The sequence below is a fragment of the Vitis riparia genome, chromosome 19, assembly GCF_004353265.1.
Source record: "Vitis riparia cultivar Riparia Gloire de Montpellier isolate 1030 chromosome 19, EGFV_Vit.rip_1.0, whole genome shotgun sequence".
In the NCBI taxonomy this organism is placed as follows: Eukaryota; Viridiplantae; Streptophyta; class Magnoliopsida; order Vitales; family Vitaceae; genus Vitis; species Vitis riparia.
In genome coordinates, this window is record NC_048449.1 from 22,337,897 (window position 1) to 22,403,256 (window position 65,360).

Sequence of the window (65,360 nt, forward strand, 5' to 3'; positions counted from 1 at the left end):
GAGTCACATTCATCTTTGTCTTCCAAAGATTAAAAAGGAAATTATATCCATAATTAATTGCATGTAACCTTTTGTAAAAATATGATGGATTTAGAACCCCACTACTTGATAATGGATCCATTATTAAAGGTTATTTAATGCCACTTTTGCATTCTATTCTTTGAATAATTTAGTATTATTGAGGGGTCATTGTCTTCCCATGAGAATCTTGAAAAATCCAACCCTTTTGAAAGGGTGTGAATAAGGTTCCATATATCAGGAGGCTTATTCGTTACTTTTCCACCCAAAGCATCATCATGCATTCAAACTTTTTTTGGTAGGAAAACTGCTCCCCACTACTTGATGATGGATCCATTACTAAAGGTTATTTAATGCCACTTTTGCACCCTATTCTTTGAATAATTTAGTATTATTAAGGGGTCATTGTCTTCCCTTGAGAATCTTGAAAAATCCAACCCTTTTGAAAGGGTGTGAATAAGGTTCCATATATCAAGAGGCTTATTCGTTACTTTTCCACCAAAGCATCATTATGCATTCAAACTTTTTTTTGGTAGGAAAACTGCTCTCTCTCTCTCTCTCTCTCTCTCTCTCTCTCTCTCTCTCTCTCTCTCTCTCTCTCTCTCTCTCTCTCTCTCTCCCTCCCTCCTTCCCTCCCTCCCTTTTTCCCTTTTTCACTAAATGCTACTGCCTTCACATTGTAGCCTCACAAGTCAAGTCCACAGGACCGATAAGCATCCTTTTTCATATTATTTTACTAAAATAGATTATGTATGCGTGATTGGACAAAAATATACTTTGGTGTAACTTGAAGTCTTATTATGTTTGAATCCAAATAGAAAATGGCAAAAAACTATTACTTATACTTTAGATTTCATATAAAAAATTTTACTTAAACAAAATATGTAAAAATAAAATTTAACTTAAAAAGGAAAATGGTTTTGCCACTAACTTTGAATATCTAGCTGTAGTTATATGATCTATAGTTTTCATTAAAAAAACTCAAAAAGGAATATGTAAATGTAGTTATATGATCTCTAGTTTTGAGTAAAAATAGTTTGCTGGGGAAGTGTTTTGAATAACAACGGTAAAAAATAGTTTTATATAATCTTTAGTAAGAGTGTATTTTATACTGTTTTTATTTAAAAGGATTTTAGTGAAAGTGTTTTTCTTTACAAGTGTTTTTGGGAGAATCACTCATGAAGTGCTTCTCCAATAAGCATTGCAATTGATTCTCTTATTGATCTATCAAAAAATTACCTACTTTGTAATTCTATTATTATAAATTTGTTAATTTGATAGTAAAACAAAATGATATTTTACTTTATAAGTTTCTTTAGAAATAAATTAATAAAATGAATTTATATTTGTAATATTATTAGTTGTGAATTTGTTATTTTTTTATGTTATATTATGAATTGCCTTAACAATAACTACTTGTCATAAAATCTCATAACTTGTTATATATATAACTCATTTTTTAATTTAGTAGATTGTGTATTCGCTTAGAGAAATAAGTTGATAAACTTATTATGATATAAAGTATACAAATTTAATGTAAGAATCTTTTGTTTGGGCGCATGCATGAACCAATGATTTTTAAGTTCTAACATAGTTCCTTTACAAATCTCTCTTCTAAGTTTGGTTTTCATGTGAGTGGGAAATGGAAATAAGCATATTGATGCCTACAAAGTTTCTATAATGGAAATGTGATCCTTTTCTTTTGCAAAAAAGAATTATGGAAAATAAGAGGATTTTTTTTTTTGTTATACATTTTTTAGAATAAAAATAAATGATGAACAAGCATATTTAATAACACATTTATAAACTTAAAACAGAATTTTATATAAGGTTTATTCAAAAAGAAAAATGTTAGAAATATTATTTCTTATATTTAAAAATATAAATACTTTAATTACTAAAATGATCTAAAAACAATTTATTGGCACTCTCATTCTCCTTTAAATTAAAAACTCTTGTTAACAATGATTTCCTATTAATTTTAAAAAATCAAACACTAATGAATGATTAATTAGAGAGAAATGTTTCCTTCTTTTTTCCTTAGAAGTGAACACTTTGTAAACTAATGTTTTTCTAGAAGTCCATTGTCATTTCCTTTCTAATTGCAACACATCCATATCAAAGGCCTCTTGGATGGTATGGTCAGCTTTAGAAATATATATTTGGTGTTTCTCTACAACACTCAACATGTTGGTGGGTTATTACGAGGATTGTATGACTCTTATATCTTGTTTATATATTAAAATGATATGAATGAATATATGATTAAATCAACATGAGCTCAAATACGTATGGGCATGGTGAATCAAATTCTCCTTTTCATCAAAGACGCAAAAAATAGATTGAATTTAGTCCACAGTCACATTGAGCCTTTCCCAAATATGATAGAATTAGAATCTTTATCGAAGTACATGATATACATTATGGATTAAAATCCTAAAATTGTAAGTTTTCTTAAAAAAAAAAAAAAAGGATTGTATAACATAGTGTTGGATCATTGTCTTGCAAGAATTTATGTATTCTAACCTTACGGTATGCTTATTTAAGTTCATGTGTTCTTCATGATGGTTAATTTGAGAAACAAGTACACCAAAAAAGAAAGGAGACTAGAGCTTGATGAAATTTAAGAGTTAATATGTGAATGATTTGAACACGAAAGAATTTTTAAGAAGATGACAAAGCTATTCCATGAAAAGTTAATTTTACGTAAGGAATTTCGTCTAAGTCAAAGTATTGTTCAATTCCCATTGCATGCCTTATCTAGGAAATTGAAAATAAAGTAGACAAGACCATATGAGGTTAATTACATAAGTCTTTTTGAATGGGACAATGATCATTAAATATCTAAAGTTCAAGGAGATGTTCATGGTAGACAACCATCACTTGAAAAGGTTCATGGATAAAAGTGAAATATTAGGGAATTTATTACCTTGCAAGTAATAGAGGGCAAGACAAGGTAATTATAAACAAATAACAATAAACAACAACAATAATAAAATAATTTTTATTATCCTATTTTGCTACTTAGAGGGTAGTGGAAATTAGAACCTTGCCTAGAGAAATCAAAGAAAAAAATAAGCTTCTTCATCCACATAATATAAGTTGATTTTGAATTCAACTTTTGAATTTGAAATGATTTCAAAATTTAACCCATAATTTTGAATTCACTTCTTCAACACTCTACATACCTAACTCAAAATTACTTCCAACATTTGGAATTTGTAATTTTTTAGGGTTTTTTTTAGACATTTTGATGTAAATTTAAAGTGGTCAATTAGGATTGGCCACATTTCATGGTTTTGATTGTAATATATAAACTTACTTAGTTTTAGGGTTTTAAGAGTCTTGGATCTAAAGTTTTGCTGATTCAATATACCTAATTAGCTTTTTCAATAGATATTGTGTGACAACTCACCCATGAGGTAGTTATCTTGGGTTGTACATGAAAGTCTAGGTTTATGATTAGAGAGGAATAATGGGTAAAATATAGGTACCTAAAATGAATTCTAATAATTGTTTGATTAAAAAAATTGAATAATAAACTCTTTATGTAGATCCGATTTTGAGAAGGCACAATAGAACTTTGTAGAGCTACTAGAGATTCTTGGCATTTCTTGATCCCTAATTAACATAATATATCTTATCGTTACATATCCTAAAAGCTAAATTACAAAAGGAGTGAGAACTTACACAATGTGACTTATACCTGAATTTGATGGTAATTCTTAGGGATTAAGATTTAAAAAAATATATGTTTTAAATGAAATTATGATAATACTATTGGAATATAAGCCAGCATTTGGATCAAACTTTCTCAAATGTAAGTTTTCATCATTAATTTGAATCAAGATGCTTGATTAGAAAATTGGAAGTTCTTCAAAGAACTTACAACACAATATTATAGGCAATCATTAAGTAATTATGAAGATTTGAATGGAAAGAAATTTTATTTTAAAAAAGATAGTGATAAAAAGAGAAAATTAAAAATCATGGAATTGCTTTTAAAACTAATTCAATGGATGGAAATTTGAGAAAGCCTCCTAACAACCAAATTAATTAACCCTAAACATAACAATAAAGAATTAAGGGCATGGGGACCTAAACTTCACTCAATGTAGGCCTCCATCTGCATATCTAATTCATTCAATGGGCCATACTTCTATACTTTTTGTAGAGAAGACTAGACTTTTGCCCCTTGTGTTATCGAAGGCTAAAACAAAGACTAATTGCTTTCTCTATTCCCAGTCTTCTGCATATCTAAGCCATCCAAATTGATCATACTTTTTATGGATAAGACTAGACTTTTGGCCTTGTGATATGAAGGCCAAGACCAATAGTATTTGCTTTCTTTATTCTAAGTCTTTGTGTACCTAATTCATCTAATGGGCCACACTTTCCATGGAAAAGACTAGACTTTTGCCCTCATGATATGAAGGCCAAGACTAATTGCCTTCTATGTAGGATAATAACATAAGGAAGTTTCATATGGTTTTGTAATGAAAGTCTAGATTATATGCATATATTTGATGTATATTTTCTCTCAAATAACATATATTTTTTTTTCAAATGCTCTTTAAAAAAACTTTTATCATACATTTTTTTTTATTGTTGTACTATTTTCCTATATCTAATATTTTCAAAGCTTCCATCCTATTATGCTATTTATATCTTAGCAACATTCCTTGCTACCTTACAACAATTACTTTTATTTGGAAACCAATATGTATTTAGATAGATGACTTAGAACTTCAGAAAAAATTTTGTTCGTCAATGTAACTTCATGTACGATATATATGCATATGTTCTGAAAAAAGAAAATGAAAAATCGTAAAATATACATGATAAATGTTAAGATTCATATATTGATGCAAGTACAAAACAAACAATTCAACAACAAAACTTTCTCCCTTTGAAAGTAAAAATTATTTTTACTTGGAAACAACATTTGTATATAATGAAGTTTTTCAACCTTAAGTTTTTGTCTCTCAATCTAATCCACTAGACACGTTTGTGCTTTAAAAGCTCGAACTACTTTATAGGAAAGACCAAGACTTCTATCTATTGATATAGAGTTTTCTTTAAAAGATAAGACTAAGGCTAGATAATTCTTATTTGAGAACTCTAACAAACTTGTATACAAATCAAGAACATGAAGAGGTTCTTCTAACTATTGATCTAGAGTTTTCTTTAAAAGATAAGACTAAGGCCACATAATTCTTATTTATAGACTTGTACACAAATCAATAACATGAAAAGGTAGAATCCACACAACTTTGTGGATGAAAATCAAGATTATTGGCTCCTTTCTTTTTTTTTCTTTCTAGTGTCCAAGGTTTAAGGTTGTGTTTTATATACATAACTTAAAATGCAAAATAAATGACCCAACCAAACTATGACTATCCAGATAGTATTGTAAAAAATATATAAATTTATAATTTAATCAATTTGATTTCAATTATGTTTGGACACTCTGAATCACATTCATCTTAGTCATCCAGATATAAAAATAAATAAATAAATAAATCCATGATTGCATCCTAATCTCTTTTTAAACATGAGGGATTTATAACCCCCCACTACTTGATGGACCCTTTCCTAAAGGTGATTCAATGCCACTTTGTCTGGGTAGGAAAACTATTTGTAACGTTAATCTCTAACAGTGGCCATAAAGGGTATTGTGGGGTCATTCTCTTTAAATGAGAATCTTGAAAAATCCAACCCTTTTGGAAGGGTATGAAGAAGGTTTCATATTAGGGGACCATGTCTTACTTTTCCACCTAAAGCATGAAAATGCATTCTAACTTTTTTGACAGAAAAACTATATGTAATGTCAATCTCTAATAGTGGCCAAGGGTATTGTGGGGTCATTCTCTTTAAATGAGAATCTTGAAAAATCTAACCCTTTTGGAATGGTGTGAAAAAGGTTTCATATTAGGGGACTCATATCTTACTTTTTCACCTAAAGCATCATAATGCATTGTGACTTTTTTGGCAGTAAAATTATTTGTAATGTCAATCATATTCTGCAGATTGTTGCCTCACAAGTCAAGTTCCACTGGATGGATATATATATCATCTATATATTCTGCAGATTCTTTGTCATATTTTTTTCTTTCGTGGACAGCCCAGTCACCAATGACTATCACTCTTTCATATCATATTTCTTTTTAAGAATCCAAACATTTTAAAATGGGTTGTGTGTGATCCGGCAAAATTTTACTTTGGTGATTTTTTTTTTTTCATTTGAAGTCTTATTTTGTTTGAAATCTAAATAGAAAATGATGGAAAACTGTTATTTATACTTGAAATTTCATTAAAAAAAAAAATTATTTGAACAAAATATCTAAAAAAAATTAACTTAAAAGGAAATGGTTTTGTCACTAACTTTAATAATATTTAATTTTATAACTAATGGTAATTGGATCATGGATCCTACCAATCAAATAATTTTTTGGATTCATGCATTGTGCTCTTTGATTATAAAAACATTAATAATAACTATAAAATTTTGTATATATAAAATTATCACATTTTTAGTAAAAAAAAAAAAAAAATCATGCATGATTCTCAAATAAGTAAATATTTTAAATTTCTTAGGTGGTGTTTGTTTTTTTGACTTTTTGTTGAAAACAATTTGTTTTCAGAATTTAGGTTATTCAATTTTCTACTTTTTTTATAATTTATTATAAATTTTTTACTAAATAAAAAAAATTAAAATATGTAGTTTTTTCTAAATAAAAAAATAATATATTAGTTTTTTTCACTTTTTAATACTTAATAAAAATAAAATACTAAAAAAATAAACAACCTAATATTTAACGATATTAAACATTAAGATTCTATTTAGAATTAAATAAAAAAAAAACAAACAATCTTGATTTTCTTATACATTTGAGTGGTATTAGTGGTTGAATTTTTTATCTTTAACATGAGTAGTAGAAAGGCATGATGTTTTCCACTTCTCCACCTATTGTATTATAAAATTCATGCCATGGATGCGTCATCAAAAACCACATCCACTTCATGTGATATGTCCACATTAGCTTGAATTTTGATATATGTGAAGTTGTTCAATTTCCATGTTTTTTTTTTTTAACTTTTTATTGTAATTTTGTGTTACTTTTATAAGGTTGAGTTTTATTTTTAGAAACTTTTCAAAAAAATACAAGAGAAAAAAATAAAAATAAAATATAAAAAAGTATAGGAAAGTTAAAAAAAATAAAAATAAAATTAATAAATTATTTTTAATTGGTTTCTCAAACTCATTTCATTTATTTTTTTTATTTATATAAAATTAAATAATTTAAATATATATAATTATTTTAATTATTTTGATTTGATTTTTCTATTATAAATCAAATACCAGAAAATAATTTTTCTTAGTTTTTTTTTTTTTTCTATATATCTTCCATATGTGTTTTTTCTTTTTTAGAAATATCCCATAAAATATGGACCTTTTCTAATCAACCAAACACCCGGGAGGAACAAAAAAGAAAAGAAAGAGAGAGAGAGAACTTAGAGAAAAATAAAATGCAAAAAGCACAAAAGATAGTATACATTTTATATAAAGTTGGAATATAAATCAATGGAGCCACACCCCTTCAACAACCCTTAATCATGTTGTATCCATAATAATAATTCAAATTTTATTTATTTATTTTTCATATCAGTACACATGTGACCTGAGCAATAATAAATGTCCATATTTTAATAGATTTGAAATCTTCACCCATTAATTTAAGTTCTTCATCTAATGAATAATAAATGTTCATATTTTCTATCATGTCACATGGGACTCTTAAAATTGATAAATAATAGTTTTTTTTCATTCATACTTTCATTCGTTCATGTACAAAATATATATAGAAGGTAATTACCATTCTAAGAATGGGAAAAAATGATACAAGGAAAGAATGATATAAGGAAATAATAACTAATATCCTAATATCTCAACTTTCCTAATATCTCAATATTCCTAATATCTCAATATTCCTAGTATCTCAATATTCATAATATCTCAACTTTCCTAATATCTAAACATTCCTAATATCTCAACACTAAATGATATAAGGAAAGAATGATATAAGGAAAGCATTCCTAATATCTCAACACTCCCCCTCAAGTTGGTGCATAGATGTCACACATGCTCAACTTGTCTAAAAATTTTGAGAACACTTGACTTGAGACAGCTTTGGTAAGGATATCGGCCAATTGATCTTCTGATCGAATCTTAGGCAATTCCACAATCTTATCATCCAACTTTTCCTTAATGAAGAATCTATCCATCTCGACATGCTTTGTACGATCATGTTGTATTGGATTATGAGCAATGTCACATGCGGCTTTATTGTCACAAAACAATCAGATTGGTTGCCTAGATAAGTAACCTAAATCCTGTAAGAGGAGTCTTAGCCATAATGCCTCACAAAGTCCTAGAGCCATACCTCTAAATTCCGCTTCTGCACTTGAACGAGCAACGACATTCTGCTTCTTACTTTTCCATGTCACAAGATTACCACCTACAAAGGTAAAGTAACCAGATGTAGATCGCCTATCATCCACTGCACCGGCCCAATCAGCATCAGTATATACTTTTATACTCTGATGATCAACATTTTTAGCGAACAAAATTCCCTTCCCAGGAGCATTCTTCAAATACCTCAAAATACGCATGACTGCATTCATATGTTGCTCTCTAGGATTATGCATGTATTGACTCACTACACTCAATGCATAAACAAGATCTGGTCTTGTATGAGCTAAGTACATTAATCTCCCCACAAGTCTCTGGTATCTTCCCTTATCGATTGATACTTGATTAGGCTCAACACACAATTTCAGACCTTCTTCTATTGGTGTATTAACAGGTTGACATCCTGACATTCCAGTCTCCTGTAAAAGATCTAAGGCATACTTTCTTTGAGATAGAAAAATTCCTTCACTTGATCGAGAAACTTCAATCCCAAGAAAGTATTTCAGAGGACCTAGATCTTTCATTTCGAATTCTCTAGATAGATAATTTTGCAGAGCTTTTCTTTCTTCAAGATCATTTCCTGTAACTACCATGTCATCCACATATACGATGAGTGTCGTAATCTTACCATGTTGCTTTTTTAGGAATAAAGTGTGATCTGAATTACTTTGATGATAGCCAAAAGCTCTCATTGACTTTGTGAACCTTCCAAACCATGCTCTCGGGGATTGCTTCAACCCATACAATGACTTCTTCAATTTGCACACCTTCTGACATTGCTTTTTTGACACCATGCATCCTGGTGGAAGATCCATATATACTTCTTCAGATAACTCGCCATGCAGAAAGGCATTTTTCACATCGAATTGTTGTAATGACCAATCTAGGTTTGCAGCTAAAGACAGTAATACTCGAATTGTGTTGATTTTAGCTACAGGTGCAAATGTCTCTGTGTAGTCAATTCCATAAGTTTGAATGTACCCTTTTGCTACCAGTCTTGCTTTAAATCGTTCAATACTACCATCTGCCTTGTACTTCACAGTATAGATCCAACGACACCCAACTGGCTTCTTTCCTGGTGGACATTCTACGAGTTCCCATGTTTCATTCTTCTACAATGATTTCATCTCTTCATTCATGGCTGCTTTCCACTTTGGATCAGCTAAGGCTTCCTGCACACTGTTAGGAATAGTTACAGTAGATAATTGATTTACAAATGACTTATTTGATTCAGACAAACGATGGGTAGACACATAGTTGCTCTTGGGATATTTGACTTTAGTAGACAATTCAGGTTCATATGAGGGTTTAGGAATACCTCTATTATGACGATGTGGTAACTGTTTCATGAATGGATCAAGTTCCAAATTAAGAACACCCTCCTCAACAGACGACGATTGGTTTGGTATTTCAATGAAGACATCTTCGGATCCAAATTGTTGACCACTCATATCCAACTCACCCACTTCCTGGTTCACTAGTTCAGATTGTCCAGATTCATCTTCCTCAGAGATATGATAATCATAATCGAGAGTCTGAATTTCCTTATGGTACTCCCCCTGAAGTTCAGACTTAGATGAAAAATACATTGAATCTTCATGAAACACCACATCCATTGTAATATACATTTGTCGAGTTGGAGGATGGTAACATCGATATCCCTTTTTGTGCAATGCATATCCAACAAACACACATTGCAATGCATGGGAAGTTAACTTGGTGCGTTGGTGCTTGTGTAGATGCACAAATGCCATGCAACCAAAAACACGAGGAGGTAGATTTGGGACGGTTGGGGCAACTACAGCATTAGTAAGAGCTTGGAGAGGTGTTTGAAAGTTAATTGAGCTAGAAGGTACCCGATTGATCAAGTGTGCGGCAGATGTGATTGCTTCTCCCCAATAAGATATCGGTGTTTTTGCTGCTATCAAGGAAGCACGAACAACCTCTAACAAGTGTCGATTTTTTCGTTCAGCGACTCCATTTTGCTGGGGTGTATTGGAACAAGTAGTCTGATGAATGATGCCATGTCCTTCCAAATACTTTTGAAGATTAGAACTTTGATATTCTCCATCATTATCACTACACAGAACCTGAACCTTTGCATTGTACTGAGTTTCAATCATTTTATGAAATTTTTGAAACAACAAGTTCACTTCATCTTTGGTCTTCATCAAGCATAACCATGTCATTCTGGTACAATCATCAATAAAAGTAACAAACCAACGTGAGCCACTCAAAGCTGGGACTTTGGATGGGCCCCAAACATCAGAATGTATAACCATAAAAGGAAACGGACTTTTATTCAAAATTAACGGAAACGAAGCACGATGGCTTTTAGCTAATTCACAAATATCACAACGGAAACCAGAAATATCACTCTTTGCAAACAAACTAGGAAACAATTTTTTTAAATAACCAAAGGAAGCATGTCCCAGACGTCGATGCCACAACCAAATTTCAGACTTTTTCTTCTCCCCCTCAAATCCATCTGCCATCAAGGCTTGTTGCAACTTATTTGAATCCTTTGACTGCAAGTCCAAGTAATAGAGTTTTCCCCGTTTAATACCACAACCAATCGTCTGTCTTGTTTGGATGTCCTTAATCACACAAAATTCAGGCAAAAAAATGACAATACAAGATAAGGCTGCAGTGATTTGAGAAACTGACAAAAGATTGTAATCTAAAGATGGAACAACTAAAACAGAATCCAAATTCAAAGTATCAGTAAGAGTTAAGGATCCTTCCCCAATGACTGGGGTTGTGTTACCATTAGCTGTGGAAACAATTTTTTGTGAGGAAGGTCTAAGGGGTGAAACCTGTCTAGAATCAAAAGTCATATGATCTATAGCACCAGAATCAATTATCCATGCACTATTAATAACAGGTGTAAAAGTATTTAAAAACTTACCACCATGATCAGTAGCGGCTACCAATGCAGAGGCTTTCTCAGCAACATTAGCCTCTGTTTTTATTTCGGCAACAGTTGCAGTCGAGGTTTTCTTGGAATCCTTCTTCCGTTGATCACGATTATTATAATTAATAACAAAGTGTTGATAACCTAAACATGATCTAAAGGTCCATGGTTCAAACCCTCGGTTCCTTATTGTTTTCCTGGTCATACCAAGAGTCCTTGCTTTGAAATTGTGGGATATCCAGACTGGTGGGACCAGTCTTATTGCAGTGAGTGCATTTGAAGGTTGACTTATCAATATTAGGGCTTGTCTTAGGATGGTTGATCGCTGTCGGACTACCATAACGACAAAATATCCAGGATTTCAATTCCATGGCTCTGATACCATCTTAAAATTGATAAATAATAGTTTTTTTCATTCATACTTTCATTCGTTCATGTACAGAGTATATATAGAGGGTAATCACCATTCTAAGAATGGGAAAAAATGATACAAAGAAAGAATGATATAAGGAAATAATAACTAATATCCTAATATCTCAACTTTCCTAATATCTCAATATTCCTAATATCTCAATATTCATAATATCTCAATATTCATAATATCTCAACTTTCCTAATATCTAAACATTCCTAATATCTCAACACTAAATGATATAAGGAAAGAATGATATAAGGAAAGCATTCCTAATATCTCAACAGGGACTTGGAATAGTTTAAAGTGAACATGTTACTTCATTAATGAGACTTTACATACTGTATAATACTATAAAATGTTGGATAGATCACTAACCTCGTTTAAATAATAAAATCTTCTAATTTTTTTTTTTTCTGATTTTTACATGATTGTGCTTTATTTTATAAATTAATTAATAATTTTATTTATTTATCTTGGCTTCTCGTACATATTTTATGAAAATATTATCCATGTATGTAGTACGAATGCACCCTTACAATTAAATTCATCTTTTAAATTTCAAAAAAAAAAAAAACTAAAAATTAATATTTTTTTACTTAACATTTAAGTAATAAAAATAACATAACCAATTTAATTTTTGGTTTTTCATTTTTTTAAAATTACTCTTATATTTCACAACTTTTCATCCTTAATGTGCTACAAATCTTTTTTTTACCACTATAAGGGTTATGAAATAAAAATTATGTGTATGAAATAAATAAGAAAAAGAAAATTAAATTGTCTTATTATTTTGCAACGTAGTTTCGATTATCAAACTTTCCTCAAATCTTTTTTGTTACATTTGATTATTGGAAAATGACAATAAAATATATATAAAAAATAATATTCTTTAATGTCTGGTTTTTATATTGAAGATATCGGATATAATTAAAATTAGTTAAAATTTTTGGTATTTTTAAATTATTTATTTTTTATTTTGAAAAATTAAAATAAATAAAATGAGTTTAAAGAACATACCAAATAATTTATTAAATTAAAAACTATCTTTAATTTTTATTCATTTTTTTCTTCACATTTTCTATTAAATTTACGAAGAACCAAACACATCCTTAGTATTTTCCTTCTATTTTTGTTAATGCTGTTTTCCCTTGTCTTTTTTCATAGTATTTAAAAATAATAAATTTGTTCCCTTTTTTTTAGGTTAAGTTCGGTTTTTGGAAAATTTGAGAGGAAAAAAATAAAGAGAAAAAAATAAAATTAAAGAAAAATAAAAATAAATTTTTGTCTTCAAATTTATTTCATTTAATTTCCTTCATTATATAAAGATTAAATAATTTTAAAATGTATAAGTTTTCAATTAATTTTAATTATATTTAATTTTTTTAAAAAAAATTTATAGTGAAAAAACCTTTTTTTTTTTTTTTTTTGGCCTAGGAACCAAACCTAACCTTAGCATTTTTCCAAATTTCCAAAGTAACTGAATGTTACGAAAAAAAAATATAATGAATGAAGTACAGGAGCATAAATGGTACATCAATTTTATATTGACTACCGTGTTGACTTGTCCACCGAATCCATAATATCAGCCAGTACCCATGTGACTTGGCCCATCCCATCCCATCCCATCCACCCCTATAAAGATATCTCTTACTTTGGTCCCTATTCTCTCACAATTCCCTCAGCTTCTCATCTTCTACGTGCTGTATTTTCTTGGCTTTCTGCTACTTTGAGTTGTTCCAAAATGGCTGACCAAATTCCATTCGGTGTTGTGGAGCACATTTTGACCAAGTTGGGGTCCAAGGCGTTTCAAGAAATTGGATCCATGTATGGTGTTCCAAAGGAGATGACCAAGCTCAATGGGAAACTGGGCACCATCAAGGCTGTGCTTTTGGATGCTGAGGAGAAGCAGCAGCAGCAGAGCAATCGTGCAGTCAAAGATTGGGTCCGGAAGCTCAACGGCGTTGTTTATGACGCAGATGACTTGCTGGATGACTATGCAACCCATTATCTGAAGCGAGGAGGGTTGGCAAGGCAGGTCAGTGACTTCTTCTCATCTGAAAATCAAGTTGCTTTTCGTTTAAACATGAGTCATAGACTCAAGGATATCAAAGAAAGGATAGATGCTATTGAAAAAGAAATCCGCATGTTAAATCTTATTCCACGGGGCACAGTACACACTCGGGTAGAGAGTAGTTGGAGAGAGACCCATTCATTCGTGTTAACATCTGAAATTCTAGGAAGAGAAGAAAACAAAGAGGAGATAATAGGGAAGTTGTTGTCGTCCAAGGGTGAAGAAAAGCTTTCGGTTGTTGCCATTGTAGGCATTGGGGGGTTGGGTAAGACCACCCTTGCTAAATTGGTATACAATGATGAAAGAGTGGTCAATCATTTTGAGTTTAAGATATGGGCTTGCATTTCCGATGATTCTGGTGATGGTTTTGATGTTAATATGTGGATCAAAAAAATTTTAAAATCTCTGAATGTTGGGGATGCTGAAAGTCTGGAGACTATGAAAACTAAGCTTCATGAAAAAATAAGTCAAAAGAGGTACTTGCTAGTCCTCGATGATGTTTGGAATCAAAATCCTCAACAATGGGATGACGTGAGAACTTTATTAATGGTTGGGGCTATTGGTAGTAAAATTGTAGTAACCACCAGAAAACCTAGAGTTGCATCACTCATGGGAGATAATTTTCCAATTAATTTGAAAGGTCTTGATGAAAACGATTCTTGGAGGTTGTTTTCAAAAATCGCATTTAAAGATGGAGAGAAGGATGTGCATACAAACATCACCCAAATTGGAAAAGAAATTGCAAAAATGTGTAAGGGAGTTCCTCTCATTATTAAGTCTTTAGCAATGATATTGCAGTTTAAAAGAGAACCGGGGCAGTGGTTGTCTATTAGAAACAATGAAAATTTGCTGTCACTCGGAGATGAAAATGAGAATGTTCTAGGGGTGCTGAAATTAAGTTATGATAATTTGCCAACTCATTTGAGACAATGTTTTACATATTGTGCTTTATTTCCAAAAGACTATGAGGTTGAGAAAAAGTTGGTGGTACAACTATGGATAGCACAAGGTTATATTCAATCTTCAAATGATAATAATGGGCAATTAGAGGATATAGGGGATCAATATTTTGAGGAATTATTGTCAAGGTCATTGTTGGAGAAGGCGGGAACCAAAATGTATAAAATGCATGACCTTATACATGATCTTGCACAATCAATTGCAGGATCTGAGATCCTTGTTTTAAGAAGTGATGTAAATAACATTCCAGAAGAAGCTCGTCATGTATCATTGTTTGAAGAGGTAAATCCTATGATAAAGGCTTTAAAGGGAAAACCCGTAAGGACCTTTCTGAACTTTTGTGAAGATTCTTATGAAGATAGTACAATTGTAAATTCATTTTTTCCGAGTTTCATGTGTTTACGTGCATTGAGTTTAAATGGTATGGAGGTAAAGAAGGTGCCAGAGTGTTTAGGCAAATTGAGTCATTTAAGGTATCTTGATCTTTCCTACAATGATTTTAAGGTACTTCCAAATGCTATTACAAGGTTAAAGAATTTGCAAACACTAAAACTCGCAAGCTGTCGAAGATTAAAAAGAATTCCAGACAATATAGGAGAATTGATCAATCTTCGACACTTGGAGAATAGTAGATGTCATGACTTGACTCATATGCCACATGGAATCGGCAAGTTGACTTTACTTCAAAGTCTACCATTGTTTGTGGTTGGGAATGACATAGGGTTAAGGAATCACAAAATTGGTAGCTTGAGTGAATTGAAAGGCCTTAACCAACTAAGAGGAGGGTTATGGATAAGAAATTTTCAAAACGTGAGGGATGTTGAACTGGTATCCAAGGGGGAAATTTTGAAAGAAAAACAATATCTTCAGTCCTTGAGATTGGAATGGAATCGGTGGGGCCAAGATGGGGGGGATGAGGGTGATAAGTCAGTGATGGAAGACCTTCAACCACACCCACACCTAAAGGATATCTTTATAGAAGGTTATGGAGGTACGGAGTTTCCAAGTTGGATGATGAATGATGGGTTGGGTTCCCTGTTTCCCTACCTAATTGAAATTGAAATTTCGGGATGTTCAAGATGCAAAATTCTGCCACCCTTTTCTCAACTCCCTTCTCTCAAGTCTTTGAGTCTTCATGATATGAAAGAAGTGGTATCCTTCAATGCGGCATCATTACCTCGTCTTGAGGAACTAAGCCTGCGTGGAGTCAGAGCAAAGGTACTGAGGCAGTTCATGTTTGTCTCTGCTTCTTCTTCATTGAAGTCTCTGAGTATATGCGAGATTGATGGTATGATATCTCTCCCAGAGGAGCCGCTTCAATATGTTTCCACTCTCGAAACTCTCTACATTGTTGAGTGCTCTGGTTTGGCAACATTACTGCACTGGATGGGCAGCCTTTCCTCGCTTACGGAACTTATTATTTATGACTGCTCTGAATTGACATCACTGCCAGAAGAGATCTATTCCCTTCAAAAACTGCAGACATTTTATTTCTGTGATTATCCACACCTAGAGGAAAGATACAACAAGGAAACAGGTACAGACCGGGCCAAGATTGCTCATATCCCACATGTTCGTTTCAACAGTGATTCCTATATGCTAATGATGGTAGGTCCGAAATCCCTAACCTTTCTTCCCATTTTTATTATTTAAGGATCAAAATGCTATGTTTCCATTAATAATTTTGAAATTTTTTTCCAGTGTGGATGATGTGCACTAAACTAACCATTTTACTTGGAGTTGTACATTCTAAGAGTTTGAGGAAATACTGAGGTCTGATATGATAACTCTCAATCTTAAACGTTGTTTTGTGTTTGGAACGTTACTACACTTGATACATACCCTCACCTCACCTCACTTACAGACCCAAGAATACAGAGGGCCACACTTGGTGAAGGTTTCATCAGTAAGGAGAACCATTTCAAGTATGAAATCCTCCCTTCTCATTTTCTGATGACTTCATTTTTATTCAATATCCATTTGAAATTATTTAAGTTCATTTTCTTTAGATATTATATTTTCTTGCTTGCTCAATAATTTCATTTAAGTAAGTTTTTTGGATATCACATTTTCTTTGGGGTTTTTTTTCTTTTTAGAATAACTTCAAAATGTCATTTTTAACTATTCACAAAATTTGATCATAGTTGAGTGATTAAAATTCAAGTTTATTCTTATTATCATTAGTAGTTATTTGATATGTTCGTTTGCTAATACAAAAATAAGACTAACAAGTAATGTGCATAGAGTTTGTAGAAGAGAAGAAAGATTTGATCCAAGATATTCCTAAAGATTGGAAACTTTCAAAGCCACCCAAGATCGCACAGGTTGAATTCGGATTCATCCAGTTTACAATCCATTAATTCTACTTATATCATCTTTGTTATGTTACAATTTGCCTTTACTTGTTATGCAGCCTACCTTAATAATTTGGGGAGACCAAGATAAGGTATTCCTAGTAGAACTGGCTCACAAATTGAAAAGGTAAACTTGTATCACCTGCCTACATGCCTACAACAATACAAACACTAGCTCATGTCTTTCTCACTATTGAAATTGTTATTGCGTGCAGGCATTTCAGGCGAGGAGGCCCAACTTGTGATCATAGAGCATACTTTTATCATAGAGAAGCCCAAGGAAATATTTAAGCACTTGAAATCCTTTCTCATTGATTTGCTTCCACCTCCCAAGCAACACCTATAACCACTCCCACCATGACGAAGTTAAAAGGTACTAATGCAACATTCTCAATATATTAGAATATATCGAAGGAAGGGTGGCCACATATGAAGGCCCTATTCCAAGGTCAAATTTTAGATTTTTGTGTTTTTCCTATCACTATTCCTATACTATTACCAGTGCACCTTATTTGTCAAGATGATTAAAAGGGAATTCCCTAGGATAATTAGTGTCTCAAGTGATCTTGAGGTTCATAAATTTTTGGTTTCCACAAGATAGGTGCCAACTATTTTTATTTTTTTTACACCCATGCAATATTCCAGTCATCTATTAATAAGGGCTAAAATTTCTTGTAGAGAATAGAATAAAGAACTAAATTACATGAAAATAGGACATTATTATTCTATTTACAAGTAAGGGCCAAAAATTGTTGAGGGCCATCAAGCACATTGTTCCTAAAATAATAACATCCATGTTGTTGAGCAAAAGTTTTTTATATTGGCACCTCATATGTTTGTTTAAATGCTCACATCAATAACTTTGAAAATATTTTCCAGATTTTTGAAAAATTGTAATGTTGTGCACTAAACTAATCATTTTACTTGGAGTTCTACATTCTAAGAGTTTGAGAAAAAACTCTCTGATATGACAACTCTCAATCTTAAATGTTGTTTTGTGTTTGGAATATTACTGCACTTGATAGATGCCCTCACCTCTCTTACAGAACTTGGAATTCATGGCTACCCTGAATTGACATCCCTGCCAGAAGATATGTTCCCTCAAAAGCCTGCAGACACTAAACAATTTGCATATGTTCACACTTAGAGGAAAGCTGCTGAAAGGAAAAGTGAAGACTAAGCAAAGATTGCTCATATCCCACAAATTGATATCATACATCCATGAAGATTGAACTAATACAAAATGCCTTTCAGGTTCGAAATCCCTAACTTTTCTTCTTATTTTCTATTACTTCATTTTTATTATCTTACATTCAAAAATCCTCGGTTTTCATTTGTTTTGGTAGTTCTTTTCATTTGCACCTTATTTGTTTTATTAAATGCTTACTCCAGTAAGTTTGAAAATTTTTACATCTTCAAATCATTTTGCTTGAGTGTTTTGCATTCTAAGAGTTTGAGGAAATATTGAGCTCTAATATAAATAGTATTGGTCATAGAGTCTTCCTTTCTTAAGAAGCTTACCATTAACCTAATGGCCAAAGGATCCCAAAAGGAAACAACTTTGGGTTGGCTTGAAGATTTCACATGGTCCAAACATTCGTATTTACTAGATGCCTGATACAAAAGAAATTTTGCTCTCTTTTCAATTTAGCCATTGATGTAGTCTAAATGTTTTATTAGAGCAATAATTGTCCAGTAAATGCAAAGTAGAGAATGGTGTTAATGAATTCAGTACTTCATCTATGTTGTAGACTTGTAGTTTAGCAGCTTCTGTTGATAATGAATGTGAGGTTGGCTTTATCATGTCACTGTTCCAAATATTCTTAAAAAAAATCATTTAAGCTCTTTTTGGTTCTTAGAAAATTTAAGGGAAAACGTGAGGAAAACAAAATAGAGAAGAAAAGTGGAAGGAAAAAAAAGTGAAAGTTAATGAATTATTTTTGTATGCTACTTCAAACTCACTTCACTTTTTTTAACTCTTCAATATAAAGATTAAATCATTTGAAAAATGTGTAAATTTCTAATTAATTTTAATTATATTTGATTTTCTTTGGTATTTTCCAAAAGACAACCAAATATGAGAAAATCATTTTCCTTAACATTTTTTTTCTTAGTACTTTTAGGAAACCAAACATAACCTAAATGTTTTAGTTTAGTAGTTTCATCAAATGAGATAGACAACTTCACATCTCTTAGTGAGCTGAGGTGCTATGTCAATTAATGCTTTGTCTCTACCCTTCATTGAAGTCTCTATCTATTGGATGCACAAATGATATGATCCAAACTCAAATTGAACACTATTCTTGTTTTGCAACATTACTACACTTGAAAGGCAACTTCAACTCACTTATAGACCTTCCTATTGGTGATTGCACTGAATCGACATCACTTTGGAAGAGATGTGTTCCACACAGAAAATCTTTCATTATATGCACCTACTCGCGAGATACCAAAGGGAAACAGGTGAATACTTGCCCAAAAATACAAAGGTCATACTTGGTGAAGGTTCCGTCAATAAGGAGAACCATTTCAAGTATGGAATTCTCATTTCTTCTCATTTTCTTATGGCTTCATTTTTATTCAATATCTATATGAAATTATTTATGTTCATTTTCTTTAGATATTACATTTTTTTGCTTTCTCAATAATTTCATTCAAGTTCTTTTGGATATCACATTTTCTTTGGTGTTTTTTTTAGAATAATTCAAAATGTCTTTTTTAACGATTCACAAAATTTGATCATAGTTGAGTGATTAAAATTCAAGTTTATTATTATTATTATTATTATTATTATTATTATTATTATTATTATTATTATTATTATTGGTTATTTGATATATTTGTTTTCTTATACAGATAAAAGACTGGCAGCTAATGTGCATAGAATTGTAGAAGAGAATAAAGATTTGATCTAAGTTATTTCTAATAGGTTGAGGAATTCATTCTTGTTAAAATTGAGTGTTAAAGCCTTCAAGAGGTTTGAATCTTGAAGAAATTATGTAAGAGCCCATTGGAGCCAGAATCCAAGTGTAAAGGAGATTGAAAGCTTGGTTGAAGCTTCAAGTTAGTGAAACCCTCACTCGGTTAGGAGATTGAGGAGAGTGGACGTAGGCAAGGAAATGCCGAACCACTATAAAATCCAAGTTTAAATTCTCTAACTCTATCTCTTTATTTTTTTATTATATTGTACTTGAATTTGTTGTGTTGAAAAAGTTTTTGAAAAACCCAATTCACCCTCCTCTTAGGTGTTTTTCTCATTAAAGCATAGCCTTTATTTTCTCACACTTGAAATCCTTTCTCATTAATTTGCTTCCACCTCATAAGCAACCCTCGAAACCACTTACACCATGACAAGGTGAAAAGAAACTAATGCAGCATTCTCAATATATAAGAAGATATCAAAGGAAGGTTGGCCACATATGAGGACCCTGTTTCTAAGGTAGAATTTTAGATTTTTGTGTTTTTCCTATCACTATTCCTATACTATTACCAGTGCACTGTATTTGTCAAGATGATTAAAGGGAATTCCCTAGGATAACTAGTGTTTCAAGTGATCTTGAGGTTCATAAATTTTTGGTTTCCACAAGATAGGTGCCAACTATTTTTATTTTTTTTTACACCCATGCAATATTCCAGTCATCTATTAACAAGGGCTAAAATTTCTTGTAGAGAATAGAATAAAGAACTAAATTACATGAAAATAGGACATTATTATTTTATTTACAAGTAAGGGCCAAAAATTGTTGAGGGTCATCAAGCACATTGTTCCTAAAATAATAGCATCCATAAAGATTGAACTGATACAGAATGCCTTTCAGGTTCGAAATCCCTAACTTTTCTTCTTATTTTCTATGACTTCATTTTTATTATCTTACATTCAAAAATCCTCTGTTTTCATTTGTTTTGGTAGTTCTTTTTATTTGCACCTTATTTGTTTTATTAAATGCTTACTCCAATAAGTTTGAAAATTTTTACATCTTCAAATCATTTTGCTTGAGTGTTTTGCATTCTAAGAGTTTGAGGAAATATTGAGCTCTAATATAAATAGTATTGGTCATAGAGTCTTCCTTTCTTAAGAAGCTTACCATTGACCTAATGGCCAAAGGATCCCAAAAGGAAACGACTTTGGATTGGCTTGAAAATTTCACATGGTCCAAACATTCATATTTACTAGATGCCAGATACAAAAGAAATTTTGCTCTCTTTTTAATTTAGCCATTGATGTAGTCTAAATGTTTTATTAGAGCAATAATTGTCCAGTAAATGCAAAATAGAGAATGGTGTTAATGAATTCAGTACTTCATCTATGTTGTAGACTTGTAGTTTAGCAGCTTCTGTTGATAATGAGTGTGGGGTTGGCTTTATCATGTTACTATTCCAAATATTCTTAAAAAAAAATCATTTAAGCTTTGTTTGGTTCTTAGAAAATTTGAGGGAAAATGTGAGGAAAATAAAATAGAGAGGAAAAGTGGAAGGAAAAAAAAGTGAAAGTCAATGAATTATTTGTGTATGCTACTTCAAACTCACTTCACTCTTTTTAACTCTTCAATATAAATTTCTAATTAATTTTAATTATATTTGATTTTCTTTAGTATTTTCCAAAAGACAACCAAATATGAGAAAATCATTTTCCTTAACATTTTTTTTTCTTAGTACTTTTAGAGAACCAAACATAACCTAAATGTTTTAGTTTAGTAGTTTCATCAAATTAGATAAACAACCTCACATTTCTTAGTGAGCGAAGGTGCTATTTCAATTAATGCTTTGTCTCTACTTCTTCATTGAAGTCTCTATTTATTGGATGCACAGATGATATGATCCAAACTCAAATTGAACACTACTCTTGTTTTGCAACATTACTGCACTCGAAAGGCAACTTCAACTCACTTATAGACCTTCTTATTGGTGATTGCACTAAATCGACACCACTTTGGAAGAGATGTGTTCCACATAGAAAATCTTTCATTATATGCACCTACTCGCAATATACCAAAGGGAAACAGGTGAATACTTGCCCAGGAATACAAAGGCCCTACTTAGTGAAGGTTCTATCAATAAGGAGAACCATTTCAAGTATGAAATTCTCATTTCTTCTCATTTTCTTATGGCTTCATTTTTATTCAATATCTATATGAAATTATTTATGTTCATTTTCTTTAGATATCACATTTTTTTGTTTTCTCAATAATTTCATTCAAGTTCTTTGGATATCACATTTTCTTTGGTGTTTTTTTTAGAATAATTCAAAATTTCTTTTTTAACGATTCACAAAATTTGATCACAGTTGAGTGATTAAAATTCAAGTTTATTATTATTATTATTATTATTATTATTATTATTATTATTATTATTATTATTATTGGTTATTTGATATATTTGTTTTCTAATACAGACAAAATACTAGCAGCTAATGTCATAGGATTTGTAGATAGAATTTGTAGAAGAGAATAAAAATTTGATCTAAGCTATTCCTAAAGACCAGAAACTTTTAGAGCTACCCAAGATCTAACAGGTTGAATTTTGATTCACTTAGTTTACAATCCACTAATTATCCTTATGTCATTTTTGTTATGTTACAAATTGCCTTTACTTGTTATGCAACCTATCTTAATAATTTGGGAAGACCACAAGATAATGTCTTCCTAGTAGAACTGGCTCAAAAATTGAAAGGTAAACTCATATCACCTATCTACATGCCCACAACATTATAAACACTAGCTCATGTGTTCCTCACTATTGAGATTGTTGTTGCATGCAGGCATTTTGGGCGAGGAGGCCCGACTTGTGATCATCAATAACACAAGGCATGCTTTTATACAGAGAAGCCTAAAGAAACATTTAAGCACTTTGTTAGCCCAAGGGTTCTCCTAATTAGGTTTTGATGATAACAAACCATGGTTAAGTGACTAATTAGTTTGAATGGTAAAGAATCTTAGGTATAAATTTGGAAATTCATCAAATGATCAAATGGATACAAGATCGAGACTTTTGGAAGACTTTTGATCATAGGAAACAAATGTAAGATGAATGCATGGGTGCACTTAGGTTTTACATATCTTTTCATGAATCTTTGAAAACTCAGTTTATCCCTTAAAATTACGATTTCATTAAAACCCGAGTTTTATCAAATGTACCTTAGGCAAAACGTTTCAAAATTGGCATATTAATTTACCTAAAGACCTTACCTAAGTGTTAGAAAGGAAAAGAATTGAAAAATATAGGTTTTCAGGGCCAAAAGGCTAAACTGATCAAGGCACATGCCAACCGGCTCAACCAACCAGGGAACCGGTCAATCGGTTGCTCTTGTCCAATCAAGATCTGGTCGAGGAGTGTCAAAAACACTTTCTCTCATCTAGTAGCCTTCTCTTCCCAGTCGAGGTACTCTCCTTACCTCTGGTCGAGGTTTGGTCGAGGCAACGGTAACCTGCCAAAGCATTAAATGCTTCAACGGCTAGTGAACCAGTCGACCCCCAGCTCGACCGGTTGAGGTTATTTTTTGCTCTTTTTGGCTCCCGAGCTTAGAAACCAATAAATTGAGAGCTCCACTTCATTTATGACATAGAGAAAACTTGCAATCAATTGTCTACCCACTTGTTCTTGCCTTAAAAGCTCTCATTTATTTCTTAGTGCATTAAATCCTCACTTGCATATCTTTTAGTGCACCCTTGTGAATCATCCTAACTTTGATTTGTATTTGAACTATCTTGAGCTAGATTGAGGGATTCATTCTTGTAAAAATTGAGTGTTAAAGCCTTCAAGAGGTTTGAATCTTGAAGAGATTATGTAAGAGCCCATTGGAGCCAGAATCCAAGTGTAAAGAAGATTGGAAGCTTTGTTGAAGCTTCAAGTTAGTGGAACCCTCACTCGGTTAGGAGATTGAGGAGAGTGGACGTAGGCAAGGAAATGTTGAACCACTATAAAATCCGAGTTTAAATTCTCTAACTCTATCTCTTTATTTTTTATTATATTATGCTTGAATTTGTTGTGTTGAAAAAGTTTTTGAAAAACCCAATTCACCCATCTCTTAGGTGTTTTCCTCATTTAAGCTCACTCTTGAAATCCTTTCTCATTAATTTGCTTCCACCTCATAAGAAACCGTCAAAACCACTTACACCATGACAAGGTGAAAAGAAACTAATGCAACATTCTCAATATATCAGAAGATATCAAAGAAAGGTTGGCCACATATGAGGACCTTGTTTCTAAGGTAGAATTTTAGATTTTTGTGTTTTTCTTGTCACTGTTTCTATACCATTACTAGTGCACCTTATTTGTCAAGGTGATTAAAAGGGAATTCCCTAGGATAACTAATGTCTCAGATGATCTTGAGGTTCATAAATTTTTGGTTTCAACAAGATAGGCGTCAAACCATTTTTATTTTTTTCTACACCCATGCAATATTCCATTCATTTATTAATAAGGGCTAAAATTTCTTGTAGAGAATGGAATAAAGAGCTAGATTAAATGAAACAAGACATTATTAGTCTATTTACAAGTAAGGGCAAAAAATTCTTGAGGGTCATTAAGCACACTGTTCCTAAAATAATAACATCCATGTCGTCGAGCAAAAGTTTATTGCAATTACATTAGCATATAAAACAAAACTATTTTTTTTTTTTTTTTTTTATGTTCACACCTTATCCATTTGATAAAATGCTTAAACAAGTAAGTTTGAATTTTTTTTGTCTTCAAATCAATTTAAATTTTACATTCAAAAGTTGAATTAATTTTTTTTTTTTGGAAAATTTAACCGCACTTTAGAAGTTTGTGATTATTCTTTGGTCCATCTTAAAACGAGTTCCTGTATTTTTCCATTCCTCAAATTAAAATCACAATAAAAAGTTTTAAATTGACCTAAAATTTTCTCATGACCTAGAAATTCATATCTACTAGATGGCTAAAGCAAAAAACACTTCTACCTTGAATTTTAAGTAATCCTTGCTTGCTATTTGTTTATTGATAGCATCATACAAGTTGTGATTATATTTCTTAATTTTTTTATATGATAAGACGGTAACTGGATTAAGAAAGATGCAACTTGTAGAGCAGAAAATTTCTTAACTACTTTCCTTGTATTTGCTTTGTGTGTATCAACTGTTCTGTTAATTATTTTTTTAAAATATCACTAAAACAAACCTATTATGTCAGTGCTCTCTATTGTTATGTATCATAATTTAGCTATTTTTTTCCCTAGAAATCATGCTTGTTATTGTGTTAATCAGTAGGTAGCATAAGAACTATTTTGTTCAAGTTATTTTGTATTGGCATTCTTCATGTTTTAAAATATTGTCAGACTAGCAATTTTACTACAGATATAATGTTCTCAAATCAATGCAAAAAGGGACGATTGTGGGGCTTGGGCACAACCTTCCTTGAATAGTTGAATTGAGGGTTTCTATAAACTAGGTCTCTATATCAACAGATTCTACATTTCATCACTATGGGGACCTTACAATAAATATCGCAAAAAGCTTCATTTACTACATAGTAAGGATAATCCTAAGGACTTAAAAGCTTGAGTTGTCTCTTCCATGGCAGCTTCAGATCTCTTAATAAGCTTCAAGTCATTGTCCACCTTGAATATAAATCACTGCTAGAAGTATGTGCCTTCAACATTCCCATGTTCCTAATATTGACTAGATATTTGTTGCTAATTCATGAAGAATTGAAGGGATCTTTGATAATGACATCTATAATGTACTTCAAGTTCATGATCCAAACCCTCTTCTTGCTTTCAATAACTTCATTTTTTTTATATTACTTTGTGGTCAATGTTATAAGGATGTTGTATTTTGTTTACCTAATTCTCATCCATTAGCACACATGAAAGGAAAAGTTTTACATTGCTTTCCTTCCCTTTGCTCTGTGTTTGTATATGTTTATGCAGCTAATGCGAACTTCCACCGTAACTTTTTAAGTTTTTTCATTCTCGAGTTTGGGAAACAACTGGATTTGATTGTAATATTTTCTTGTAGATATCACCTTTCTTAAAAAGCTTGCATTTATTCACATTTTCAAGATGGCTAAGTCATCTGATTATGCTTAGAACTTTTGGTTTCTATTAAATTCAGGTATGATGTTTGCAATTCTAACCCCCTTACTCCTCTTGAAGACTACATAAGTTTCTAGTGCTTTTACTTTAATGGTTATAGTCAATGTATCCTCTTGTTACTTCCTGCTTGCATTCTATATGTTCAAGAGCTTTATTAAAGTAATTATTTTATTGAAGATATAATTGTTTTCAGGTCAAAGCAAAATTGAATAATGACGTGGTTTCAACAACTTCTCAAAAGTAATTGGAAAGTAAGGAACTTTGCGGTAGTATTCTGATATCACATTGGGCCTTCAAATTGTTGTCTTGAATTGACATAAATAACATAATTTCTTTCCCAGTTAAGCTGCTTCAACATGTTATTATGCTTCAAACTCTTTCAATTATGTGTTGTTTAGGTTTGGCAACATTAGTACACTGGATATGTTGCCTCGAGTTACTTACACAACATAAAATTCATCTTTGTTGTTAACTAGCATCACTACCCCAAGATGAGTTCCCTCAGCATTCTACAGACAACTATAATTTGGGACAATTCTGGTTTGGCAACATTATCGGAGTTGATAGGCAACCTAACAAAAACCTTTAAATTTATATTTATCCCGAACTAGCATCACTGCTGGAAGACGTGCATCCTTAGCACCCTATAACCACTCACAATTGGAGACTATTATGGTTTGTAAACATTCAACAGACTTGATAGGTAACCTTGCACCAGTTACAGAGCTTCAAATTCATGGCCATCTTGAATTGACATCACTTTCAAACTAGATGGTTCATCCAAACCTCAGTTGACACCCATAATTCAAGACTTCTCCATTTTGGCAATGATAGCAGATTTGATAAGCATCCCTACTTCACTTACACACACTAAAATTGATAGCTACCTCGGATTCACATCATTGTCACAAGAGATTGGTTCCTTCATATCCCTGCAGACACTTGTGATCTTTTATCATCCATGTATATTAGAAAGACTTAAAAGGGAAATAGGTGAAGATTGACCCAATAATCTTCAGTCCTAGATATTGATATTTGGTGAAGATTGGACTAATATAGAGTTAGTTCAGGTTTGAAATCCTAATCTTTCTTCTCATTTTTTATGGTTTTGTTTTTATCAATATGCTTTGTTTACATTCTATATGGTAACTTTTGTATGTATTAGCATATAGATCAAAAAGGACTTAGATGATTAATTTGAAAAGTTTGCATCCTCAATTAATTAGTAATTAAAGACCAAACTAATCATATTACTTTAAGTCTTGCATTGTAAGAGTTTGGGAAAATGTTAGGGTTGACTGAACTACTATTTTATAATAGATTTTGCCTTACTCAAGAATCTTGTGATTATCCCTTGGCACAATCATTTCTCGTGTCTAAGAAATTCATATCTACAACATGGCCAAAGAATTTAGTAGCATTCAAAATTTATGTTTTCTTTCAAGTCAGGTGTATTGCTTGCCATTCTAACATGTTTCCTATTTTGAACGTTGTATTATTATTTTACTATCAATGTGTTAAGAGCATTATACTCTATTTTCTATAATGTTGTTTACTTGTCATATGTATTAATTATTTTACTGCAAATGTACTTGTTGCCAAGTTAAAGCAAAAGAGGAAAGTGAGGATTTTTCATGGACCTCTTATGTTTGTTTAAATGCTCACATCAATAACTTTGAAATTTTTTTCCAGCTTCTCGACAATTTCTGATGCTGTGCACTAAACTAATCATTTTACTTGGAGTTGTACATTCTAAGAGTTTGAGAAAATACTGAGGTCTAGCATGATAACTCTCAATCTTAAATGTTGTTTTATTAGAGAAATAATTGCCAAATAAATGCAAAATAGAGAATGGTGTTAATGAATTCAGTACTTCATCTATGTTGTAGTTTAGCAGCTTTTGTTAGATAATGAGTATGGGGTTGGGTTTATCATGTTACCACTCCAAATATTTATATTTTACTTCAAATTCATTTCACTTATTTTAGCTCTTTGATATAAAGATTAAATAATTTGAAAATGTATAAATTTCTAATTAATTTTAATTATATTTGATTTTCTTTGATATTTTTCATAGGACAACCAAACATGAGAAAATAATTTTCCTTAGCATTTTTTTATTAGTACTTTTTAGGAACCAAACATAACCTAAATGTTTTAATTTAACAACTTCATCAAATTAAATAGACAACTTCACATCTCTTATTGAGCCGAGGTGCTATCTCAATTAATGTTTTGTCTTTACTTTTTCATTGAAGTCTCTGTTTATTGGATGCACGGATGATATGATCCAAACTCAAATTGAACACTGCTCTTGTTTTGCAACATTACTACATTGGAAAAGGCAACTTCAACTCACTTATAGACCTTCCTATTGGTGACTGCACTGAATTGACATCACTTTGGAAGAGATGTGTTCCAGATGGAAAATCTTTCATTATATGCACCTACTTGCAAGATACCAAAGGGAAACATGTGAATACTTGCCCAAGAATACAGAGGGCCATACTTGGTGAAGGTTTCGTCAATAAAGAGAACCATTTCAGGTACAAAATCTTCCCTTCTTCTCATTTTTTGATGACTTCATTTTTATTCAATATCCATTTGATATTATTTATGTTCATTTTCTTTTGACATTGGATTTTCTTACTTGCTCAATAATTTCATTGAAGTAAGTTGTTTAGATATCACATTTTCTTTGGTGGTTTTTTTTTCCTTTTTAGAATAATTCAAAATGTCATTTTTAACTGTTCACAAAATTTGATCACAGTTGAGTGATTAAAATTCAAGTTTATTATTATTATTATTATTATTATTGGATATATTCGTTTTCTAATACAGACATAAGACTGACAAGTAATGTGCATAGAGTTTGTAAATGAGAAGAAAGATTTGATCCAAGATATATTTCTAAAGACCAAAAACTTTCAAAGTCCCCAAGATCCCACAGGTTGAATTTGGATTCATCCAGTTTACAATCCATTAATTCTACTTATGTCATCTTTGTTATGTTACAATTCACCTTTTCTTGTTATGCAGCCTACCTTAATAATTTGGGGAGACCAAGATACGGTATTCCTAGTAGAACTAGCTTACAAATTGAAAAGGTAAACTTATATCACCTTCCTACATGCCTACAACAATATAAACACCAACTTATGTCTTTCTCACTATTGAGATTGTTACTACGTGCAGGCATTTTGGGTGAGGAGGCCCAACTTGTGATCATCAATAACACAAAGCATACTTTTATTATAGAGAAGCCCAAGGAAATATTTAAGCACTTGAAATCCTTTCTCATTGATTTGCTTCCACCTCCTAGGCAACACCTGGAACCACTCACACCATGACAAGGAAAAGAAACTAATGCAACATTCTCAATATATCAGAATATATCAAAGAAAATGTCAAATTTTAGATTTTTGTGTTTTTCCTATCACTGTTTTTATACTATTACTAGTGCACCTTATTTGTCAAGATGATTAAAAGGGAATTCCCTAGGATAACTAGTGTGTCTGGTGATCTTAAGGTTCATAAATTTTTGGTTTCCACAAGATAGGTGCCAACTAATTTTTTTTTTCTACATCCATGCAATATCCCAGTCATCTATTAACAAGGGCTAAAAATTCTTGTAGAGAATAGAATAAAGAACTAGATTAAATGAAAATAGGACATTAGTATTCTATTTACAAATAAGGGCCAAAAATTCTTGACGACCATTAAGCACATTGTTCCTAAAATAATAGCATCCATGTCATTGAGCAAAAGTTTATTGTAATTGCATTTAGCATATAAAGCAAAACTGATTTGTTATTCATTTATTTATATTTACACCTTATGCATTTGATAAAATGCTTAAACAAGCAAGTTTGAAAATTTTTCTCTTCAAATCATTTGATAATTGAAGGCCAAACTAATCAAATTGATTTAAATTTTACATTCAAAAGTTGAATTAATAAATATTTTTTTTTTTTTTTTTTTTTTTTTTTTTTTTTTTTTTTGCAAATTTCACCTCACTTTAGAAGTTAGTGATTATTCTCTAGTCCATCTTAAAATGAGTGCCTACATTCTTCCATTCCTCTATCATTACAAAAAGTTTTAGATTGACCTAAAATTTTCTCATGACCTAGAAATTCATATCGATTAGATGGTTAAAGCAAAAAAGACTTTTGCCTTATATTTTAAGTAATCTCCCTGCTATCTATTTGTTGAGAGCATCATACAAGATGTCATTATATTTCTTAATTTTTTTATGTAATAAGATAGTAACTGGATTGAGAAAGATGCAACTTGTAGAGCAAAAAATTTCTATACCATTTCCCTTGTATTTGCTTTGTGTGTATCAACTGTGCTTTTCATTATTTTTTAAAACATCACTAACAACAAACTTATTATTTTTATATATATCATAATTTAGCTAATTTTTTTTTTTTTTTTAGAAATCATGCTTGTCATTGTGTTAATCAGTAGGTAGCCTAATAACTATATTGTTCAAGTTATTTTGTGTTGGCATTCTTCATGTTTCAAAATGTTGTTAGACTAGCAATTTTATTGCAAATATAATGTTCTCAAATCAATACGAAAAGGGATGATTGTGGGGCTTCGGCACTAACTTCCTTGAGAAGTTGAATTGAGGGTTTTTTAAACTAGGTCTCTATATCAACAAATTCTACATTTTATCACTCTTGAGACCTTAATAAATATTGTAGAAAGCTTCATTTGCTACATAGTAAGGATGAGGTTGGCATGTAAATCATAAGGACTTAAAAGCTTGAGTTGTTGTCTCTTCCAGGGGGTCTTTAAATTTATTAATGAGTTCCAAATCATTGTCTAACTTGAATCTAAATCATTGCTAGAAGGATGTGCCCCTAAGCATTCTCATGTTCCTAATATGAAGTAGAAATGGACTTCTAATTCATGAAGAACTAATGGGCTCTTTGATTATGCCATCTATAATGTACTTCAGGTTCATGCCCCAACCCCTCTTCTTGCTTTTGATAACTTCATTTTAGTTTTACACTGCTTTCCTTCCCTCTTATCTATGTTTATAAATGTTTGTGCATATAATGTGAACCTTTTCCACTGTTACTTTAAAGCTTTTTCATTCTCGAGTTTGGGAAATTACTGAATTTGATTTTAATATTTTCTTGTAGATTTCACCTTGCTTAAAAAGCATTTGATTATTCATATTTGCAAAGATGAAAATAAATATCTTTTTCATTTCCATTTTCCTCCATTTTTTTTCATAATTTATGAGCATATTGAAAGCATTCATAGCCCAATATATTTGCTAGCATATATATGCATGTCATAATCTATTGAATTTTTTAGCATAAGGTCTAAGAGTATTCACATATCTATAGGTTCTATATATTTATACTTTTTACAACATCAAATGAAGTATATGAACCTTATCCCAAAGGTGAAGTCTGTTTAAAATGGGCTTTAACATGTTAGCAGTTACCTAACTTAATAATCTAACAATTTGGTACTATATATCATTTTGCAACTCTTCCATAAAGTAATTGTGTTACCTCTATTCATATTTTCTATCCTTATTTAAAAAAAAAAATGAATTAGTAATTGTGTGTCAAATCATGCTTACAATCATTAATAGGAACTTATATGCTAAATTGATAAAGTTATTTTACAATTGTTTCAACATATTCAGAAAAAAATAAATTAATAAATTAATAAATATATCTTTCTAGATGTAATCATTACCAAGCCCATGTGAAAAGCTATAGCAATGAGGATATAAGCTTCGGTTATGTTTTGGAGATTCATATTGAAAGTTGTAGATTGTGGATGTATGGTATTGGAGTCAGCTTGAGTTTATCATTCTATCTTTTATATGTTAGTTATCATTTATTCTTTACAACCAATTTTTTAAGGAATTCTATGATTTGTTTATAATTTATATATTTGTTTTTATTTGTACCAGAACATCACGAAGCTACAAAAGCACCATTATAGAGTACCCACCACAAGTCTAATGGAGCATGCTTCTCAACCTTCACAATTACTTGTAAGCTGCTGATAAGATAATTTTCTCTATAATTAGGAAATCTTCTTTGCACTTATATCTTTTTACGTAGTCATGCATTGAGAGGTTGTGTTTGGTTAAAAAGGAAAAAGAAAAACTGAATAAATGATTTAGAGTAATAAGAGTTTGCCACGTAAAGTTTAAGAAGGTGAAGGCTAATAATAGGAGGGAAGTTAAAACATCACAACCTAATTGAAACTATAAAACATGATTAGCTAACAATTGGCTGAAGGTTTTATTGGTCTTGAGCTTCTCCAATTACACAATAAAATTGAATATCACAGCAACGTCTCTTCTACAATTGCTAGCATCTGCTGCAGAAGCGTCTGGTGATACCATTTTTGATGTTACCAAATATGGTGACAAGGTTGATGGAAACACTGATATTACCCAGGTTAGGGTAATGCAATTATAATATTTGTAAGACGTGAAACTTGATTTTTTGCTTAATGGGTTCGCTATGGAATGTTTTCTTAGGCCTTACTTAAAGCTTGGGGAGATGCTTGTGCATTGCCTGTGGCAAGTACAGTTATGATTCCAAATGGGAGATATGCCCTGGGGTAAATAACCATTGGAGGCCCTTGCAAGACTCCTATCAATTTCATTGTCGAAGGCACTGTGAAGGCCTCGGTGGATACCAGCAGGTTCAAGGCTGAAGCTGGTTGGATTTCTTTCCAACAAATCATCCAGTTCATATTGTCTGGTGGTGGAGTTTTTGATGGCCAAGGAAAAATCGTATGGGGCAGAAAATGCCCGAGTTCTGCATATTGCAACCAACTTCCCATCGTAAGTTCATGTATATATATATATATATATCTTATGTAATTCTTTCAGTTTGTGTGCATAATGAGGACACTAACAGTATAAGCTTTGGTGTCTCTTTTTTTAACTTGAAATATCTATAGCAGAATCTGAGGTTCAACTTCATTACCAATAACATGGTCAAGGATATAACTTCAAGAGACAACAAACAGTTTCATATTAATCTTTTGGGGTGCAGGAATTGGACTTTCTACAATGTTGCAATTAGTGCACCAGAAGATAGCCTTAACACAGATGGAATTCACATTGGACATTCCTCAGGGATCCATATCACCGATTCAACCATAGAAACCGGAGATGATTGTGTCTCAATTGGTGATGGCAGTGAGCAAGTTAATATCCAAAGAGTAACCTACGGACTTGGCCATGGCATCTGCGTGGGAAGTTTAGGAAAGTACCCCAATGAAGAACCTGTGGTTGGCATTAGTGTCAAGAACTGCACCTTCACCAACACCCAGAATGGCGTGAGAGTGAAGACATGACCTGCTTCTCTCATCAAGGCACTGCCTCTGAAATGCATCTCGAAGATATTGTCATGAATAATGTTGACAATCCCATAATCACATATCAAAAGTACTGCCCCCATAACCAATGCAACTTAAAGGTACTTCTAAAGGAAATGGAAATTCCCATTTTTATGGCTTATTTTCCCTCTTTTTCCCTTTATTTTTATTGGTTTGGAACTTAAATTTCCATTGTTTTCAGAGTCCATCACGCATTAACCTCAGTAATGTTAGCTTCAGAAACATCCGGGGCACTACCTCAACTGAGGTTGTTGTCAAGCTTGTTTGCAGCCAGGGAGTACCATGCCAAGACGTCAAGCTTGGTGACATCAACTTGAAATACAGTGGAAATGAAGGTCCTGCCACGTCACAATGCAAGAACATTAAGCCAAATCTACTGGTGAATAAACTACTTGTGCCTAAGATGCTTAATCTTCTTCCAAAGTCTGAAAAAATTGTACTGCTTCTATGATATAGCTACCTCTTCATGCTTACGCGTCTGCTATTTTATTGGTGAATAAACTACAATGAACAAACAATGATACAATACTAGGCTATTATGGAAGGTATGTGTAGTTTGATCCCATGAGAAAAAACAAATGTCTATTTAGTCATTTTTTTACATAGGCATCCAAGTTTGGAGGAGTGAGCTGCTATAGTACAAATTGAAGCTCCAAAGAATAATGTTAATGTAAATTATTTAATGTTAATGCAGTTTGGATGAGAAAATGCAGTCAAGTGAATTAAAATTCCTTTGGAGTGTATTATTTGAAATTTTATCTTTGGATTACTACAACCAAGAAAAAACTATAGATTGGTATTTGGTGTGTTGGAAATGCTTGATGGTTGGTAATCGAACTAATGTACTAACGACTTCGAGAAAAACTAAGAATGATAAAGACAATAATAATAAATGGCAAGAACTGAGAAAATATTGAAGTTGTAATTGTCTCAAGCACTACAACAAAAATAATTTATGGTGTCACTTTTAAAATAATGACACCATATGACTTAAAATTCATAAAGGCGACACATCATATAAATTTTTTTAATTAGGATAGATGATATTAATTTTAAGTTTAGTGTCAGTTTTAAAAAAGTGACACCATATAAAATAAAAATTTTAAAATATTATAACTAAATGGGCCCACTTTGAGAATAATGATAGAATATAAAAAAAAAACTTATTGTTTCCACATTCCCACAATCCAAAAAAATCTCATTCCATAACTCATAACCATAACTTTCTTCTACCTCTCTTCTCACACCCATAGTTCACACACAACTACTCTTCTCTACTTCATGGACTCTCAGGTAACCCAAAATCTCTTAGATTTATCATTTTTTTTTCTTTTTTTTATTAATGCCAAAATCTTTATTAGCACAACTGATTTACATTCATTGATTTGGTATATTTGTAATGTAGATTGTGTAAATGGTGTTTTTTTTATTGAGTTGCAGGAGAGTAAAAATTAGGTTTAACATTCCACCATATCTTTTGTTTCATTGTTAAATCCATAAATCCCAAAACAAATGAAAATAAGATAAATGAATGATTTTTTAATATCTTTCACACTCAAAATGAGGGATAAATATTTTACAGTATGAAATTTTCTTTTGATCTTACAAGAAATTTCTTTTGATGAGATTTTCTGTTTGTTTTCTAGGAATATTATAGTATATTGTGATGAGGATATATATCGGTGATATTTGAAAATTAATTTTTTAGAAAATTATTCTCAATATTGTCATCTCTCACAAAAGGAAAAATGAAATGGTTTCCATATCATGTTAGAGTTGGTTTAGAATGTTGGAATTAACAATGAGAAATTAATTTTATTTTCTATTTATTAATGTAAATGAATTGTTTTTAAAAATTTAAATAGGAATGAAAATTTTTATAATTATAAAAATGATCAAATCTCATATTTTGATTTTTTTTTTAATTCTTTTACATGGTATTATGGTTAATATCTCATCTTGTTCTATTCATATTTTTTTTAATTCTTAAAATATGTTTTTTGTTTTTTATTTTTACCTTCTTTTCTTATTGTTTTTATATGCGTTCACCAAAATTTAAAGTAATTTGAGATTGATGATGAAATTTCCCTTTCAAGGTTAAAAAATTTCTATAAAATCCTTTTATTACATAAATTTTCCTTCCATAAAACTTTTTTTTTTTTAAAAAAAAAGATATTTTATAATTTTCTTTTGATTTTCTATGAAATTTCCTTTAATTTTTTTATTTTCTAAGAATATTATAATATGTTGTGATGAAGATATTGGTTGGTAATATTTGGAAAATAATTTTTGAGAAAATTATTCTCAATATTGTCATCTCCCTCAAAAGGATTCTAAAAATTTGTTTTATTTTTGTTTTCTTTTCTTATTGTTTTTATATGCATTGACCAAATTTTGGAGTAATTTGAGATTGATGATGAAATTTTCCTTTCAAGGTTAGGAAATTTCTATAAAATCCTTTTATTACAAAAAATTTTCCAATCCCTTCCATAAAACTCTTTATTTTCTTCATTTTTCTTTTTTCTGAAAAAGATATTTGATAATTTATTGATCTAAAGAATATCAAAAGTAAAATTTAAAATATTGAATATCTTTTCCTTTGATGTTTTTAATCTTTTATTATTTTTATTTGAACATATTTTTCATATCCAGATTTTTTATTAATTATTTTAATTAGAAAAAATAAATATTAATTGGAGTTATGACTGAAAAATTAATAATTTTTATGAAAGTTTCTTTAATTCTTTCTCATACTAATTTTTTTCTTAACATTTTTTAATAATGAATTAGGTTTTTTGTCTTATATACACAATCTTCAAGCTTGTTATAATATCATGTCCTCTCATATTAGTAGTTGAAAACATTTTTATATTTTGTTACTAAAATTTTATTTTATATAATTGAGATGAAATTTAATGGACATTGTTATTTCACAAAATGAACATTAAAAAAATATTGAAATTAAAAAAATCCTTCCAAGAAATAAAAAAATATATAAAAAGAATTAAATGTTAAAAATGATTTTTAAAAGCACAATGAATTATAAAAATAAATAAATTTAAAAAGTGCATATTTTAAGTAGAAGATTACTATTTTCTAAAATTTTAGATTTATTTTTTGATTTTCTAGTTTTGCTTTATTTTTTATTTTCTTGAATTGTTTTTATTTGAGTTCAAATGTGATTGCTTTGTTATGAGATTCATTAAAGAGATAATTGCTGATTCTACAATTATTGTATTAAAGGTTTTACTCATTTAATGAATTGTATTTAGTTTCATACTTCCAATTATTATGATATTAATGTTATTCTCATTTGATTTCAGTTTTATGATATATAAAAAAAAAACATATTCTCAAGTAGAATTTGATGAAATTAGAGGAGAATTAACTTCTTTTGTGTTATAACTAATCATGAATCATATTGATAAATCATGATCATGCATGGTGAGTCCCTTAGTTGTTATATGAATTTTCCATTGGTATTGTATAACATTACTTATTCTTTACAAACTATTTTTATATCAAAATGGGAAAAAGAAAAAAGAAAACATTAGTACTTAGATTTGTTTATTTTTTATAACATCAATTAATTTTTATTTTCAATAAAACTCTAAATCTCATTAAACTGTGAAATGCAGGTATACACCCTTGGGAAGACATTATGAAGAATAAAAAGAAAGGAGAAAGAAACAACAACATTGTGGGTTTTTAGATGTGACTCTTATGCCATACATTATAGGACATCAATGTTACTTTATTTGGTATTGAGAATTTTGGGTTTTTGGATGCAACTCTTGTGTCATTTTATGATTAACCGGTTTTATGTATATGAAATGCAGGTATACATGAATGTTGGAATGCTTAACATTTCTAAATCATATTTTAATATGTATTCACTTTTCTTTTTTAGTTTTGGTGGGTTTGATGTACTATCATTTTGTAAACATTTGATATACAAATATCACTGGATGATGTAATGTATTATAGGTTAATCCATAAGCATTACGAAAATATAAGTTAATGTGATATGATTATTATATTTATGGACAAAATATACACAAGTTGATCTTATTTGTTAATAAGCATTACAAAAATCAACAGGCTAATTAATAAAAAACAACCATATCTTCCATAATCATTTACAATGATGTGACACCATAACTCAAAGGTGATGCATTTAACGTGACACCATAACTAAAAGGTGATGCATTTAATATGACACCTTATATATCTCATGCAACTCTATATCAAATTAAGTATAACTAAAAATATATGGTGTCGCTTCTGAATATGTCACCATTTATCTACTTTGGTGTCGCTTCCAAATACGTCACTAATTGGTACCCTCTATGGTGTCAGTGGATAAGGTGACGCTATGTTGTAGCGACACCCTATGTTTATAATGACTCATTATAAATGTCACCATATCTATTTTTTCTTGTAGTGAAGGAGCATATTTTGGGATTTGAATTATATGTAAAGAAGAAATGCTCTTGGAAACTGCAACATAATGGATCTTGAATGGTTTTCCGTCATATGTGTTTGTTGTTTGGAGATAATTGAGTAATATTAGTTTTATCAAGTCCTTTTAAGCTGGCATGTGGAAGCTATAGCATTAGCAAAGAGTTGATAATACTTTTTGGGTAGTTGGAAGCTTGAACACCAACATATTAGTGCAAGGACATGAAGATATTAATTCATTCATACAATTTATTCTTAGGAAAGAGTGGATTTATTGTCTTAAAAATAAAAGTGAGACCTTCCTAAAGTTCAAAGAGTGGAAAATTCTGGTTGAACCTCAAGTAGGCAGAAAAGTGAAGAAGTTGAGAACAGATAATGGGCTTGAATTCCTATCAAATGATTTTAATTCATTTTGTCAAAAGGAAGGCATAGCTACACATAGAACTATCAAATATACACCTCAATAAAATGGCCTAGCTGAGCGCATGAATAGGACCATTTTGGAGAGGGTGAGATGCATGTTGTCAAGTTAAGGGTTGTCAAAGGTTTTATGGGCTGAGGCTATAGAAACAACTGTCCATTTGATCAACAGGAGCCCATCATTAGCATTACAATTCAAAACCCCTTAAGAAAAGTGGACTAGGAAAGCTGTAGATTATTAACATCTCAAAGTTTTTAGGTGCATAGCTTATGTACACACCAAAACAGATAAGTTAGAACCACAGGCTATAAAGTGTATTTTCTTAGGGTACCCAAAAGGAGTTAATGGTTACAAGTTGTGGATAGAAACACAAGGCAAAGGGAAGTGTATAATTAGCAGAGATGTAACTTTTAATGAGCAAGATATGCCAAAACAAATTCCAGCCAAAGATGTGGAAGGGTCATATCAGCCAACCTGAAAAGTCTATAGAGATTTCATCAGAGACAGTTCAAGAAAAAGTAGTACAGGAAAGACTAGATGAACCAACCCAAGGGCTGGAGTCCTATAGTTTGGCAAGAGACAGGCAGAAAAGACAAGTCAAACCTCCTAAGAGGTATGGCCAAGCTGAGATGACAACATTTGCATTGAGTGTAGCTAAAGAAATAGTGGATATGGAGCCAAAAACGTACCAAGAAGCCATCAATAACAATGAGGTTGATCAATGGGTAAAAGCTATACAAGAGGATATGGATTCCTTGAGGGAAAATGAGACTTGGGAATTGGTCACTAAACCCAAGGACCGAAAGCTAGTAGGCTCCAAGTGGGTTTTCAAAAGAAAGCAAGGGACACTAGGGGATGAGGCTCCAAGGTACAAGGCAAGGCTGGTGGCTAAGGGGTTTTCACAAAAGGAGGGTGCTGACTACAATGAGATATTTTCTCCTATAGTCAAACACAGTTCAATCCGATTGTTGTTGGCTTTTGTAGCTCATGAAAACTTGGAGTTGGATCAACTGGATGTGAAGACAACATTCTTGGATGGAGAACTTGATGAGTTGATTTATATGCAACCACCCGAAGGCTTTGGGGAAGGAATCAAGGATGGTCAGGTATGTTTACTCAAGAAAACTCTTTATGACCTAAAGCAATCACCTAGGCAATGGTATAAGAGATTTGATAAGTACATGCTAGATATTGGTTTCAATTGGAGCAGCCATGATGGATGTGTATATTTTAAGCTAACTAAAGACAACATGGTATATCTTTTAATATATGTGGATGACATGTTGGTGGCATGTAAGGAGAGAAGACACTTGGAGCAGGTCAAAGAGATGCTTAAGGCTGAATTTGAAATGAAAGATCTTGGTTCGGCCAAGAGGATTTTGGGAATGGAGATAGAAAAAAACAGGAGCAAGAGGGTACTTAGGCTATCTCAAAAGTCATACATCTCAAAGGTACTAAGTAGATTTGAGATGAATAATGTAAAGATAGTGAGTACTCATCTAGGACAACATTCTAAACTTTCCATAACACAAGCACCCGAGACTCATGAAGAGAAAAGGTTTATGGAAAGGATACCTTATGCTAGCATGGTGGGCAGTGTGATGTACACTATGGTGTGTTCTCGGCCTGATCTTGCATATGCGGTTAGCATGATAAGTAGATACATGAGCTGCCTTGGAAAACCACATTGGCAAGCAGTAAAGTGGCTTTTTTAATACTTAGCTAGTACTAGAAGCTTGGGGCTGGTTTATGGAGGTAATAATCAGTTGGGAACTCAGTTACAAGGGTATGTAGATGCTGATTATGCTGGAAACATTGACACCAGAAAGTCTCTTACTGGATATGTATTCACAATGTTTGGAGGAGCAGTGAGCTGGAAGGCTAACCTTCAGTCAGTGGTAGCTCTCTTAACCACTGAAGCTGAATACATGGCAATGACAGAGGCTGTGAAGGAGGCAATTTGGCTGAAGGGTATTATAGAAGAATTGGCCATGTACAGAGGTAAAGTTGTTGTATATTATGATAACCAAAGTGCAATCCATTTAGCCAAGAATCAATCCTTCCATGAAAGGTCCAAACATATTGGTGTAAGACTGCACTTTGTGAGAGATATCATTGCTGCAGGAGAGATTGGAGTTGGAAAAATTCCTACTAAAGACAATCTATCCGACATGTTGACTAAGTCTCTAAATGTGACTAAGTTCAAACATTGTTTGAATTTGGTGAACATGGGAGACTGTTAAAGACTTCCCATTAGGAAAGGTACTGAGACCTGAAGGTAGTTCAGACATTGGTCAACTTAATACGTTGTCAAGGTGAAGTTTTGTAGAGTTTGCCAACTATCAAGTGACAAGTGGCAAGGCTGTTGACTAAGCTCAACTAACAAATAGAAAGCTTGCTGACCTGGGTAGAAAATAATGACTGGAAGTATTGTTAGTTAGTTAGAGGTTTTGACTGTTATATAAAGGGTAGACTTGGGAAAATTGGATAAGGAGCATTCAACTGTATAGAATAGAGAGCAAGAAAAGAAGAGAGCTTTGAAATCCATAACCCTAGGTTTGTTTCGATATAGAAAGAAAGAAACAGAGGTGATAAGGGTTCTTGGGGAAAAGCTGTAATTTATTTGTTTTGATTCTTGTGTAAATTCTAGTTGGTACAGTTTAATAAAGGCTTCAGGAAATCAGTGTGGATGTAGATCAAGTTGATCGAACCACGATAATTCTCTTGTGTTCTTGATCTTGGTTGATTGTGTACAAGCTGTTTGATTTTATTCCTAAGAGAAGTTCTTGCAAACTGGTTGTTTTTCTGGTTTAGTTTCTGTAGTAACAGTCCCTAGTTCAAGGTTGGTTCTTTCTCAACAAAGACCACCATGTTATCCATAATAAAAGTTTTCTATGGTCAGGGTGTAATTGTTTTCTTGGTTAATTTGGCAGTTTAATTGTGGAGTTCAGTTGAATATTCCTTAAGTTTCATGCCTTATGAATCTGATTTGTTTGCCAAGCTTCAATGATATTCAATACACTTGTGATTTGTGTTTGTTTATAATCTTCAACTCTAGAAAAGTGATATTGGGGCCTAAGTTCATCTTAGGTAAGAAAATCAACCTTTATCATTAAGTTTAGTGAGCCAATTTATTCCTTCTTACCCCATAAAATAAAGTTTCTAAACCATGCTCTAAACTTCCTAACTCCATTACTATTTGTAAGGAAAATGCTTAAGTTTTTCATTTTATGTAGAAGTCAACAAAAGTGGTCATTTTGACATGATCTAACATTGTTATTAGTATCTTTTTAAATTAGATATCAATAATTTCCCAAAGTCGATATTTTGTTAGCATGATGCTCTTTTTGTATTGATAGGTAATGGATCGGATGTCTGAAGTGGAGAGAACTTACTTTTTTTAATTCAAGTGTGTCTTCCACCAAATATTTAAGGTTCATGATGTCAACATCTCTTCCTATTTCTTGCTTCCACTTTATTGTTTTGAAGTCAAACAAGGGAAATGCTTTCTTTAATACTCCTCATGCAAATAGGCTAGACATGCATGCTTGAATGCAATATTCTCTCCATTGTTTGTTTATTTTCTTGTCTTTATTCTAACCACTTGTTAATGCTATTTAAAATCATTCTTGTGATGATTAATTGTCGATTGTAAAAATACTTGGCTTAACCAATTATTGAATTGGAGTTAATTAAAAATCATGTCAAATACTAAAAGAATAATGTTTAGTCTTACTTGAGCATTATTCATTATTTCCAAGTTAATTAATGTTGTCAAACTTGACAAGTCATGGATGGTTGATGGATATGTAATCACCAATATCTGTTTAAGTTGAATGAATGGTAGAGGAGAGAGGTTGCAATAACAAAGTCCTTGTGTAGACCCCCATTTGGGGCTCGTTTTCATTTTCTATACAGGATATATTTCTTTGCAGGTGAAGGGCTCTCAAGGAGCCACGTGGCGATTCCTGGTTAGGGGTGGGGGACACCTCCCATGAGGCTCCATGCATGGATGCGTGGTGAGCATCAGCAGCTTGCCCATGGTGGTGGTTGGAGCTTCAGCTGGTGGTGACATCTTCCCATTGCCATTGAACCCATTTTTCACTAACCTCCATCCTCCATTCCACTTCTCTCTTCACTTTTTCCATTCTTTCTAAACCCACTAAACCCATCCATCAAGCCTACCCATCTTCACACTCACATCTCATACCCCCCATATATATACCCATCTAAACCTTTCACACACCCATCACCACCTTTTCTCACTCTACACCACACCACATACCCATTTTTCTTCAAATGCCCTTCAAACTCATTCCCTTAACCTTTGCATGGCCATGCATGGCCATGTTAACCTCCATACCCGTATCTCATACCCCCTATGCATATACCCATCTAACCACACCACTAAAACCCTTTCTTTCTCCATATCCTCATGCACACGGCCACCTTCATCACACCCACGTCCATGCCATACTCCCAATCTTCAAATACCCATTCCATGCAAACCCATTCTCATTTCCCATGCACATACCCCTCATACCCATTTCTCTCTCTAAACTCTCATCCATGCAAACCCACTCCCATTCCATGCAAACCCATTCTGATTCCCATGCAAACCCATTCTCATTTCCCATGCACATACCCCTTATACCCATTTATCTCTCTAAACTCTCATCCATGCAAACCCACTCTCATTCCCATGCAAACTCATTCTCATTTCCCATGCACATACCCATCTCTCTCTAAACTCTCATGCAAACCCAAATCATCACCACCCTCATCTCTCTCTACATCCTTATACCCATCTCTATACCCGTCCCACTTACCTCCATATCCATATCATCATTTTTTTTATTAGGCCCTCATACCCGTTTCTCTCACATCTCTTACCCATCATGCCCACTATCTCATCACCTTCCCATCCTACCTTCATGCTTCATCAAACCCACCACCATTTCCGTTTCCATCCTCCATATCCCCCATGCATATCATCGTTCATTCACATACCCCACTCACCCATTTACCTCACCACTCATAACTTCTACCTTCATTTTCATGCACATGGCCACTTCCACTTCATTCCACCTTCGATCCCTACATTCCCATCACCACCATCCTCTCTCTACACCACGTACCTATTTTCTAAATACCCATCAAACTCATTTCCCCCACCCTTGCATGGCCATGCATGGCCACATTCCAACCCTTATGCACCACATACCCATCCCGCATCTCCATTCCCACGCCCCCATCGTCCACGTACAGCCATCATCCCTCTCCGTCAGCTTGCCACCCGTTGGACTGCATCCTAAAGGTTTTAAAAGTGAGGTTAGGTTGTCTTTTATCCTCACAGTTGGTATTTTTGAGCATTGGGCTTTTGTTGGTGGACCCTCAAGGTAGTGGGTTAAGTTTATTTTTGGGCCTAAATTGCCCCATGTGGGCTTTGAACTCTATGTATTGAGTCCAGGCTTGGTTAGCTTATTTTCAGGTTGGGCTTTGTATGATTGGGCTCTACTTGGCATGTTGATTTTTATTGCCCTGAGTCATTGTTCGTTTGGTGTAGACCCTAATGGGCCAAGTATTTGACCCTCTCAAGTCTTCATTTTTTTATGATAAAAATGTAATTTTTATAAAAATTCTATCCTAAAATAACCTTTCAAAATTCATTATATATATATATATTCCAATTTTCACATTTATTTATTTAATTACTATTATTTTTGCTATTATTTTATTTATTTATTTTTAAAATTCTATATTTAAATAACTCTTCAAAATCCCGATTTCCAAATTTAATTATCAATTTCCAGAATTTCATCTTTCACATTTATTTATTTAATTGTCATTATTTTTTTCATTATCATTTTATTTATTTATTTATTTTAAAATTCTATCTTGAAATAATTCTTTGAAATTCTGATTCCCAAATTTAATTTCCAATTTCCAGAATTCCAATTTTCACATTTATTTAATTAATCATTATTATGTTTCGTTATTATTATTTTATTTATTTATTTATTTTTAAAACTCCATCTTTAAATAATTCTTCACAATTCTGATTTCCAAATTCCAAAATTCCAATTTTCATATTTATTTATTTAATCATTATTATTATTATTCTATTTATTTATTTATTTATAAAATTCCATCTCTAAACAATCCTTCAAAATTTCAATTTCTAAATTTAATTTCCAATTTTCCAAAGTTCTAACTTTCACATTTGTTTATTATTATTATTATTATTATTATTTAACTATTTATTTATTTATTTATTTTTATTATTATTATTATTCTATTTATTTATTTATTTATAAATTCCATATCTAAACAATCCTTCAAAATTTCAATTTCTAAATTTAATTTCCAATTTTCCAAAGTCCTAACTTTCACATTTGTTTATTATTATTATTATTATTTAACTATTTATTTATTTATTATTATTATTATTATTATTATTATTATTTTATTTTTATTTATTTCTCTTATTTTTTACTTCCGTTTTCTTTCCTTGATTTTACTAATAAAATTGGCTGCCACATTTCTTTCTGGCAAGCTTGTTTCACAAATTCTCCTTGATTTTTAATAAATTCCTGATTTTTTATTTTTATTCTTTTTATAAACCTGAACAAATTTCATAGTTCCAAATAATGAAATTTAAGATATTAATTCATGCTAAAATAAATCGGGTTTTGGCGGGGCCCAACATATATGATTTTCTCATTGATTGATTGATTGTTATGCTCGATTGGTTTTCTTCACTCTATGACATGCATGCGATTATTCTGTGTTTGTGCACTAACCTTGTCTCTTATGATAGCGCTTAGCTTGTAACTAAGGTACGCCCTATGCCCAATTGTGTTTATTGATTTATTTGTTATCATGTGTGTCTTGCTTTCATACATTTGATTATTGTTCGATATCCATGTTTAATCGATCAATTGTTATATTTGCTTCATCTTATTAGTAAAGACCCATTTTAGGGACTTAGAGGGGTGCTACAGTTTTTACCGTACCTTCCCAATAAGTAACCTAATCCCCGGACTCGACTCGGTTTTTTCATATACCACATTTTCCAAGTAAGGAGTCACACTTGGGGTTTTTCTTTCTTATTTTGTTTACCCTTTAAAAATAAAACAAAAATAAGTGGCGACTCCAAGTCTTCTTCTTAATCAATAAATCATTTTCAAATAAAAAGCAAGCTCGCCATCTAGTGGAAGCGCATGAAGCAAAATGCGGGGTCCACACCTTGTCTTCTCAATTAGATATCAGTTATTGTCATTTGTCGGCATAATTTGCATTGTATTACTTAAGAGCCTTTTCTATTACTTCCATCGCTTCATTTAGTTCCCTTGATTCCAAATAAAGTAAAATAATAACAATCTTCTAACAAGTTAATATCATATAAAGGAAAATAATAACAATCTTCCTAATAACATAATAACCTATGAAGCAAAGTTACGAACATTTGGAAATACATTACAAAATTTTTGTGGATTTCTTCAAGAATGATTCTGGAAGCAAAAATTTAGAAATATTAAAAGGGTATTTTTTTAAAATAAATTATAGTAAAATCCAATAAATAATTATTTTTTCCTTTATTGAGGCATATTAAAAAAAATACAATATTCTAAAAATAGGTAATAAAAAAATATTACAATAAAAAGGTTTATTTCTTTAATTATATTAAAACAAAAAACAAAAAAACAAGGTTAGTTCAAAGATAGAAAAAAAAATACATTATAAATATTATCACCAGTGTTTTAGTTTTATTTTCATACTCATCTTGGGGTTTATATAAAAATCATTAACAATATTTCATGTGAATGATTATTAAATTGTTAATTATTTATTTGGGGGTATTATAATTTGGTGTGATTAGAAGAGTGAAGTACAGAGTAGGTTACATATGATATGCTTTTCTCTTCAACTTAGGCCCAACCAAAATAATGGGCTTGGGGCAAAGCCCTAACTACTCAACTGAATGGATTGGGCTTTGTTATCTAAGGATTTGTTGCTATTGCCATCATCTTTGTTTGCGGATATGTACGAATTTCATTTTTCTTTAAATCCTAAGTAATTCACGAATTAAAAACATACTTACCTATAACAAGGGATTTGAAGAGCTTTTTAACTACTAAAAGTGGGTTTTAAAAGTCAAGAAAGGTTTATTTCCTTAAAAATTATAACAATATCAAAAAAATATCTTTATTTTAAATGAAAGTATTTTTAAAATATAATTCTCAAATATAAAATTCATCCTATGAAAATATATGTTTGAATTTTGTATACGCATTTGATAATATATATATATATATATATATATATATTTCACTTTGTTAATTTAAGCTTCAATGTTATTTAAATTTTCTTTTTTTAAAAAAATAAAAAATAAAACCCTTATTAAGATATTGAAAACAATATTTTTATTTTTATTATTCATTAAATCTGATCAACACTCACTACTTATTAATACTCATATTTAAATAACTTTAAAAATTATTACCTTTTTTTTATATAATAAGTGTTTAGTAAGCCTACAAAATACAAGAGTTTCTAATTTTTCTATTTTTAAAAATAGAAGATATACTTACCAATGACACATTAAAATTGTATGCCTCTCAACTAGTTTTGTAAATGCACTATTTTTTAATTCCACTTTCAATATACTTCTTATCATATATTTTTATAATTAGAATCATTTAACAATGACACATTCAACAAAGCTTCATCCAAACAATGAATATGAAAAATTATAAATTGAATAAGTCTAAATGTCGCCTAAAATTGATGAAAACACAATAGAATGGTCTTTTATGTTCATACAAATACAATTTAACATTTGGATTAAACTTTTTGAAATATAAGTTTTCATCATTAATTTGAATCAAAACACCTTACTGGAAAATTAGGAATCCTACGAAATTTTATAGGTAATTATTAAGTAATTATATGGACTTAAATAAAAAAGAAATTTTATTTTAAAAATGATAGAAGACAAAAAAGAAAAATTTCGAGACATGAAATTGCTTTTATAACTAATCCAATTGGTAGAAATTTGAGAAAGCCTCCCAATAGCCAAAGTAACAAACCCTAAACATAATAATTATTTCTTAGTACTAAGGGTATGAAGACTTAAACCTCATTCAATGCAAACCAAATCATCTAGTGAGCTATACTTTTTGTGGAGAAGTTATTTCCTTGGACACTATAATAAAAATATTTAGATGGATGACTTAGTACTTAAGAAAAATTTTGTTCATAAATGTGATTTCATGTAATCCATATATCCTAATGTTTTCAATTTTTTAGTTTTATTTTCATATTTATCTTGGGGTTATGTAAAAAGCATTAACAATATTCTTTTCGAGTAACTATTAAAATGTTAATTATTTATTTGGTGGTATTATAATTTGGGATGGTGAGAATAGAGGAGCAAAGTACGAAGAGTCACTGTAAGTAGGCCACGTGTAATATATCTTTTCTATTTCAACTTAGGCCCAACCCAATAATGGGCTTGGGGCAAAGCACCAACTATTCAACTGGATTGGACTGGACTGGGTTATCTAAGAATTTGACAATTTGTTGCTAGTGCCTTAATCTTTGTTTGTGGATATTTAAGAATTTCATTTTTTTTTCTTTAAATACAAGAATTCACCTATTAAAACTATGAACATATTTATCTATAGCGAGGAATTGGAAGAAAAGTGGGTTTAAAAGTCAAGAATTTAACAATATAAAAAAAATTATCTTTATTTTTAATAAAAGTATTTTTAAAATATAATTCTCAAGTATAAAATTCAATTGAATAACAATGATAATTATTACCTAATCTACTAAACAAACAAGTTGGATGCCATCCTTTGAGAACGCACATTTGAATTTTTTTATATGTATTTTGTAAAAAGTTTCTTTTTTCACTTTGTTAATATAAGCTTTAATATTATTATTTAAAAAAAAAATTAGATCAAACCCTTATTAAGATATCAAAAACAATATTTTTATTTTTATTTTTCATTAAATCTTATTGACATTCAATATGTATTCAAACTAGCATTATTTTTTTAAGTAGCTTTAAAAAATTATTACCTTTGTAAAGTAAGTTTCTATGAAGTTCGAGTTACTATTTTTAAAAATAGAAGATGTATTTAAATGACACCTAATTCATTAAAATTATATGCCTCACGACTAGTTTTGTAAATGTGCTATTTTTTAATTCCATTTTCAGTATACTTGTTATCATTTTTTTAATGGTTGAAATCATTTAACAATGAATACAAAGCTTCACCCAAACAACGAATATGAAAAATTAAAAATTGAATGAGCCTAGATATTGTTTAACATCAATGAAAACATAATACGATGATAATACTAATGGAATACTCTCCTCTTTGGTGGGTTAGATCATGTTCATACAAACACAAATTAACATTTGGATTGATTAAACTTTCTCAAATGTAAGTTTTTGTCATTAATTTGAATCAAGATGCTTGATCGAAAAACTAGGAGTCTTCATAAGAACTTACAATACATAAAATTATAGGTAATCATTGAGTAATTCTATGGACTTGAATGGAGAGAAATTTTATTCTAAAAAAATAGAGAAAAAAAAAATTAAAGTCATGTGATTACTTTCAAAACTAATCCAATTGATGGAAATTTGAGAAAGCCTCCTAACAGCTAAAGTAACTAACCCTAAACATCATAATAAAGCACTATGGGAATGATGACTGAAACTTCGCTTAATGCAAACTACTATCTTTGCATATCTAAGTCATCCAATGGGCAATAATACTTTTTGTGGAGAAAATTGGACTTTTGCCCCTTGCGATATATAGGCCAAGACTAAGATTAATTGCTTTCTTTATTCCAAGTCTTTTCCATATCTAAGTCATCCGATGGGCCACACCTTTTATGGAGAAGACTAAACTTTTGCCCCTTGGGATACGTAGGCCTCATCCAATGGGCCACACTTTTTATGGAGAATGCTAGACTTTTGTTCCTGGCAATATGAATGCCAAGACCAATACTAATTGCTTTCTCTATTCCAAGTCTTCTACATATCTAAGTCATCCGGTAGGCCACACTTTTTATGGAGAAGACTAAACTTTTGCCCCTTACGATACGTAGGCCTCATCCAATGGACCACACTTTTTATGGAGAATGCCAAACTTTTGTCCCTAGCAATATGAATGCCAAGACCAATACTAATTGCTTTCTCTATTCCAAGTCTTCTGCGTATCTAAGTCCATCCAATGGGCCATACTTTTTATAGATAAGACTAAACTTTTGCCCTTGTGATATGAAGACCAAGACTAATTGGTTTCTTCAATATTCCAAGTTATGTGCATACTTCTATGTAGGGTAATAACATAAGGAAGTTTCATATGGTTTTATAATGCAAGTCTAGATTTGTTATTCTGTATTTTTTTTTTCTTTTACATGCATACACACTTTCCCTCTTAAATAACATAACTTTTTTTTTCAAATAATCTTTGACAAAACTTTTGTCATACCCTTTTTTAACTATTATACTATTTTCCCATATCTAAAATTTTCAAAGCACACATTTTGTTTTGCAATTATTTCTTAACTATGTACATTCCTTAGACACTACAAAAATGATTTTATTTGAAAATTAACCAATAAATATATTTAGATGGATGACTCAAAATTTAAGAAAAAAAATTGTTCATCAATGCTATTTCATGTAGAATATATATGCATATGTATCAAAGAAAAACATGAAAAATCGAAAACTATACAAGTACAAAAGAAACAATATTTCAACAATAATGCTTTTTTCCTTTGAAACTTACATGGCTTTACGTGGAAACAACATTTGGATACAAGTACCATATAAAATTTTTAAAAAACCGTTCTTCAAAAAATATTTCTTAAATTAAAATCGTTTATGATTTTATGTGGAATTTGTATTTTGAAAAGATTAGTTCAATATAATAAAAGGAAGCTCATTTTTTTTTTTCAAAAGACGAGTCCAGTATAAAAAGTAGGAATTACTCAAATTTTGAAAAGATAAATTTAATGTAAAAATAATAAAAAAGTAAAAAATATTGTATTTTTGTATTTATTTGTCAAATAACCCTTTTTAACAATATTCTTTTAAAATAACAATCTAATAGACACATTCGTCCTTTAAAAACTCAACTGCTTTATGAAGACCAAGACTTCTAGCTCTTGATGTAGAGTTGTACTTATTATTTCTCATTAAAAGATAAGACTAACCCTAGATGCTACTAACTGTGAAAGTTTTCCTTTAGCTTATGCAGGGACCTATTTTATGATTAAAGAAACTTATACAAACTAAATGGATATCATTTGAGAAATTATTGTGGCTAAGGTGGGTAAGAAATATGATCTACTTTTTCTACTTAGTTGCCCTCCCACTTTTTCCATGAAATCTTAGCTTGTGATTAAAAGTGGGCAAAATAGTTCGACTCTTGATCGGACAACCAACCCACGTTGTCATTTTAATGTGGAAGTGACTCTAATTTTTTCTTTGATTTGAAGTCAATGGTCCCACATTTGAATTGGAAACTTTGATGAAGTTTCTAATAATGAAAATTTAAACTTAAATTATAAGGGAACCTTTGGGTATAAATTCAAGTCATCCATTATTATATTTTTTTCATCACACATCAGCCAATTTTTGTTATAGCTTTTGAAGATACGATGTATCGAATCCTTTGCTTCCTCTTCTTTCTCTCATATTCTCGTGTTTTTTGTTTCTCTTTCTCTAATTCTACGAAGCTGTGCCCTCATCACCAGAATGTTGCCTTGCTTCGACTTAAGCAATCATTTTCCATAGATGTCTCCGCTTCTTCTTCGGATGATTGCAATTTAGCTTCTTTTGCCAAGACAGACACTTGGAAGGAAGGCACTGATTGTTGCTCATGGGATGGTGTCACATGCAATAGGGTTACAGGCCATGTAATCGGGCTCGACCTTAGTTGCAGTGGCCTCTATGGTACCATTGATTCCAACAGCAGCCTCTTCCTCTTGCCTCATCTACGAAGGCTCAACCTTGCTTTTAATGATTTCAATAAGTCCTCTATTTCAGCTAAGTTTGGACAATTCCGGAGAATGACTCATCTCAACCTTTCTTTCTCAGGATTTTCAGGTGTAATTGCTCCAGAAATCTCCCACCTATCCAACTTGGTTTCGCTTGATCTCTCCGTCTATAGTGGATTAGGACTTGAAACAAGTAGCTTCATTGCACTTACTCAAAACCTAACGAAGTTGCAGAAACTTCATCTCCGAGGTATAAATGTCTCTTCCATTATACCTAGCTCCCTACTGAATTTATCTTCTTTGAAATCTATGGATCTCTCTTTCTGTCAACTGCATGGGAGATTCCCTGATGATGATCTTCAGCTGCCCAACCTTAAGGTTCTCAAGTTAAAGGGTAACTATGATCTCAGTGGGAATTTCCCAAAGTTCAATAAGAGTAATTCCATTCTGTTGTTGGATCTTTCTTCTACAAATTTCAGTGGGATGCTTCCTAGTTCAATAGGCAGTCTAAAGTCTTTAGAAAGTTTGGATCTCTCTCACTGCAATTTTTCAGGGTCCATTCCCTTAGTGTTAGGGAACCTCACACAAATCACTTACTTGGACCTCTCAAAAAACCAATTTGATGGTGAAATCTCAAATGTTTTCAATAGGTTTAGAAGGGTAAGTTTATTAGACATTTCCAGTAATAGTTTCAGAGGTCAGTTCATAGCGTCACTTGACAATCTAACAGAACTTTCTTTCTTAGACCTTTCAAACAATAAGCTAGAAGGTGTCATTCCTTCTCATGTGAAGGAACTTTCAAGTCTATCCTCTGTCCATTTGTCCAATAACTTGTTCAATGGAACAATACCATCTTGGTTGTTTAGTCTACCATCATTGATAGAGTTAGATCTCAGTCATAATAAACTCAATGGTCATATTGATGAATTCAAATCCCCTTCATTGGAGTCCATTGATTTGAGTAATAATGAGTTAGATGGGCCAGTTTCAAGTTCCATCTTTGAACTTGTAAATCTTACATATCTCCAGCTTTCTTCAAATAACTTGGGTGGCATTGTGGAGACAGACATGTTCATGAATCTTGAAAATCTTGTCTATCTCGATCTTTCATATAACATTCTGACATTGAGCAACTACAGCCATTCCAACTGTGCGCTACCATCCTTGGAAACATTGTTGTTGTCTTCTTGCAACATAACTGAATTCCCAAGATTTTTATGCAGTCAAGAGTTATTGGCGTTTTTAGACCTTTCAAACAACAAGATTTATGGACAACTTCCGAAATGGGCATGGAATGTGGGTACGGAGACACTGTCTTACTTAAATCTTTCTCAAAACATGCTAACCAGGTTTGAGAGATTTCCATGGAGGATTATGCAATATCTCGACCTTCATTCCAACTTGCTTCAAGGGCCACTTCCATCATTGATTTGTGAAATGAGTTATATTGAAGTTTTAGATTTCTCCAATAACAACTTGAGTGGCTTAATTCCACAATGTTTGGGAAACTTCAGTAAGTCTCTCTCAGTTTTGGATTTGCGAATGAATCAACTTCATGGTACCATTCCTAAAACGTCACTACTACAAAAAATGAAATCAATGGCGTTTTATTTCTTGGCACTTTTAAAAAGCGTCATTGCTTATTAATAAAAATGACTTTTCTTGGCGCTTACATTCCCTTAACACTTTGTAGGTAGAAACAATGGATTTTTTAAACAATGACACTTTTAGAAGGGTCATTGTAAGATGAAATTTAAATGATGGCACTCTTAGAAGCGTCATTGAACAAGTAGCTTAACCTTGGCGCTCTATAAGAGCGTCATCTTCTGTTTCCCCTTATAAGTACACATAATCCCGCAATCTCCACTTTAACCGCATAGTTCTTGCACTCGATGCGCAATACTCACACTCACCTCCAACAAATCAACAAGCATTCGTTCTAATGCCAAATGATTTCTGTCAACACCCACGAGTTACCAAAACACTCCTAGCAATATTGGGTTTCCAACATTCTCTAGTTGAGAGAGATTTCAAAAAATCGTGATGTTGAAACCCAACCCTAATGGACATTTGTTGTGTGTAACCATGGTATATCTTTTTATCTCCCTCGAAATTAGTTTTTCCACTATTTGCATGATGGCCTTTGATTCTCTTATACCATTTTAGGGATTCAATTTCTTTTATTTTAGGGTTTTAATTTCTTCCTTACACCATTCTTACAGATTTCAATTTCTCAATTGTAATTACCTATTGTAGAGTGTACTCACCATTCCACTGTGAAAGTGCATTCAAATTTTTGGCATAGCCGTGCCTCTGGGCCCCATTCCCGCTGTCTATAGCCTCTCCATGGCCTTGATTTCAACCGTCATCTTCACCGGGACGTTTTTCTCCTCCGCCGCTGAGATCCGGGACACTCGGTGGTTCTGGCGGAGGTCCAAGACCCCATTACAATGGCTGTTATGCTTTCCTCTGGGGACACAACCATCGGGGCGAGCCTTCTTCTGGTCATACGCCTACTACCTCTCCCACTTCCTCCACATGTTCCGCACATACTTCACCATATTAGGACATCGTAAGCTGGGTTTACTCAACATTTTCAAGAACTTAATGTTGTTATGCATGTTATTTATGTGGCTTGAATTCTCACAGTCATTTCAATTAGTAGAAATCATGTTGGCCACCCTAGTGTACTCTGTTGTATACGGCTACAAGTTCTAGACGGCAATCGGGCTGCCCAGTACATGCTTCCCGTTTGTGTTGAGCTGCCAGATAGTTTTATTGTGCTCTAATGTCCTCTACCATGTGGGGCCCTTTACTTCACTTGAGGAAATGTGGTTGTAACAGAATTGGGGCCTGGATCTTCAATAAAACTTCCTTAAAGGAATTGTTGGATATTTGGCAGAAGCACATTTAACAAGTCACCTTTGTTCTTTAAGTCCAATGAGAATGTGATGGACTTTGTTTCTACTAATATTGCAGTTGAAAAGGCTGCTCAAATTTCAATATAGAACGTTGATGGTGATAGAAGAGAATCTTTCCTTTGAAATGCTCTCTAGCTACTTAGAAAATCAATTCATGTTGTTGGTCTAATTCAAGTTGTTTGGCAATAGAGGAAGGGGAAACTAGGCTCTAGATCTTTGGTCCAAATAGGCTGGATGAGAAAAAGGCTAATTCTTTATGTTGTTGAGTAGTGCCCTAGTTTTATTTTATTAATAATGATGGAAAAACTGATATGGTAAGAACAATTTTTTGAAACAGGAAAACAAGTTACTTAAATTCTTGGGCTTTATGTGGAATCCTCTATCATGAGTGATGGAAGTTGCTGTTATCATGGCCACTGCTATGGCAAATAGAGGGGTAATCATCTTCCTTTTTCATTTTTCCCTTGCTTTCAAACTTTTTTTCCTTCTAATTTTTGGTGTGTGTATGTGTGTTTATTGTATTTCTTCTAGATTTTGAGAATTTTAACTGTATGAGAATTTTAGTTGCAAAGCTAAATTTTTTTTGCTTATTTTATGATTTCAGTTCCATAGTGCATCCACTACCATTTTTTTTTAAACTTTATTTTTGTTCCACCATCCATGTAGAAATGCTAAAACACCCTTTAAGAAACTCTAACTTAGCTAGAAAATTGACAATTATATATTTGTTATAGATACTCTATCAAATTGAATTTTAGCTTTAGGGGTGGTTGATAAATTGACAATTTATCTCCAAATGTATGAAAATTTTCACATAAAAAATCAACTCATACTCATTCACTATTATTGCTTTTCATATTAGCTCTATAGATTCTTTCTCCTCTTTCTAGTGATTTCATAATTATTGTTTCTAGACCTTTTTGCTATGTTATCCTAAAAGGTTTAGTTGTTAGCATGGAACTTCCTTGAATTTTCAAGCCTAAGGTTGTGACTTTTATGATTATCTTATTAGTTTTGTGATTTTTCCAATAAAAATACTTCATCATCAACATGCAGACCACTGACTTGCTCACCCATGAAAATCTAATCATCATCTGCCATGTCTCAAGTATTAATAAAACCAAGCTTGTTGGTATAGTATAGGAACCAAAAAACTAAAATCTAATCCTCATTTGCCATCTAAAATGCCTTTTTATTTTTTTATTTTATTTTTTTGATAGTTTCTTAAATAGAAAACAAAGGATCCCAATTATAGAAAAATCAACTAGTTTCAATAATTAATAATTAAATTGATTCCCCTCAAACTTCTAGAATTTATAGAAGAAAAATATTAGAAGCTCTCTAATAAATTAATAATGAATCAAGTAATTATTTTTATTTATTTTCTTTAGCCATTTGAATGTATTGTCATTAAAATTTCATATTTTTATTAGTTTTTAATGATAATGAGATAAAGCAAAAATAATGTAAATTTAAGTGTAATCATTTTTTTAAATTTCTTTAATATTCATCATTTTATTAAATAGAAGGCAAAGGTTCCCAATTATAGAAAAATCAACTTTGTTTGGACAATAGAATATTCAAACTTGATTTAGGCCTTAGGGCATGACATTGCATAAAGTTGAAACGTTGACATAATTGACAAACTTAAATTTATGGTAAAATTTTTACTGCCCAAAATATTTTAAAATATTAAAATTTTAATTTATATTTTTATTTAATAATTTGAACAGTAATGACTTTCCATTCATTCAAATTTATTGAATTATAATAAGTATATAATAGGAGAAATAATAAAGCAATTGTTTGACTTTGAGTAGATGAAGTATTTTTGGGGGTGTTCATAAATTCTTTCAATTTTTTAACCTTGCTTATTTGTATGACACTGTTGATTCTTTGACCTTGCTTTTACTATAACATCATATTTATCTTTACACTATTAAATTAAATACCATAGTACACTCAATAAGTATTTAATTATAAGAAGATTTTAGAGTATTGGTATTTTCCCACAATATTTTCTATTCTCTTGCGATTGATGTTAGTTTCTTTGCAAATCCTTTTAATGTCTACGTCTAAGTTGTATCAAATTTTTTTTATATACATGTAGGTACTGGCTTTGGTTTACTAGAAAGAACTTTAAATCACTATGCTAATGTCAGGTGAGGATAGTGTTTTATTTCCTTCAAGTTCAACATATATTTTACTTAAATGATGTTATCAAATAGTAGGTACAGTTTTAGTTTCACATTATAATACATGTTTAACCTATTTCTTTTAATTAACTCATGTTTTTTCAAGACCTATACCTATTTTTTATTATAATTAATTAGTTTGAATTTTGTATTAAGTAACAGAAATCCTTGCCTTGTAAGAAATATTGAAATTCTAGAAGAATTATCGACTCTTGATTAAATAATTGAGTTAACTACAATTAGTTATTTTACTAAGTGAGAGAAATTCCTATATGTAAGTGTATTTATCACCTACAGGGTACTTGATAAGTTGGGATAGCTAGGGTAGTGACATAGAGAATAATATGGTAGTTGCATTTGGAAGTACACCCACCATAAACAAGGACACTATCATGTTTATAGCTTCGTGATATGATCAACCTGTGTCTCACCTACAATTACAAAACACAGATAAATTCAGCATGCATTGATGAAAAAATAGCCGACATCCTCTTGATGCACTTGACTCAACAAAAGAACTATTGCAATAGGAACAAATTGTCCTTAGTAAAAAGCCATCCAACTTTTATTATATGCTAAAAGTATTACAAATGCCTTATTTATAAGCTATCAATAAATTCTAGTTCTCGTGAGTCACTTTCACAAAACTAATTTTAAAATTTTAATTTGATTGGTTTTACTTGTAAATATACATGTCATGTAGAGAATAATAGCACATTGTGAATATAGCAAATTTATAACAACTGAAATTCTTAATTCTACTATTTTATGATATCTTGATGTAGAACAAAGTACATTGCATTCTTGAATTCTACTCTTAAATTCTTAAATTGCAAGTGTGCATCACCTATAATTTATTATTAGGCTATAAAATATGATTAAATATCATAATACTTTTCTGCCCATAAATAATGGTGATTCCATTTGTTGACTAATGTGATTATTAAATTCCTTTAAGTTCTAAAAATAGAAAAATATTATCATTCTATGGTATATTTGTGCTCTTTTGGTTAGATTAACAATGATTTTAACTTTTCATTAAAAAAAATAACATAAGTTGTTTAAAAAGTTGGATAGTTTTGATGAAAATTTGCAATCTTTTAATTTTTGAATCCCTAATACAAGACGTGATGTAGGGGCTGAATGTGTGTATAGTGCATGTTTGTTGCATTTGGGACTATTAGATCAATAATGTTCTTAGCAATAAAAACTTCAACATTATGATACTAAAAAACATTCCATCTTTATAAAAATATTTATTTCTAATAAAAAAAAAAAACAAGGGATCCAAGTTTTTAATGTTTTTTAATAATATAATTTATGATTGTTCTAGTGCATTGACATATAGCAATTAGACAAATTAAAGATTATAATTTCAATTATGCTTATTAGTTGTTGCATGTATAAATTAAAGGTTTTTATTTTTAATTTGTCCTTTGCTTATATATCTTTTTCTGAAATTGTAATTGATTTTAGTTTTTTGTGCATGTAGGTCATCTTTTTGGGAAATTAACCTGCTAGCATGAAGCAGTATGTTGAAGACCAAGGCATAATTGGGTTGCATGTAAAGAAAAAATGGACCATGTTAAGGGACTAAACATTAAAGTTGTGACTTTTTTTTTTATTATTTTAATATCTTTTAGTTTTTTTTATGTTTCTTATACAAGTTCTCTATTTGTGATTAAATATTGCAATTTGGAAATGTATTACCAAGTGAAAAATTAGGTGCAACAACTAATTTCATTGGTACATTATTTTTTATTTTTTACTTTTATGTGTATGTACTATTTCTATAGCAAGTGAAAAAATTATTAAATTAAAACTAAAATTAAACAATTATCTTCCTTGATGCTTTTACTAAGTGTCAAGGAATGAGAGCAATTCTCTTCAATGGCGCTTTCTAGAAGTGTCATTATAATTCAATATTTGAAACCGCTAAACAATGGCACTTATAGAAAGTGTCAAGGTTTCTTCTACTCAACAATGACGCTTATAAAAGTGTCAATGTAATTTGATATAACTAACAATGACACTTTTTTAAGCGTCAAGGTTCTTTTCAATGGCGCTTTTTAGAAGCGTCATTGTAGGCAAATACTTATTATGACAAGTTAGTAGATGACGCTTTGGGGAAGCGTCATTGAATGTATTTCTTAACACTTAAAAAGCATCATGGTTAACCTTTTTTCTTATAGTGCGTTTTCAAAGGGCAATCTTATCAGGAATCTTGACTTCAATGGAAATCAATTGGAAGGGCCTCTACCACGATCTTTGATCAATTGTAGAAGGTTGCAAGTTTTAGACCTTGGAAATAACAGAATAAATGATACATTCCCCCATTGGTTGGAAACTCTTCCGGAGTTACAAGTTTTGATCTTGCGTTCAAATAGGTTCCATGATCACGTAAGGGGTTCAAATTTCCAATTTCCATTTCCCAAGTTACGAATAATGGATCTCTCACGCAATGGTTTCTCTGGCAGTTTACCGGAAATGTATTTGAAGAATTTCAAGGCAATGATGAATGCGACTGAGGATAAAATGGAATTGAAATTTATGGGCGAATACTCTTATCGAGATTCAATAATGGTAACAATCAAAGGATTTGATTTTGAATTTGTAAGTATCTTGTTTACCTTCACAATAATTGATTTGTCAAGCAATAGATTCCAAGGAGACATTCCAGATTTCATTGGTAGTCTTAGTTCACTTCGAGAACTCAACTTGTCTCATAACAACATTACAGGGCATATTCCATCATCTTTGGGGAATCTAATGGTGCTTGAATCATTAGACCTCTCTTCGAACAAGCTCAGTGGGAGAATTCCAAGGGAGTTGACAAGTCTAACGTTTCTTGAAGTCCTAAATCTTTCAAAAAATCATCTCACTGGAGTCATTCCTCGAGGCAACCAATTTGATTCATTCGCAAATAATTCATATAGTGGGAATATAGGATTATGTGGATTTCCCTTGTCTAAGAAATGTGTAGTTGATGAAGCACCACAACCTCCCAAAGAAGAGGAGGTGGAATCTGATACTGGATTTGATTGGAAAGTCATATTGATGGGGTATGGCTGTGGACTAGTAGTTGGATTGTCTATTGGGTGCCTCGTCTTCTTAACAAGAAAGCCTAAATGGTTTGTAAGAATGATTGAAGGAGATAGACACAAGAAGGTTAGAAGGTCAACAAGGAGCACTTGCAGGCATGGAGCAAGAAGAAGTTAGGCCATTTCTATGATATTGTATTTGGTGAATGATACTAATGAATGTTGCATTCTTATGTAAACAAATAACATGTATTGCGATTAATGAAGTAAGAGTCTTTGAAGTTGTAAAAATGTTTGTTTTTATTTTTTCTTTCTTGAAATGGAATAATATGTAGTAACAATATTTTCAAATCATCACTACCATTTAACTTATTTATATATCATGACCAAAAGTATTTTTAAATGTTGGGTCATGTAATTAGAAAAGGTAGAACTCATAAGGTTTCGTAGGGAATTAGATGCAATCGATTGCTTATCACTAAAGGACAAACGAATTTTTGTTAGGAACAAAGGGTGATTTTTTAAAAGAATGATATTGAAAGGGTTGTAAATTAATGAAATCCAATTTCCAATTTTAGGTTACAAATTTTCACTAAACTCTCCTCCACATAATACATTTATCTTAACATGAAACATTTAACTAATCTTTACTACGAGTCTTTGCTATGGAAGACTATTAAGCATTCATAAAACATTAATTAATTCATATGAATCGGATTATGTTATTATTTTAGAGGTTACTTGCTTATCACTTATCTCATGATTTAAATGCATTCAAAAGTTATTTTCTTTTACTTCAACTCAAACTCTTTCCTATCAAAATAATATGGTCTTATATTAAAAATGATATTTTTATTATATATTTATAGTTTTTTATTAGATAGAAAATTCCTTCTTTCATAATTCCTAAATCTCTCTCTTATAGGCAAGGTGGAGTAATTTAAAAGCTTTTTTTTTTCTTTTTTTTTTGTTGGGCTCCAGCCAACCCATCAGACAATGAATTCAAGGATTGTTGGGCTCCTTTTGAGGGCCGAAGTTGGTTATAATTCTTGGAAGAGGACTCAATCAGTTCCATATCAATGAATTTATATCAAGCTCTTGACTTGTATCTCATACGTACACAAAGCTTCTGTCATTCAAACTTCCCTCTTTTTTTTTTTTTTTTTTCTTTTTTTTTTAAAAAAATTTAAGTGTGTTTTAGCTTATTCCTAGTCAATTAAAATCTTTTTATTTTAAAATAAAATAATATGTATTTCAATTTATAAATTGTGTTTTAAAATTTTATCTTTTAAAAAATTGTTTATCGTATCATCATCAACAAATGAGTGACTGACAGGCTGACAGTTGAGGCCCAAAGGGGGTGCAGTGGGTTCTTTGGGCCCAGATTCTGGCACAAAGAGAGCACATGCTAGCCCAATCATGATTTAGCTTAACCCAATTCATGCTAATCCAGTTAGGGTAGTCAAACACCCTCAGCCTTACTAGGGCTGAAATTTTGGTGATGCCATATCTTTGGAGTTATTGCACAACACCCAGTGTTTTTTTAATGGCATTCCATTAGAAGAATGAATGGGTTATGAATTTTTTTTTTCAAACTGACATGTAATTTTTTAAGAAAATTCTTAATGAACTTATTGAATTTCTTGACACATTAAAATTTTCTTCATATATTATTCTTTTAATCATTTTTCCTTTTGACAAAGTTCTGTTTATCAAACTTCATTATGGACTTCAATTCTAATTTAACCTAACTATACGAGTCAGACAGACAAATTGCATATATGTACCTAATCTTTTTCCTATTGCTAAATTGCAACCCATGAAAGAAGACTCTTATCTTACCTTAAGTTTATTACCATCTACCCAATAAAATGGTTGTGCTGGATTCAGCATCTTGAGTTGGACTCTAAGCAATATTGGTAGCATTATTTTAAGGCTATGTTGCTTGAAAGTGTTAAACAAAGGAGAAAAATATGCTAAAAAAATAATTTTCATATCATGGAAAAAGAAAATATATATTATTTTCTCCTATTTGAATGTGAAAATTTGGAGAAAGTAAATTAAATCTTTTTGAATGTCATGCAAAGAGATTATATATACTCCAAACTTGTAGATTTATTGTTGTAAAGAGTGAATTTCTTGTAGATTTATTTTATTGTCATAGAGAGTGAATTCCATGTTGATTTATTTTTTTTCCCTCAATTTTTTTTATGGAAAAACAAATTAAAATGATTTTTTCATTTTTTTTCTTCTATATTTCTTTGTTTTTCTTCCCTCCAAATTTTCACAAATGAAACAAAGTCTTCTCATAGAATAAATAAGTGCTTACCAATAGGAGAATAAAAATAATTTGAAGAAAAATATCAATGACATGGAAATTGAACAAATCTTATAGTTTTGTAAAAAAAAACTCCAACTAAGAATTAAAAAAAAGTAATAATATACATGTTAAGTTGTTTTATTGAAAAAATCAATATATGTATAATAAAATTATGATAATCCATAATAATTTACAATATTTGAACTCATATTTAATATTTAGTTTGCATATATTTATGATAATGCATATATAATAATATACATGTATTTCTCAAATATAGATTCATTTATTGTTTGAAATATTGTATCGATTGCTTTCTAATCTTTCTTTCGAGAATCATTCAATGAATTTTTCTACTCCTTTAATAGTGCCTAGCTTGGATTCTCTTGAATTAGTCACTTTGTTGTAACCAAGGAAGAAAATGTCGCGATATTTCGACGATATATCACCGAAATATCGTGTATCGATGGGTTTCGACACGATATTTCATGGAGAAATATCGGTCTGGCGATATTTCGAGATTAATCTCGAGAAATCGGCGATTTCTTGCGATGTATTGGCGATTTTTTCCAATATATCGCCTAGTCAACGCGGGTCAGCGAAAGTCAAACGCGCTATAGTACTGCTATAGTGCCCCCCATTTGCTTGCTGCCAAGAGGATTTGAACCCCAAACCAAAAGGTTACCTGGGCTCAGTTTCCTTTTGATATATAATATGCAATATTTTTATATATACTTAAACTTATTATATAAAGAAAATATAAGAATATTTTAAAGAGCAAATTAATTATAATTATTTTATAATTAAATGCAAAGTCTTTTAATTAATTACCAAAAATATAAAAATGATATAATTTTCTTCATAATGTTTTTAATATCATTAATAATTAATTAAATATTAAAAAATTATATATATATATATATATATATATATCATAATTTATTTTATATTGTTTAATACAATTGAATTAAATGGATCATATTTTAATACTAATATATATTTTAAAATTAGACATATTATAATCAAATATCATAATATTAGGTGTAATTTAATAATAAATGTACACTTATAAAATTCATATTTTTATCGATGCATACGATATTATTATCAAATATGATAAATCATGTTATACATATATCAAAAATTTCAATAAAATAACTTTAAAATGTCTATTATACTTCTAATTATATTATTATGAGGTTTTCTTTACATTTTCATGAGTTTTTAACAATTTTAAGCTTACCGATATTCTTTTCCAAAATATCCGCCGATATATCTCCGATATATCCGTAAAATCGAAGTACCGATATATCCGTGATTACCGATATTTTCATCCTTGGTTGTAACTATTATTCACTAAATCCCAAGAATCTTGAGATTTAAACAAGACACATTTGAATACATTAGGAGTACGTTTGACAGTGATTTTATAAAGTATTTTTAATATTTTTAATACTTAAAAGAGTAAAAAATTTCAAGTGTTAGAAATACTATAAATATTTCCAAGAATCAGTACCACCAAACACACTCTAGTTATAAAAAATTTTTATTTATAAATTTTAAGAGATTGAGGATGAATTGAGTTATTATTTATAGCATAATTTTACCAACAAAATGACAATTTTCTTGTGGTTGTGTACTTTCTTGGTATTCTAGCTTTGATTTGACATTTTACATTCCCTAATCTTCTAGCTCTAATGCCATTTGTTGGAATACACACAATTAGGTATTGATAATATTTTTTCTAAAATAATTTTTTATTGCATTTTATTATATTATTTTTTAATATAATAATAAACTTATTTCTAATAAACTAATCATACTTAGACTATGACATAAATTCTTTTTAGACCAAAAGTCCTAATTAACATAAAAAATATAAATAAATAACAATTTTTAATATTTTTTAAATTCTTTAAATTCTTCGAATTTAACTTTAAGTCGAATTATAATTTCAATGAAGCCCTCATATTGATGTTACGAGGTTATTTCCCTATACAATGGAGAATTAGAGGATAAATTGAGTTATTATTTGTGATCATAATTTTACCAACAAAATTACATTTTTCTTGTGGTTGTGTACTTTATTGGTATTCTAATTTTGATTTGGCATTTCACATTCTCTAATCTTTTAGCTCTAATACCATTTGTTGGAATATACACAATTAGGTATTGATAATATTTTTTCTAAAATAATGCTTTATTACATTTTATTATATTATTTTTTTAATATAATAACAAACTTATTTCTAATAAACTAATAATACTTAGACTATGACAATCATTCATTTTAGACCAAAAGTCCTAATTAATATAAGAAACATAAACAAATAACAATTTTTAATATTTTTAAAATTCTTTAATTTCTTCGTATTTAACTTTAAATGGGATTATAATTTCAATGAAGCCCTCATATTGATGTTACAAGGTTATTTCCCTATATAATGGAGAATTAGAGGATAAATAGAGATTATACCTTATTTATTAATAAAAATTGCAATTTGACCACTATTTTTTTTTTGAGAGACATCTTTATGTACGGGACTCTTGAGATTTGCTTGTTTTATATTGAATTACTCTTCATTTATAAGATAGTGCATTAAATTCTTCTCTCCTTATCATAGAACCACGTTTTCCAATTTATTTTAATAATATAAGAAGTTGAGCTTGAAATCAGATGGTTTAAAAACCAAAGTTCCTTGAAAATTAATGACATAAAAAATAAAAACTAGGCCCCACTAAACTAGTTCTAAGTGGACAGTGATAACTCCGCTGATTTCAAATCTCTACTAATTCATAATAAATATTCATATTTTTTTGAGTGGACAACTTATTTGAATTTAAATTTCCATCTACTAATGTATAGTAAATAGTCATATGTTGGGAGAACTTAGAATAGTTATAAGTGGACTAGTTACTTGATTTGGCTTCACCTCACACATAATCAATGTTTATATTCTCTATTAGGTCCCACATGACTTAAAATAGTTCAATGTGAACAAAGGATATCTCTAATCTCTATGTAATGCACAATAAATATTCATATTTTCTAAGTAGATAACTTAAAATATTTCTAAGTGAACAAATTAGCTAAGTTGGAGTCTTCACCTACTTCATTATCTTCTAGCCAGACTATTGGGGTAGTTAAATAAATCCTATTATTTAGGACATGTAGGTAGAGTTTGACCATTTCCTTAGCCATTAAGATCAGTTTGTTTGGGTTGTTTAACGTGGGTTGTTTGTTTCCACTTTTATCTCTTTGTAAGGCTTATATAAGCCAACAGCTTCTTTTGAATTATAACATTCATTCAGATATTTTT

General features: G+C 31.0%; 3 protein-coding genes across 4 annotated transcripts; all 3 read left to right on the top strand.

Moving 5' to 3' along the window:
• Positions 1-13,474: 13,474 nt before the first annotated feature.
• LOC117909286 (putative disease resistance protein RGA3) lies at positions 13,475-32,382 on the top strand. Of its 2 annotated transcripts, XM_034823248.1 has the most exons (13): positions 13,475-16,459; positions 16,553-16,624; positions 16,716-16,776; positions 17,096-17,175; positions 17,265-17,332; positions 17,421-17,578; positions 18,252-18,459; positions 22,015-22,278; positions 26,451-26,508; positions 28,516-28,803; positions 29,297-29,364; positions 31,117-31,223; positions 32,202-32,382. In XM_034823248.1, exons 1-2 carry the CDS (start codon positions 13,562-13,564, stop codon positions 16,559-16,561), a joined length of 2,907 nt encoding a protein of 968 aa, XP_034679139.1. In that variant the 5' UTR covers positions 13,475-13,561; the 3' UTR covers positions 16,562-16,624; positions 16,716-16,776; positions 17,096-17,175; positions 17,265-17,332; positions 17,421-17,578; positions 18,252-18,459; positions 22,015-22,278; positions 26,451-26,508; positions 28,516-28,803; positions 29,297-29,364; positions 31,117-31,223; positions 32,202-32,382. The 2 variants fall into 2 exon arrangements, with proteins under 2 accessions (XP_034679139.1, XP_034679140.1); XM_034823249.1 differs by lacking the exons at positions 17,096-17,175; positions 22,015-22,278; positions 26,451-26,508; ... (2 more) ...; positions 31,117-31,223; positions 32,202-32,382 and having other exon boundaries at positions 18,252-18,368.
• A 1,221-nt stretch (positions 32,383-33,603) lies between these two features.
• On the top strand, positions 33,604-34,380 carry LOC117909290 (exopolygalacturonase-like). Its single transcript, XM_034823254.1, has 2 exons — positions 33,604-33,729; positions 33,831-34,380. The coding sequence occupies exons 1-2, from the start codon at positions 33,604-33,606 to the stop codon at positions 34,098-34,100; spliced, it is 396 nt and encodes a 131-aa protein (XP_034679145.1). The 3' UTR covers positions 34,101-34,380.
• Positions 34,381-51,214: 16,834 nt separating this feature from the next.
• On the top strand, positions 51,215-59,986 carry LOC117909289 (receptor-like protein Cf-9). Its single transcript, XM_034823253.1, has 2 exons — positions 51,215-51,813; positions 59,157-59,986. The coding sequence occupies exons 1-2, from the start codon at positions 51,225-51,227 to the stop codon at positions 59,174-59,176; spliced, it is 609 nt and encodes a 202-aa protein (XP_034679144.1). The 5' UTR covers positions 51,215-51,224; the 3' UTR covers positions 59,177-59,986.
• The last annotated feature ends 5,374 nt before the right edge of the window (positions 59,987-65,360 follow it).

Excerpts from the sequence above, each read along its gene's own strand:
- LOC117909286 (XM_034823248.1), top strand. The coding sequence starts at position 13,562 with ATGGCTGACCAAATTCCATTCGGTGTTGTGGAGCACATTTTGACCAAG.
- LOC117909289 (XM_034823253.1), top strand. The coding sequence starts at position 51,225 with ATGTATCGAATCCTTTGCTTCCTCTTCTTTCTCTCATATTCTCGTGTT. Across the intron at positions 51,814-59,156 it reads GCAGAAACTTCATCTCCGAG|TTTACCGGAAATGTATTTGA; the intron begins GTATAAATGTCT and ends TTTCTCTGGCAG.
- LOC117909290 (XM_034823254.1), top strand. The coding sequence starts at position 33,604 with ATGACCTGCTTCTCTCATCAAGGCACTGCCTCTGAAATGCATCTCGAA. Across the intron at positions 33,730-33,830 it reads ATAACCAATGCAACTTAAAG|AGTCCATCACGCATTAACCT; the intron begins GTACTTCTAAAG and ends CATTGTTTTCAG.